General features: G+C 37.5%; 5 protein-coding genes and 1 pseudogene across 10 annotated transcripts in view; 3 read left to right on the plus strand and 3 right to left on the minus strand.

Moving 5' to 3' along the window:
- LOC147537872 (O-fucosyltransferase family protein) overlaps positions 1–5,223 on the plus strand; it is a 6,786-nt gene extending 1,563 nt beyond the window's left edge. Inside the window, exons 2-11 of one of the 3 annotated variants that reach the window (XR_015225659.1) lie at positions 394–472; positions 690–757; positions 1,205–1,293; positions 1,401–1,578; positions 2,014–2,142; positions 2,305–2,441; positions 2,549–2,762; positions 2,842–3,659; positions 3,830–4,686; positions 4,839–5,223. Coding sequence is in view for 2 of the 3 variants with exons in the window: in XM_086641898.1 (XP_086498024.1) it covers positions 394–472; positions 638–757; positions 1,205–1,293; positions 1,401–1,578; positions 2,014–2,142; positions 2,305–2,441; positions 2,549–2,762; positions 2,842–3,026; positions 4,594–4,686; positions 4,839–4,989 (1,375 nt within the window). In the remaining variant the exon portion in view is untranslated. Of the gene's footprint in view, positions 1–393; positions 473–637; positions 758–1,204; positions 1,294–1,400; positions 1,579–2,013; positions 2,143–2,304; positions 2,442–2,548; positions 2,763–2,841; positions 3,660–3,829; positions 4,687–4,838 lie in introns of all 3 variants that reach the window. The other 2 variants (XM_086641897.1, XM_086641898.1) reach the window with 2 other exon arrangements.
- Positions 5,224–15,607: 10,384 nt separating this feature from the next.
- On the plus strand, positions 15,608–16,774 carry LOC147537873 (uncharacterized). The gene has a single exon (XM_086643316.1). It carries the CDS (start codon positions 15,608–15,610, stop codon positions 16,619–16,621), a length of 1,014 nt encoding a protein of 337 aa, XP_086499442.1. The 3' UTR covers positions 16,622–16,774.
- LOC147537874 (pentatricopeptide repeat-containing protein At3g29230 pseudogene) lies at positions 16,746–21,169 on the minus strand (annotated as a pseudogene). Of its 2 annotated transcripts, XR_015225947.1 has the most exons (3): positions 18,241–21,027; positions 18,047–18,207; positions 16,746–16,779 (listed from the first exon to the last, which is right to left on the minus strand). The product of XR_015225947.1 is annotated as a pentatricopeptide repeat-containing protein At3g29230 pseudogene, transcript variant X2 (transcript). The 2 variants fall into 2 exon arrangements; XR_015225946.1 differs by having other exon boundaries at positions 18,047–21,169.
- Positions 21,170–29,777: 8,608 nt separating this feature from the next.
- Positions 29,778–30,137, minus strand: LOC147537875 (putative fucosyltransferase-like protein). The gene has a single exon (XM_086642870.1). The coding sequence runs from the start codon at positions 30,135–30,137 to the stop codon at positions 29,778–29,780; it is 360 nt and encodes a 119-aa protein (XP_086498996.1).
- An 891-nt stretch (positions 30,138–31,028) lies between these two features.
- LOC147537876 (thylakoid lumenal protein (Mog1/PsbP/DUF1795-like photosystem II reaction center PsbP family protein)) lies at positions 31,029–34,044 on the minus strand. 2 transcript variants are annotated; one of them, XM_086642135.1, is made up of 5 exons: positions 33,502–34,044; positions 33,297–33,400; positions 32,365–32,476; positions 31,609–31,836; positions 31,029–31,313 (listed from the first exon to the last, which is right to left on the minus strand). In XM_086642135.1, exons 1-5 carry the CDS (start codon positions 33,863–33,865, stop codon positions 31,249–31,251), a joined length of 873 nt encoding a protein of 290 aa, XP_086498261.1. In that variant the 5' UTR covers positions 33,866–34,044; the 3' UTR covers positions 31,029–31,248. The 2 variants fall into 2 exon arrangements, with proteins under 2 accessions (XP_086498261.1, XP_086498263.1); XM_086642137.1 differs by having other exon boundaries at positions 31,029–31,488; positions 31,555–31,836; positions 33,502–34,002.
- Positions 34,045–48,254: 14,210 nt separating this feature from the next.
- Positions 48,255–57,652, plus strand: LOC147537877 (alcohol dehydrogenase 2-like). The gene is made up of 10 exons (XM_086639396.1): positions 48,255–48,571; positions 48,907–49,043; positions 51,603–51,643; positions 52,037–52,362; positions 53,450–53,532; positions 54,050–54,125; positions 54,282–54,343; positions 54,428–54,523; positions 55,147–55,308; positions 57,391–57,652. Exons 1-10 carry the CDS (start codon positions 48,526–48,528, stop codon positions 57,508–57,510), a joined length of 1,149 nt encoding a protein of 382 aa, XP_086495522.1. The 5' UTR covers positions 48,255–48,525; the 3' UTR covers positions 57,511–57,652.
- The last annotated feature ends 14,102 nt before the right edge of the window (positions 57,653–71,754 follow it).

Genomic DNA, 71,754 nt, shown 5'->3' on the forward strand with positions numbered 1-71,754 from the left:
GTTAGTTATGGTCGAAAAAGCAAATTGTGGAGAAAGAAGCATACCATGTCTTTATGAATAAAAATAGGAAAGACTAGGGTTTACTTGAGCTGCGTAGATCCAGCCCCTGGGGACTAAATTGCGCATGAGCTAACATTAGTAATTTAGTATTGTGCTTAATTTGTGGGTTTTAACGTCTGAGTTACCTTGTCCCTGCTCTGACCGAAATTCTTGGTTTCTCAAATTTTGCTTCAAAGTCAGTGTCTGAGATAATTCTAAGTGAAAGGATTGTAAGGGTTTGAACTTTCAACTCACTTGCACCAAATGATCAAAGTTAGCTAAAATTGGGCATTCCCTTAGATAATGGTGTGGGTGTCGATAAAGTTTAATTCCATTATATTTGTCACTTCACAGATACAACATGGGGAACTCTGGAGTGCTCCATTCAGTTATGGGTTCCACCCATGCATTAAGCCTACTCCTAGATACAAAGGTTTGTTTCTAAATCATATCTTCTGTTTTCTTGGGTTTCTCATCTTCATGAACATCCAAGATGTTATTTATATATTTGATGAGTTATGCTTTTTGCACCTATCAATTGGAGCTACACTTCTTTCTACACCAATATTATTTGTTGTCCATTTATTCCCTTGTGCAGTACGAAATTGATATGATACTAGTCCTGATGCTCCAATGTGTTGTTTTATCAGCAATCCAAGAATCAAACCGCTTCATAACTGTCAGAAGTAATGGTGGACTCAACCAAATGCGCACCGGTGTAAGTTGATGACCTCTATGTATCTGTCCTTGCATCTTGGCTATTATCATTGTTAGCAGGCTGAATCCATTGACATGTTCTAGCTAATAAGTTTGCACATCTTAATATAGTAGTATCATTTTCCTGTAAACTTAACTTACAATGCTGTGGAGGCTCCTCAGATGACTAGCAAATGGTTTATTTTGGTGATGATGTGCATGGAGCTATTTTAAGTACGGCTTCTTAAATCTCGCTTAGCTGAAACCAATGCTTTCGTTTATCCTATATGTAAAGCAAAGTAGAACTTGTCTTCATCTAGTTTACATCAGTCTGAACAAACTTGTAGGCCCTAACTGTCGATTTTCTTAAACCATATTTGGCTTGTCTTAAGGACTCAAAGAGCACATTTGTTAGTATTCCATTATTTCTTTTGCTAGCAATTATGTGATGAACTTCTCGTATTTATAGATCGCTGATATGGTTGCTGTTGCGCGCATAATGAATGCAACACTGGTTATTCCTCAACTGGATAAAAAGTCATTCTGGCGAGATTCAAGGTTTGGTTAGGTCAATTTAAGGAATTCCTGCCACCTAACGTATGTTCTGCTCCTTGTCAATCTGTTAAAACCTACTTATCCCGCTCATTGTTCTGTTGGCCACACAGTACATTTTCGGATATATTTGATGAATTTCACTTCATCAAGACTTTGCAAGAAGATGTGAAGATTGTGAAGCAGCTTCCTCAGGAATTGGAACTTATTCCGCGGGCACGAAAACACTTTACTACTTGGTCGAGTATGAGTTATTATGAGGAGATGACGAGGTTGTGGAATGATTACCAGGTAATTATTTGTTTGTTCTTCACTTGATATGGAACCATGTTGTTAGGTATATAATCAGTTACTGAAATGATTATGGACCACACGAAAAGAACTCCTCATTCACATAATTCTAGAGATTAATTGTTGTAGTGATACTCTAACAAATGATAGTCGTTAGACTGTTAGACATGAACTGTACATGTTGAAGAATTCACCTCAGCTAAAATCAAACATTTAACCATCTTATCTATAAATTGTAAAACTAAGTTGCTATATCTGATTGAGTCAAATCTCATTTGTTCTGCAGAAAATATAACTGTGGTTAATTGATACTGTATGATCTGGAAGTCCTTGTGTGATTAACGACCTTTATCCGGGAATTAATTATACTGTTTAGTTTAGGATGTCAACAAAAGCGAGCTCGAATTTGGATAACTCTATTTGATTTTTATGTAGGTGATTCACGTCGCAAAATCCGATTCCCGACTAGCAAACAATGATCTCCCACTTGACATTCAGCGATTACGATGTCGTGCTCTATATAATGCTCTCCGCTTTTCACTTCCTATTGAGAGCCTGGGAAAGGTCTGATCTTTGTTGCTTCCATCTACAGCTCTTTCTAACTCACCGATGTTCAATGATCAAATATATATACATTTTGGTATCAATGTATTTAAGAGCTATCTCCTATGGAATGTACAACTACATTAGGTCTAATTCTAAGCATACATGACAGTGACACCACAGAAACTGGTGGAGCGACTGAAGTCACAAGGGGGAAAATATATAGCTCTTCATCTACGATATGAGAAAGATATGTTGTCCTTCACTGGTTGTACATACGGACTGACTGATGCAGAAGCCGAAGAACTGAGGATACTGAGGTAAAGTAATACTTTTTTCGAGTACTGGTAGGTCAAGTTACATATAAGATGCATAGATTAACTCGAGATTTTTGATCAATCGTTCTTTCTTTTCTCATTGATATTAGAGAGAGTACAAATCATTGGAAGATAAAGAAGATCAACTCAACCGAGCAGAGAATGGGAGGGTTTTGCCCGCTAACTCCCAAGGAAATAGGCATTTTCCTTCAAGCTCTTGGATACCAACCATCGACAAATATTTATATTGCTGCTGGGGATATTTATGGTGGTAGCGTTCATCTCTCAGAACTCAAATCCCGTTTCCCGAATCTTATTTTTAAGGTATAGATGACCTGGTTAACTTATTAGTGAAGTTAATAACTTGCCACTCGAGTAAACTCCTTATTGATTAACTGTACAGGAAACATTGGCAACATCAGAAGAATTGGAACCATTTATAGGTCACGCATCTCAAACAGCTGCTCTCGATTACATTGTTTCTGTGGAGAGTGACATATTTGTTCCATCATATTCTGGAAACATGGCAAGAGCTGTTGAGGGACACCGAAGGTTCTTAGGCCACCGCAAGACAATCACTCCAGATAGGTAGTTCTTTGCTTTGATCTGATTGATTTAATTGATTTTGTGATATATCTTCGGTATATTCGGCACCAGTTATATTAGGGAGTTAAACTCGGAGACTCGGCCGAATTACTCAGAGATCAGCTCGGGCTCTGTGGTAGCCTGAGCTGACCCCTAGCCAAGCCCCCAATCCAGGGGGTAGGCGAGTAACGCGGCTTCGCTCGGCCTGGCTTGGCCGAGACTAGCCGAGTCCTGAGCCACCCAGTGACTCTTCTAGTCAGTGGGTGACTCGTTTTCTTTCTATTTTGCTGTTTTATTATTTTTAGAAAACTCTTCTAGTCAGTGGGTGACTCGTTTTCTTTCTATTTTGCTGTTTTATTATTTTTAGAAAACTGTTGTTCCTAAAATAGTAAAATCTAAAATCTTGATTCCTGTACTAACTTAGTTATAACAAGACTCCATTTTCTACTTCCATTCTTTTATCGTTTCCTTTTTTCTGTTATTTTCGTATCTCTAATATTTTCTTCTCCATATTTTCCTTTTTGACCCTTTTCCTTCTCTTTCAACTTTCCTTCTGAGTTCTGACTTCTGACTTCTTTCCTGCTTCCCTTTCTTTCTTTGGTGTAATATTGAGAGCTTATTCTCCAAGTGACATTTGTGAAAGGATAATGCTACTCAGTCTCCCAAAGTGCAGACAAAGTCAAGAAAGTAGGCACTATTTGGTTAAAGATTTGTCAATCACTTTTATTTTGGTAAAGGTGAATAAAACCCACACCCTCAAAATGCTTACATTCTTGACTTTGTCTGTACTTTGGGAGTCTGAGTAGCATTATCCTTTGTGAAATATAAATAAAAAATAGGATACATAGAAAATTAAATACGTCAGTTGTCTAAACTCTGCCAAGTAACTCGATCTGACTTGGGCTCCGTCTCCGGCTTGGTCCTGAGTCGATTCCGAGCCGAACTGCTTAGCAGTTACTGCATGATTCACTCTACAAAAGCAGAACATTTGATACGGTTCATTATATGGACAATCTATTGGTCATGTACGAATGGGCATGTCACATAGGTAGAATCTGTTGTGTAGATTTTATTTGAATAACATTTTCCTATGAAGAAAGAATTATTTGGACAAGTATAGTCTGGGAAGTTACCTGAAAGTGGAAAGACCCAACTCTACCGAAGGTTGGAGATATGGTCTATGACAATATAATGACTTTTGGGCAAAAGATTTTTTGATCAACATTGTTTTCGCAAAAGGTTGAAACTGTTTTCAGAAGCTATTGCGAATTTTATGTGTTGATTGCCAGGACCCACAGAAAAGAACAGAGTAAATCTTTAATGTTTCTTATAATTTACATCAGTGCTACAAAAAGGTTGATGAACAGCCACAGATTTCGCCACATTGTCCATCTCCTGGAGACGTGGTTATATGAGTATATAACTAGAAGAAACAATCTATCATTGGTTCTGCCTCTGACTCGGAAGAAGTGTTTATAAAGTGATCTGGCTTGTGCAGTTTTCTAAATCTATTCTGACCAGGAAATGTCCCCGTAATTGCATGAAAAAACCTCCCTCCTTTAATGTGCAGGAAAGGTCTTGTTGAAATTTTTGATAAGGAGGAAAAGAAGGAATTAGAAGGGTTTTCAATATCGTCTCTAATCAAACAGATGCACAAAACCAGGTAAGAATGGTGTTTAGAATTATCTTCTTTACAGAAATAAATCAAATCTAAGCCGTATTCTTTATAGTTGGAGTAAATGAAATTTGAAAATATTGATGTTAATATGAAAAGTTATATATAGAAGGATGATGTTAAATGTTGTAAATTTGCAGGCAGGGAGGTCCAAGGAAGAGAAGGGGTTCCTCTCCGGGGTTTAAGGGTCGAGCCAGGTTTAGGACGGAAGAATCCTTCTATGAGAATCCACTTCCCGAGTGCATTTGTGGTGTCAAAAAACATGGTCAGGCAGCAAAAGATGATACATGATCTCTCCAGCTATTCTTATTTTAGGAGAGTGAGATCGACCTTAACTATGGTAGTGAAAGTAGTTCTTTTTTGTAGTAGTCTTTTTCTGCTCGGGAGACATTAATTCAAGAACTATTGAAAGTTCATAATCTATATGGGATTCTAACAGTTACTCTTATGTATTTGTTGTTATACGAAGTTCTGCATTGCCTGTAATTGGGTGTATAATATATAGCTTTCAGTGGTCTTGATCAACCAGCAGTTTTGTGGCAGACTAGCCCCTCTCAGATGTGTGTAAGATTTGGGGGGCAGACTAGCGCCTCTCAGACGAGTGACCCGGGTCTGTGTCTAAGATTTGGGGGACAAAGCCCACGTGATATGATTCTGATGTCAATTAGAGTTTTCAGGTAAGGTCGTGCTTATCTCCGTAAGCTTATCTGCTATTTAGGCAAAGCTGACCTTTTGAGGTCCCTCGGTCCTCGTGGCCGACCCCTGAACTGTGCTTGAGGAAAGGGACAACTAGGATTCACCTTGTTCTTGCCTTGGCCAAAGCAGAGCTTAAATGCTGAGGAGGCTTATGGCTAACCTCCCTTCAGTCTTTTCATTAGACCTTATGTGGTAGAGTTTGAGCCGGATTTGCCCATCTGTTAGTTTTATCTAGGGGTTTTTGTGGTGTGGTTGGTTCGTGTTCTTTAAGTCAACGCACTTGACTTTTTTGACTGATCAATGAGCTCAACAATATGTTTGTGCCTTGTGTCTACATGCATATCTTGTGAGGTAGATGGTTCATGCATCGATGATGAGCATATGATGCATATTATTTTTGTACACTGCAACTAATTGTGTGCCGTATGTGCAACATACTCCGGCAAAGACTAGCAAAAAATGAGTTTTTTTCATCATAAGCTAGGGTTTGTGAAACTCAGTATTAATCTTTTCAATGAGTTTTTAATTAATTAAATCTCCTTTTTTGCATATTTATTAGCCTTCTTTACTTTCTTTTCATTATTTATACGGTTTGATATTTCATGCTTAGGCTTAGTCGTTTGATGAAATATTCTTACTAGTTGATTAACAATAGTTAAGAAATCATATTCTTTAAAGAGAAAGTGATTATAACTATGGTTAAAGAAAATAGTTTTTTATCGCCTAAGCTTCTGAAATTTAGACAGTTTATTATCTTAATTCTGAGTTATAAAAGAAGATATTTAATTAGTTAGTTACTCGTTTCTAAAAGTGATTTTATGTGGTGGTATCTAAAACTCTAGATTTTATCTCGTCTTGATCAAGGAGTGAAATTTCAAAAACATTCGGTCGTGAAATTGATCACACATAAATTTTGTGTCCGATTTCCACGAAATTTGACACCAAATTTTGAAATTTAGGGTGATTAGGGTTATATTAGCCTCCTAACTTTGTATATTTATTGCAGACTTCTTGGGTTCAGCGGTCCTGCCTCGAGACAGATTGACCCGTTGGGCTTTTGGTCTTTTTCTTGACTTATTGGCGATAGTCAATGAGTGGTCATTTTATGTATCATCAATAGTAATCCTTATAATTTGAAGCTATTGGGTATTTAATTGGTTTGGTGATGTCCACCTATTTTGTTTGCAGGCTTGTTGGGAGATGACTCCTAAAGTCATTTGTTTCTTGTTATGCAAAAGTCCCGCATCACAATACTAGAGAAACCGCAAAAGTCCCACATCACAATACTAGAGAAACCCGTGACGGTTTATAATAGATTGTTTGACAACATAAAACTCCTTTTGCTATCTGGAGTAATTTTATTTTGACTTAATCTATATTAAGAAAAATTTGTTGGATAAGAATGATCTTCTCCGAGTTTTCCTGTGACTCCCTTATCTTCTCGTCCACTAGTTTTCTTTGGGGTTATGTAGAGAAGATTTCCCTCCCCTCTAGTATTGTTTCCTTCAGTGCGAAAAGAAAATAGTAGTTGTGGTAAATCCTTAAAGAGTGACTAGTAAGTACAATTTGCACCAAGCTTATTTTGAAATCACTTTCAAGGTGACCTCCATACCATGACACAACAATCTGTTCTGGTTTTCTGATTCATACTCCATTAATCTAGCCTTATATTTCTAACAAAAGTGCACACTTCGACTTGCTAGTTATGGTTGAAAAAGAAGAAAAACATGGGAATATTTTTTTCTCCCATGAAGGGATGCGCATAGGTAGTCGAAGGGTCTCATGTCGGTCAAGGACGGATCCAGAATTTTAAATTAGACTGTGCTAGTCTAAGCTTACTGTAGAATACATATTTATATCATGATCAGCACGTAGCTTAACCTCTAGTTCAATCCAAAATAAATTATTTTAAAATACAAAGTAAACACACAACCGTGTGTGGTGGGGGTGTGGGCAAGGCGCCTGCATCGCGCACCCACCGTCTACCTAAATTTGTTGTACTGAAGAATTTATATAGTTATCAGTTTTATACCAAATAATTTTCTTTCAAGTTAAGGCAATCTCCAATTACCTTTGCTTCAATAAAGTTGGTGAAGTGATTATTTGAATAATCAAACATGAATGGTTCAATCTACTTTTTTTAGTTTGTTTTATCTTTTCTTACATTTTTTTTTAGAGATTTAGAGATATTTGAACTTTCACATAAAGTAAAGAGTTGTACTATTATAGTAAAGAAGAAAACAAAAATATGTATTTTATGATTCCAATAGATAAATTGTCCAGTGATGATTTTTTAAAAGCACTAATTCGTGAAAAGCACTAATTCGAGTTCACAACACATTAGTAGACCAAGGTTTCTCAGGATTAAGTTAATCAAGATATTATTTCCATAAACTATATTTCCAAAAAATTTATATTTCAAATAATTTATTGCCAAAATCTGTTGTTGCCTAGACATCTCGTATCTCCCTAATAGACAACAACAAAATTATTTTGCTTCTCTATCTTACAACTTAATTAAAGTTAGATTTTAGGGCTTGTTTTGTCTCTCTATCTATTTCTAATATCCACATCAACATATACATCATTTTGGTTTTTTCCATCTGAAAATCTTTCAAGTTTTTATGTTTTGTAGATGGATTGTTGGATCTATCAATGGTTTTGTTCTTCTTCTTGTTAAATAATCGGTTCATTTGTGTTAGAGAGAAGAAAGTGAGTAGTACCTTGATTAGAGAGAGAGAGTACCTTTTAACTAGGGAATTAATTTCAACAAACTGAAAAGACAATTTATCTCTTCTAATTTAAGCAGTTTTTTTTTTCTTGAAGATAGGTTAGGAAGTAATAGATAAAATAGAGGTTAACCATGTAAATTACTTCTAGTGGACTAATTTTCCAAAACAAATTATCTTTGGACCTAAACCCATTTACTTAGTGATTGTGGACCCTAAACCCATCCCCTGATTCCAACCCTGGTTTGAGCCAAGGATGGTCTCCATGTGGCTCTACCCTTGAAGCCGATCACCCTTCCCGAGAAAAAAAATGCCACAGTTTTGGGGAATAAAGAAAAATCTATAGAGAATAAAAATTATCTACAAAATTTGTCAACTAAGATTGACTTTTTTATTTTTATTTGTTGCTGTAGGGCTTCCAATTTAGTAGTAAAAAAATTTACATTGTTAGAAAATCATGTAAAAGAATTGGGTTATTTCCCTAATGGCCCCCTACTTTGTGACCAGCTTCCTGCCTGGCCCCCAACTTTACAAGAAATACCCATATGGCCCCCTAGTCGCTGTTACCGTCAGAAAACCGTGAAATCGCACATTTCACTTCCATAATTGCTCTTCCGTGTTGTCAGGCACGCCTGACAACCACGCCCCGTAATCGATGCATTAAATCCACGCAGCCCGTCAAATCAACGCATTAAATACCGTAGGTCATTCAGGTTTCCTTTCCCCCATGCCCGCCGTTTCTTGGGAAGACAACGACTCCCCTTCGCCTTCACCTACCCACCCAGCATTTAACTTCCCTCTTCTTCTGGGTCATTCTCTCTCTGACTCTTATCTCTTCTCTCTCTAAAACTCTGCTTCATTCACCTACTTTATTCTTCTTCTTCTCATCTGATTTTCCCCAAAATTCTTCCATGGACGACAAATACGAACCCCTTTATCCAATAGAATATCTGATCGATGTTCAGGTTCACTATAGTGGTTATTTTCCTGATGACACCGATTGGAACCATATTCACTACACACAGTACATTGGTGGAGATGTAGTTATATTTCAAGACATTGATGTCCCTCTGACGAAGGAGTGGACGCTCCTGAAGTTCCTTGACGCCGCATGCAAAGGGTTTAAGTTACCAGAGGGAACGTTTGGGCTTAGTTTGTGGGCAATTGCTCAAAGCAAGTCCTTTCTTGGTATGGTCTCAGACGATGAAACATTGAACTTTTGCTTTCTGAAGGCTAGAACTTTGAGAAGGGGCGGTGGATATCTCCATTTTTTTCTTGTTGCTGAACATCTAGAAGTCCCCCCCCCCCCCCACCACCATGTCTGTACCTTGAATGGCATGGTGAATGGCATAACCCCCCTAAAATGAAGAGGTTTAAGTCGAAGGGTGGGCATGGGCTGAGGGAAAGAATTTCCACAAAAGGGTTGAGGTTTCTGGAAGAACAGAGGAAGGGAAAAAGGATAATGTTGACTAGAGGAGCAGTAAAAAGAAGACCTAACCTAATCATTATTGATTCTGATGATGAGATTGAACAGAAAATAGGTGATTTTGCTAGCGAGTCTGGTAGTTGTCCACAATCTTCAGGGGGGCGAATGGGAGATGCTTCATCATCGACATCAAATGATTCATCATCGACATCAACGGATTCGTCAGATTCAGGTTTAGAAGTTAGACAACCAGACATTAACCAGAACGAACAAGATTCACCATGCCAGCAAACCGAACTTGATCAACCAGATATAGATTTTGGGGAAGGCACAAAGATCGTTGGAATGGAGGAAGACATAGGTGGAGATACTGAGGTTGATACGATGGATCAAGATTTGGGGGGTCAAACGGGAAACAATCAAATGGAAGAAGATTTGGGGGGTCAAAGGGGAAACAATCAAATGGAAGAAGATTTAGGGGGCCAAACAGGAAACGACGAAATGGAGGAAGATCTAGGGGGCCAAACAGGAAACAATGAAATGGAGGAAGATCTAGGGGGCCAAACAGGAAACAATGTAATGGAGGAAGATCTAGGGGGCCAAACAGGAAACAATGAAATGGAGGAAGATTTAGGGGTTCGAACAGATTCAAACCAAGTTGAGGAGGATTTAGGGGGTCAAACAGGAAATGATACTGACTGGGCCAACTTTGATTGGGATCAGTTTATGTCTAGTGATGCTGATACATGGAGATCGATACTAAGACAGATGGTGGGGGCAGAAGAGGTCATAGTAGGAGGAACTGAAGGAGGGGATGAGGATAACCCTACTGAAGAAGAGGATGGTTGTAACTTAGATGAGAATGTTGATCCTCAAGAAGGTTATCAGAGTATGGATTCATCAGAGGACGAAGATGATGAATACGATTCAAGATTTGATGAGTATTTAGATTTTGTTGAAGGGACTCAGAATATGTACATGGCAAAGGAGGCAGGGGCCGAAAGAGAAGTTGGGGAGCAACCACTGGTGGCAGGCATGATGTGGCCAACCATTAATGAGGCCAGATCATTCATGAGGTCATATGCCATCTCTCATCATTTCACATTCAAACAAGTGAAGAATGAGAAGAAGAGGTTGAAGTACAAATGTAGGGAACCAAGTTGTGAGTGGAGGGTTTACTTTGGTCTAATGCCTGATGGCAATACTTATAGGGTTGGGGCGAAATGTAATTTTGTGCATACTTGTGCCGCGGATGCTGAAGATAAAAACCCAATGGTCAATTCTCAGTGGATAGCACAGGGTCTGGTAGAGGAATTTATGAGAAACCAAGAGATGACTGTCAATACTATAATGAAATGGGTTAGGGTAAATCATGGGGTGAATGTCACGTACAAAGTTGCCTGGAATGCTAAGAATATCATGTTGGAGAAGGTTAACGGGAATTTTGAAGAAGGCTATCGTCTCGCACCAGAAATGGCAAGACAGATACTTCTGTCTAACCCAGGTAGCTTGCAACTGTTTCTAGGGATGACAACAGTGGCAATTTCACAGGTATGTGTGTCTCTTTCAAATCTAGTATTGATGGGTTCTTAAATGGTTGTAGACCAGTATTGGGTCTCGATGGGTGCTTTTTGAAGGGTAAATATGTTGGTGTATGTTTGTCTATAATGGCTCTCGATGCTTGTAATGGCCTTTTTCCAATAGCCATATACATCTGTCGAAATGAGTGTAAGGAAACCTGGACTAGGTTCCTTGAGACTGTTGGAGGTCATCTACAGAGACACCCTCAACCTCATACCCTTATTTCAGACCGACAGAAAGGGTTAGTAGATGCAGTAGATTCTGTATTTGGTCCTGGTAGGCATAGGTACTGCTTCAGGCATATGTACAAAAACTTCAAAAGGGTCCACCCTAGTCTGCATCTTGAAGAATTGGCTTGGAATGCAGCCAAGTCATATACCAGGAGTGGGTTTGATAGATGGATGGCAGTAATGGAAAGTACCAACTTAGTCGCCAAACAGTGGCTTATGAGAGAAGACCCAAGTACATGGGCACGATCCCATTTTGATGAAGCTGCTAAGTGTGAGTACATCACCAAGAACTTCTCTGAGAGCTTCAACAGTCAAATTTTGAAGTTCAGAGACAAACCTTTATGCAAGATGATTGAAATGTACTAGATAATGGTTATGTCATCTATATATAACCGAAAGATGAAGGCCAGGGGATGGAAACAGGATTGATTGGTACCAAAAGTGGAGAAGGAGTTGACAAAAAGGAAGGAGAGCATTAGGGACTACATTGTATCACCATCTGACTAAACTCTTTGGAATGTTTCTATACCTAATCGGGCTAGGTGGCAAGTAGATCTGAACTTGAAGACTTGCACTTGTTGATCTCTGGTTTGCCATGTGTACATGCACTGGCTGTTATAGTGCCTAGGCGAGAAGATCTGACTAAGTAAGATTTATTTTCCCTATTGGCCCCCTTTCCTTATGTTGAGATTTTGAACAAAGTGGCAACTTATACTATGTTATCTTCTGTTCATATATAGGTATTGCAGTCCCTTCTTCACTGTTGAAGCCTTCTCGAAGACGTATAACCATCGAGTTGTTCCAATTCCTGATGAATCAGTGTGGGGAGAGGTAAATTTTTCCTTTTTAGCCCCCTTTTCCTATTTTGCCCCTTTTCCTTCTTAGCCCCCTTTTCCAATTTAGCCCCTTCTCCTATTTAACCCCTTTTCCTTCATATGCCTTATGCAGCCCCAATATGTAGTAAGACCTCATGTACTTGCAAGACCTCTAGGCCGACCAAGGAAAGAAAGAAGGAGAGATCGGGACGAAGATGGTCGTTACACCTGCACAACTTGTGGTAACAGAGGCCACAACAAAAAGAGTTGCAGTGGAGCCCCACCACCAAATGCAGCAAATGTAGGAGAATCATCTTCAGGAGGTCGAACTCAGAGTCAGCAAGGAAGAGGCAGGAGAGCCGCTGGATGGGGTCAAGGAAGAGGGGGGGCAACTCAGGAGGTCGAACTCAGACTCGGCAGGGAAATCAACAGAGTGAGCAAACTCAGCAAGGAACTCAGCACAGTGACCATACTCAGCAAGGAACTCAGCACAGTGAGCAAACTCACCAAGGAAGTCAGGAGCAAAGTCAACAACAAAGTGGTGTAGCCAGTCAGCAAAGTGTAGTCGGACAGCAAAGTCAGCAAACTCAATCGCGGCCTTACACTAGGCCAAGGTTAGTAATTCCTGGGAGGCCCGACGCACAGCCCATCTTCACCGAGCGAAGAGGTCGAGGAGGACGACGCACAACCTTTTTCAGTATGAGCCGAGACCCGGGCGGCCTGTGATAGCTTTTGAAAAGTCTTTTGATGTTCGTGAATGGTGTTTATTTGATATTTTGGACATGGTATGAATGATGTTTTACTTAGTATTCTGGATGTTCGATGTGTTTTGAACTTAGTATTCTGGATGTTATGAATGATGTTTTGAACTTAGTATTCTGGATGTTTATGAATGTGCTTATTTTGAACATATCAATTTCCTTAGTGTTACGATTTAGTTTGAACTTAGTATTCTGGATGTTTATGAGTGATGTTTTGAACTTGGTATGTTGGATGTGTTTTGAACATTATATTTGAGCCTTTTCCCATATGGCCCCATTTTCCCATATGCCCATTTTCCCATATGACCCCATTTTCCCATAAAGCCCCATTTTCCCATATGACCCCCTCACTATGTGACACTGATCTGTCGACTCAAATAACAGCAGATAGAACAAAGATGGGCAAAATAAAATGAAATTCATACTCAAATAACAGTAGGTAGAACAAAGCTTATAGGTTACATAACATTCTTCTTCATAAAATCCTTACAGAACTCATCACAAGGAACCTCACTACATACCATCTTAGACTTTCCTTTGGGTGATTCAACCTTTTCAATCCATTCCGCGACCCAATCGAATTTGTTGCAAGTACCACAAGTAAAGAATTTTCTCCCATAATTTTGAGTCGTTAAGGAAGTTCGGATCACCCTCCTACCTGTGCAATGTGGTCTCGGACAAGGTGTATCGGACCATGGGCATTCCTTAGCCCAATGATCAAGCTGACCACAGTTGAAGCAGGGTTTAGGAAAATCTGAAGCAGTTGAACCATTTCTTGAAACCGGTGAAGATTTTCAGACACTTGATCCAATTTTTACTTCCTCCTTCGCCTCATCAAGCCACTGGAAGCTAGGGCATGTAATAAACTGACAAGCTAGGTACTTTCGAACTTTACCTTCCCTGTTCGTCGCAGCAGAAACACATCGAATGCCTATACATTTTGTAGCTTTGCAGGGACTGTAGATCCATGGACAATCTAACCCGTAATGTGTTTTTTCATCACAAATTTGACATATCTAGAGAGAGAAAACGAAAAACCAGAGAAGTTTTAAGGGGAAAAATTGGGGAAAAATTGGGGGAAAATGAAGATGGAGAGAGAGTGAAGATAAATGAAGGTATCTTACCGTAACTGTACTTTGTTGTTCATCGCCACCACCCATGTCTTCTTTTTTTGATCTTCTCATGAACCAGCCTTTAATGGTGATGAAGATGGAGACAGAGAGTTAAGCTTGTTGTTGGGAAATATGAACTAAATAGAGGAGAGAGATAAGATGAAGAATAGAGGAGAGAGAGGGACTAAATCTTGTGTTGGAATTGACAAAAAGATGAATCTGGGCATTTAATGCATCGATTTGACGGGGCGTGGTTGTCAGGCACGCCTGACAACACGGAAGGGCAATTACGGAAGTGAAATGTGCGATTTCACGGTTTTCTGACGGTAACGGTGACTAGGGGGCCATATGGGTATTTCTTGTAAAGTAGGGGGCCAGGCGGGAAGCTGGTCACAAAGTAGGGGGCCATTAGGGAAATAACCCAAAAGAATTTAGAAGTAACTTTTATAAACTTAAACTAAATCTTCATAGGGATTTAAACCCTAAACTCCTTCTAAGTGTTTCTTCTTTTCTTCTTTTCTTCATCTTCTTCTCCAAAGTTTTGTTTTCTTCTAATTACTGAACCTTAAAAATATGAAAAAAAAACCTAATATATTTAGAAGTGATTTAAAATATATTTTAGGACTCAAAATTAACTGATTTGTAGGGTTAAGAATGTGCTTACCTTTTTTAGGAATGATTAGTGGTTGAAGAAACTTGCTTTGGACGTCCCATGCAATATGTATTAAGGGCTTAAAGAGATTTTGTTTGATGATTTCTAGAATTCAGAATGTTTTTCCCTCTATATCTCTCTAACTTTGTTTATGTTTTTAGAAAAGTAAGGATAATAGGGGTTGAAAATTTGGGGAAGATGAGTAAGAGAAGTGGTTGAGGGAGAAATGACTTAAAATAAAAAATAATTTTTTTACTTAAAGTTAATTTTGTAAATTGTAAATTTTGTCTGTTTCTCATAGAAAAATATGACTTGGAGATTTTACAAAGAAACAAGCAAATTTATTGCCCAGATATTTTTCTTTATTCCAGCCACGACAAAGAAAAGAGACAACGTAAATGGGAATTATTCGTAAAGTAAGGGTACAAAGGGAAGGAAACCATGAATGTTAAAGTTCTCTAATTGAAATTTTTGAGAAAGAAGTTAGTCATCATGAGTGGATCTTGTCAGTAAGTTAGTCATATTTAGAGAACCAAAATAAGAATTAAGCCATAGTTCAATCAATGTTTCTTACGTGGAAATGAGTCATTGACAAAAAGTTATTTCCATGTAAAGAATGGCCGGAAACTTTAGTTCATAAGAAAAGGGAACTAATCCAGGGTAGTTCTAGAAGAAATTGAATTTGAGCTATATTGCCCTTTGTTTTACCCAGTACAATATAAATGAAATTTACAAGAACCAATTTGATTGGATTATACTTTTCTTCATCATCTTAAGTCTTGGTCAAAATTTCCAAGTCCACCCTAAAATTTTCAATATCTCTCTCTCCTTCTCTCATTCCATCTTCATCTTCTTTGAGTCTTCCTAAATCAACCCCCCTTCTCTCTCTTAGAATTCAAGAATTGTCATGGATAGAGAACCAGAAGAACTTCAATTCATGGGTTTTTATGGCATCTATAGAGAATCTTACAAGATCATAGTATCATGTAGGAAAATATTTTCACAGATAATGTTTTCTCTCATCCTTCCTCTATCTTTCATCTTCTTAGCTCAAATTGAAGTATCTGACTTACTATTTGATAAGATTGTTCATAACGAACATAAACTCGAAAATACTCGATCGGGTAGTCTTAGATACACCAGAATTCGTGATAGAATTTCGTCCGAAGTGGCTTATTTTTGGATATTCAAGGCCATCTACTTCATCTTTCTACTCGTTCTCTCGCTTCTTTCGACTTCCGCTGTTGTTTACACTATAGCTTGTATCTACACGTCTAAAGACATCTCTTTCAAGAAAGTTATTAGTGTTGTTCCTATAGTATGGAAGAGACTTATAGTCACTTTCTTATGGAACTTCTTTATCATGTTTGTATACAACTTTGTGGCAAGTCTTATAATTATTTTGCTTGTAGTTACAGTTGAGGATTCTGGACATGAACTTATATTTATAACACTTTTTGTTCCATTGGTCATCGCTTATTTCGTTGGTTTCATCTATATCAACATCCTTTGGCATCTTGCTAACGTAATTTCGGTATTAGAAGACTCTTATGGACTTCAAGCCTGGAAGAAGAGCAAGGAATTGATTAAGGGTAAGATGTTGATTGCTTGTGGTATATTTGTGAAGCTTCAAATACTGCTTTTTGGTGTAAATTTCACCTTTGAAAATTTGGTTGCTCATGGAGAGTCATTTGGGATAGTGGGCAAGTTAATTTTTGGGATAGTTTGCTTTTTGTTGTTGTCTATTTTGATTCACTACGCTCTTGTGATTCAGACGGTAATCTACTTCGTCTGCAAATCCTACCACCATCAGAACATCGATAAGTCTTGCTTAGCCGAACATCTCGAGGAATATTTCTTAGGAGATTATGTTCCTTTGATTAAGGATAAAGATGTTCAATTGCATGAATTTGATGTTTAGTTTGTTATTTACAGATTACATATTATGAAATTTCTACATCTTTTTGTTGTGGTTCTATAAATATCTTCGTATGAACTGTATAGAAATGTCTTCAGTTTGTACTAAGATAAAGTTTTTAATGTAATTTTACTCAGAATGAAGAACTTTTATTAAGATGACTAAGGTGCTGTTTGTTTTTCATTTTTTTCAGATCTGAAATCTGAATTGGAACCCAATTCAGATTTCAGATGTTTGTTTTTGAATTTAGGAAAATCTGAAAGTTTGGCTGAATTTGGTCAAAGTCTGAATTGACTGAAAAAAACTCCAAATATTTCAGACTTCAAAACAAGTCTGAAAAAGTGGAATAGTTTCTGAAATATGCAAAATGACGTTTCTGCCCTTCTATTTTAATTTTTTTTGTCTCAACCCACCAAAAGCCACCATGGATACCACCATCGGCAGAGGACACCACCACCACCACCACCACCACCACATACAAAATCATCACCACCAACACATACAACATCACCACCAACACCATAAATCACATCACCACCATCACAGAGTACATCACCGCCACCAACCGTCCCACATCAGAGTACATTCGGCGAGGGTTTCTACGATCTGGTAGACAAAGAGATGGACAAAGAGAGATTTGGCTAGGGTTTCTGTCGATTTATTAGTGAGAGAGGGGCTGAGAGAGATTCGGCTAGGTTTTTTGTCGATCTATTGTAGAGAGAGAGGGAGGGGCTGAGAGAGAGGGAGGGGCTGAGAGAGATTCGGCTAGGTTTTTTGTCGATCTGTTGTAGAGAGAGAGGGAGGGGCTGAGAGAGAGGGAGGGGCTGAGAGAGAGGGAGGGGCTGAGAGAGATTCGGCTAGGTTTTTTGTCGATCTGTTGTAGAGAGAGAGGGAGGGCGATCTATTGAAGGTTTCTGGAGAGGGTTTATGGAGAGAGGGAGTGAAATAGCGGCAGAGAGTATTTGCCGCTCTGTTACAGAGAGAAAGAGAGGGCTAAGAGAGAGGGATCTAGGGTTCTTGCCTCTCTGTTACAGAGAGAAAGAAAGGGCTGAGAGAGAGAGAAGGAGAGAGGGAGAGAGAGAGATTAACCTCGTCGGACCTCCATCACCGGAATTCATTCGCCGGAACTCGTTAGAGAGAGACACTGTTAGAGAGAGTAGAAAAATGGAGAGAGAGAAAAAGGGGATTAGGGTTTCAATTTATTTATACAAGAGAGGAGGATGAGAAATAGAAATTAGGGTTTGTTTGTCAAACTAACAAATAGGGGTATAAGGGTCAAAAATCCAAGTCAGACTTAGTAATTCAGTTTTAAAAAACAAACATCTAATTTGCAAAATAATTAAGTAAATTCAGATTCAACAAATTCAGATTTAGCAAATTCAGATTCAACAAATTCAGATTCAGACGTATAAAAAAAACAAACAGCACCTAAGAGTTAAAGTTCTCAGCTCAAAAAGATTATAAACAGCTAGACCAACTACTTCTTTGACATCCTAGGTGACTCCGATGACAATCTTTACGATTACCATTAAAAATCTCCCCCTCTATTTGTAGGCCCCTACACCATATTAGCCGTCTCCGTTCCCCCCCTACACCGCGCCTACACCGTATTAGCCTCCCACCAACAAACTTGTCCACTTAGTCAAGTCTACCGTCATCATTAAAGAACGATGGGAGAACTTTAAAGCTCATCTTCTTCAACTAGTTAGAGGCTTTGATTTGGCCTTTCCTAGCCTCAAGAATATGCTCTTTCGCAAGTTTCTTCTTTCAGATCAATTGGAACTGGCAAGTTTGTGACTTTCATATTTCAGTACTTTTCTAGATCATCAATAGCCTATTTTTCATTTTAGAAAGCTTCTAGCTATCACTTTGAAGTGATTCTTGCATTTTCTTCCATTCCGAGAACAAGAGTTCGTCATAACCGATTCTCACATTAGTTACATCTCTAAGTTCAAGATTGAGCTACTCCAACTTTTCAAATTCAAATGACCTATTGATTTCAAGTGGTCATTTAGAGTATCTAAAGTTTCGTAAATTTCCTTTCTTTCCTCATGTACTATATCCTTAACCAAAAACTCATGAACTTTGTTTTCCACCTGAATCGAGCTACAACCAGGAACCTTTTCAATACCAACTCTTTTCATTTCTGTTCTAACATTCAAAACATCTTCCCACTTTCCTATCGATGCATTCATATTTGATATAAGCATTAGATATGTCGGATTCGAAGGCTCCAATTCGAGGATCTTGCTTATTATAACCTCTAGCAAGTCCTTTTTACCGTAAAACTTACAAGAACCGAGCAAAGTAGCCCAAATAACAGTGTTTGGTTTCATTGGCATGTTTTTGATGAATTGAAATGCTTCTTCAACTTTCCCTGCTCGAGAGAGAAGATCAACCATGCATCCGTAGTGTTCTATTCGAGGAGTAATTTTAAATTCTTTCAACATTTGATCAAAAACCCGTTTACCTTCTTCAACTAGTCCTCCATGAGCACAAGCTGTGAGAAGAGTGATGAAAATAACATCATCTGGTTCTACTCTTTCGACACACATTTTGTTGAAGAGAGCTAAAGCTTCATAGCATTGCCCATTAATGGCTAGCCCTGAAACCATTGATGTCCATGTGATTATGCATTTCTTCCTCATCTGGTTGAACACCGATTTTGCACTTTCAATATCCCCGCATTTCGCAAACATGTCTATCAAAGCATTTCCTAATGAAGTAGACAAATCGAATTTCTGTTTTTGAATATAAGATTTAATCCACTTTCCTTGTTCAAGAGCACCCAAATGAGTACAAGCAGAGAGAACACTAAGCATAGTAGTCTCATTTGGTTTAGATTCAACATTAATCAGCATCTGATGGAAAACTTCTAATGCTTGATCAAATTTATGATTTTGAACAAATCCCGAAATCATCGCATTCCATGAGATTACATTCTTGACAGGCATGGAATCGAAAAGCTTGTTCATAGCTTCAAGATCACCAACTTTCCCGTATCCTGAAATCATGGCTGTCCAAGAAACCACACTTTTCGTGGGCATTTTATCAAAAACCAACCTTGCGTTTTTCACATCACCTCTTCTAACATAACCAGAAATAATAGAATTCCAAGATACATCATCCCTTATTAGCATCTGTTCAAAAATAGACTGTGCAAACTCCATTTCGCCGTTCTTCGAAAGTCCAGTTATAACCGAATTCCATGAAACAATGTTTCTCTCTGGCACAGAGTCAAACAATTTCATCGCCAACATTGTCTCACCATGATTCATGTAAGCACATATCATAGAGTTCCATGACACAACATCTTTTTGAGGTATTTCTTCAAACACTTGGGATGCAAAATTCAAATTCTCACTGCATTTTGAGTAGAAATCCAAAAGAGTATTTTGGACAAAAACGTTCGACCCAAATCCTGATTTAACAATTTGAGCTTGTAATTCTCTGCCAATGTTAAGATCCTTTGAAGATTGACAGGATTTGATTAAAAAGGTAAAGGTAAAATTGTTGGGAGAAATTGATGAAGCTTTCATGGAATTAAAAGTAAAGAAAGCGTCTTGTTGACGAAGTTTATGTAAGAAACATTCAATCATAGTATTGAAAACGAAGACATTTGGAAAGTGACAGTTATTGAAGATTTGAATAGAGTAATCAAGAGAAATGAATCGAGAAGAGAAACTAATAAGCTTTGTGAGAATGAAGTTGCTTTGTTGAAGGCCATGGATGAAAATCTGGAGATGGGTTTGCTTTAATTCGCTATTATTTCTACAATTTTGCAGAATTTGAAGCAGTTTCTGCTCTAGGTTGTTCATCTTCTTATGGCGCAATTCGTAGACTGTTTATTAGCGTCATTCGCACCCAATACAGCACGAGTTCCAGTATACTAGCTGCCTAGATTTTCATCATCGGAACGGTAGGCCTATCAACCAACAAGATCCTTACCTTGGAACTAATATTTTCATTTCCAGATCAAAAATAACCCCCTTTCTTCCGATCCTTGAGAAATTACACAAGAAGCTTAGCATATGGAAAAAAAACCTCCTTTCTCAGGCAGGTAGAGGTGAGATGATCAAGTCCTCCTTATCTGCTGCCCCTAGATACTAGATGGCATTATTTAATCTTCCTAAAAAGGTTATAAATGCTATTTCATCTCTGCAGAGAGACTTCTAGTGGGGAACTAAAACAAATACTAAAACTCTTTATTTGAAAAATTGGAATTCTATATGTAAACCAAAATCTCTAGGAGGTCTGGGTTTTAGAGATACTAGCCTTGATAACCAATCATTAAGAAGCAAGCTTAACTGGGATATCAGGAACAATTCAAATTCTATATGGGTTAAATTCATGGCTGACGAATATCAGTTCCATCCAAATTCAGTCTTACCCACTCCTTCAAGTGCTTCTTGGTTATGGAAAAATATTGCCAAAAACCAGCATATAGTGGATCAACACATCTCCTGGGAGGTTGGAAATAGTCAAAATATTAACATATGGGACAGTTCTTGGATTCCAGGAATACCTCCTTTAGGTCACTCAAACTCCAACAGAGATTATATTTGGGTCTCTCAACTTATCACCTCCTCATCAACTTGGAATGTTCCACTACTTCAGTTTCTTTTCCAACCTGATATCATTGAAAGAATCTTATCTATTCCTATTTCCTCTAATCAGGATACTCTTAGATGGAATATCACTCAAGATGGTAAATTCTCAGTCTCCTCTATGTATAAGCACTTAACTCACTCCAGCCCAACTCAAACACCTGTCACCACTTCAATTTGGAAACAAATATGGACACTTAGAGTTCATCCGAGAATCTTACTGTTCCTATGGAAAATGGCTCATAGTATACTTCCTGTTAATTTGCTTCTTAAAAGATATATGGACAGAATCTCCACTTTATGTCCTCTTTGCAAAGAAGCTGAGGAATCAATTATACATCTTCTTCAAAATTGCAAAGTCACCCAAGAAGCAGTTAAACATTTCATGCCCTCCCATCAGCATCATACTGGGTCAACAACTTTTGAGGAATGGTTTAATCTTCATTGTGATAAGGATTCTAACAGTAAATATAACAATTCTCTTAACCCTTTAGAAACCTTATCAACCATTATTTGGCACTTATGGAAACAAAGATGTGAGATAGTCTTTAAGGACAAAAGACTTGATCTCCTAACTCTTTACTCCTCAATAGATAGTTTTGTTTCTGTCCAAACAATGAATCTTAACACATTCCAACCAAATCAACCACCTGTTATCACCAAATGGTCTCCACCACCCCAAGGTTATTTCAAAATTAACTATGATGCAGCTTGGGACAGATCATCTTTACTTACTTTCATTGCCATTTCTATAACAAACTGCACAGGTAGACAGCTTGCCAAAGGATCAACCAAGCTCCTGAGTAGATCAGTAGATGAAGGGGAGAGTAAAGCATGCTATTTTGGTATAGAATGGGCAAGGCAACACAATATTAATCGACTTGTTTTGGAGGGAGATTCGACTAACGTCTCCAACTTTTTGAATGGTCGTCAAAGCTCGATATATTGGACTGCCAAGAATGTCTTGAAACAAGTTAAGAACATTGCTTCTTCTCTAGATCAAGTGTCTTTTTTGTTTGTTAATAGGCAGTTCAACATCTTAGCTCATAATCTTGCTATTAACTCTAGAAAGGCAAATACTTGTATTTTCAATTGTCTTTCTTCTTGCACTCTTTCTCATTGTAATATCCTTAACTTTAATCAATAGATATTACTTTGACTCAAAAAAAGAACGGTAGGCCTAGATCGGAATATATGGGGGCCGGGGGGACTACGTGACGAGTTTTGGGAGAAGAAAAATAAATTTTTTTTTGGGGGGGGGGGGGGGGAGGGGGGACTAGGTGACGAGGTCTGCAAAAGGCGAGTGTGCCGAGTTATCAAGTGGAAATTCATCATATAACACTGGATTAGATGTGTCTGATTTTCTAGTTGATGAAGTGGAAATTCATCATACTAAATCACAAACCGAGTTATTTCCTGTTGATTACGGCGGTAATCTTGAAATTCCAAAAGATGTGTTATATTATTAGTGGTTGCCCATAAGATTATTTATAACCCATATACTTAGTGTCTTGGATCATTTCTATATTATCCTCTCCTACTAATAACTATTTCTCAACAGTCACTTACAGTGGATATATGAGGATAATTATGGTCAAACATGATCAATCACTACTTGCATTTGGAAAGGAAGTAATACTTAAGGATGAAGTAAAAGAAGGTTGTTTGGCTAGTTACAAAGAAGTCATCTGTAGGCACCTCCCCTTTTGCCACCTCACTTCCCACTACACTATATATACACCCTCATACCACTTGGTTTACGTACTTGTGAAAAGTTGTAGTTTATCTCTCATTGCTCACTAACTAATACAGTTTATCAATATAGAGAGAAGGTTATTTAGTTGTAGTTTATCTCTCATTGCTCACTAACTAATACAGAGAAGTTTATCAATATACAGAGAAGGTTATTTAATAGATCATTACAAACTCCTCCATAATTTTTTGTCCATTTAATTTACTACGTTATCAGCACGATCGTTTCTACAAGTGGATAAATAATTTCAGTTATAGACGAGGGGCTGTTTTGAAGACCATTTGAAGATCAAAGTAAGTTGTGTTATTACTTTTCAAATGTCGAATCTAACTAATATACATTTTGCAGTTCTTGACTTAACAGGAAGGAACTATATTGATTGGGCTCCTGATGTCGAATCTCATTTAGAGGAAAGGAATCTAAAGAAAACCATAGCAGAGGGAAATAATGAAACTTCCCAGAATCGTGTGGCTGCACTGAATTTTATTCGACACCATCTATGTGAAGATCTAAAGTCAGAATATTTAAATATGAGAGACCCTTTATCATTATGGATCGGTTTAAGAAAACGTTTTGACCATTTAAAAAGAGTTATCCTTCCTAAGGCTTTAAATGACTGGTTGCAACTGAGACTGCAGGATTATAAAACTGTTTCTGAATATAGTTCTGTTCTGTTTAAAATAACGACAAAATTGGCACATCGTGGTTTCCCTAATAGTGAAGAACAAATGCTGGAGAAAACATTTTATACTTTTCATGTATCTAACATGAACCAGCAAGAACAGTACAAAAATATGAATTTTAAATGTCATTCTGATTTAATTTCTTGTCTACTTGTTGCGGAACAAAATAGAGAAGTAATTATGAAAAATCAAGAGGCCCGTCCAACAGGTTATTCAGAAGTATCTGAAACGTATGTGACATCTTATGGACGAGGTGGTCGTGGCAACGATCACAACAAGAATAATAAAGGTGGTGGCTACCACTCTAGAAGGCGTGGTTGTGGTAACGATCACCAAATAGATACCAGAGATGGTGGCTACCACTCTGGAGGACGCGGACGGGGGAATAGTCAAAATTGGAATAATGAAGATGGTGGCTACCACTCTGGTGGGCGTGGTCGTGGTCGTCGAGGACGTTACAATAACTCGAGTACGAGACCTCATCTATTTAGTCGACAAGACAAAGGAAAAAGGGCATTAAATGAACCACCTGAAATGCAAACCAAGTCATGTTATAGATGTGGCATGACAGGTCATTGACAAAGGACCCGTAAAACTGCAAAACATCTGGTTGATCTTTACCAAGCATCGTTAATGAAATCAACGTCCAATACAGAAATGAACCAGATGGAGATAGGTGGTTCCTCATATAACACTGGATTAGATGTGTCTGATTTTCTAGTTGATGAAGTGGAAATTCATCATACTGAATCACAAACCGAGTTATTTCCTTGAAATTCTAAAAGATTGTGTCCCAGCAGCCGAAAGAGATATATACGACGGTAGCTTTGATCATCTATCTTCCGTTGAATTTGACAAACTACTTGATGAAGAATTTGACGAAATTTTCCCAAAATAGTGTTATATTTGTACATATTATTTTGTTTTTTAAATAGTTAATGTAATATTATCATGTTCATATAATACAAATATATTATAATCTTATGTCTTATTTTTGTGTACATAAGGTATGGATTGCAGAAAGACAATATCAAAAGATGATGAGGATATTTGTGTAGTTGATAGCGGAACTACAAACTCTATCTTTCGGAGCAATAAATATTTTGAGACCTTGAAGTTATACAAGGCTAATGCGATAACAATCTCTGGTTCATCTAGTCTCATTGAAGGCTCTGGTAGAGCAACTATAATATTACCACATGGTACAAAAATAACCATTGATGACGCATTGTTTTCAACCAAGTCTTTGAAAAATTTATTAAGCTTTAAAGACATTCGTCGAAATGGTTACCACATTGAGACTAGAGATGAAAAAAATGAAGAATATTTATATATTACTTCAAATACTTCTGGCGAGAAGCATGATTTAGAGAGACTGTCGACTCTTTCTTCTGGATTGTATCTTGTAAGGATGAAAACGATTGAATCATATATTGTCGTAAACCAGAAGCTTTACGACCCTAGTGTGGTGACACTTTGGCATGATCGTTTGGGAGTTTCTGGATCTACCATGATGAGTAGAATAATCCAAAATTCTCAAGGACACCCATTACAGAACCAGAAGTTTCTGATAAGTAATGATTTTACTTGTAATTCCTGCTCTCTGGGTGAATTGATTGTATAACAATCTTTCACAAAAGTTCATATAGAATCTCCGAAATTTTTGGAAAGGATTCAAGGAGATATTTGTGGTCCTATTCACCCATCATGTGGACCATTTAGATATTTTATGGTATTAATTGATGCATCTACCAAATGGTCTTATGTTAATCTTTTATCAACTCGTAATAATGCATTTTCACGGTTATTATCTCAAATTATTAGACTACGTGCTCATTTTCCAGATTTTCCTATCAAAAGGATACGTCTTGATGGAGCAGGTGAATTTACATCAAAGGCTTTTGATGCTTATTGTCAGGCAATTGGTATTGATGTTGAGCATCCTGTAGCATATGTTCATACACAAAATGGTCTCGTATAATCATTCATAAAACATCTACAACTAATTGCAAGACCAATGTTGATGAAAACTAAGTTGCTTGCATCCGCATGGGGATCTGCAATATTACATGCTGCAGCTTTGATCCGCGTTCGGCCAAGAGCGAATGGTTATTCGCAGTTACAACATGTTTTGGGCCATCAACCAAATATTACACATTTACGTGTTTTCGAGTGTGCGGTGCACATCCCTATTTCACCTCCAAAACGTACTAAATTTGGACCTCAACGGCGACTGGGTATATATGTTGGTTTTGATTCACCATGATATCTTGAACCTATGACAGGTGATACTTTTACTGCACGGTTTGCAGATTGTCATTTTAATGAGACAGTTTTCCCATCATTAGGGGGAGAAAATCGGTCTACATCGGATAGTAAACAAAATGATTTGTGTTGGCATACACAAAGTTTGTCTCATCTAGATCCTTGAACTAGTCAGTCAGAAATAGATGTACAAAGGATAATACATTTGCAAGGCATTGCAAATAAACTACCAGATGCATTTAATGATACAGCAAGAGTAACCGAATCATATATACCTGCTGCTAATGCTCGTGCACGAATTAATATTCCTGAAGGATCGGGAAAAATTGCTATAGCAAACGAGTCGTCTAAGGCACGTAAGAAACGTAAACGACCAATTGGTTCTAAAGATATTATCCCTAGAAAGAGGAAGAATCAATCACAAAATAATAGTTCTCTAGAAGAGACTATTATTGATATATACCCACACTTTCTGAGTAAATACCGCTTGAAGAGGGCGGAACCCTTGATGAGATAGAAATACCTAACAATGAGGAAATCTCTATAAATTATGAATGTTCGAAACAAGTGTGGGACCGAAATGAAACAGATGTCGATGAGGTATTCTCTTTTACGGTGGCAACCTCAATTCTAAAAGAGAATGATGATTATGAACCACGCTCTATTGAGGAATGTCGCCAAATATCTGATTGGTTGATATGGAAAGATGCAATTCAGGCAAAACTAGATTTACTCAATAAGCGTAGTGTTTTTGGTCCAGTGGTCCTCACACCTAAGGATGTAAATCCAGTTGGGTTCAAATGGGTTTTTGTGAGAAAACGCAATGAAAATAACGAAATCGTTCGCTACAAAGCACGACTTGTGGCATAGGGTTTTCTACGAAAACTTGGGATAGATTATGAGGAAACATATTCACCTGTTATGGATGCCATTACATTTAGATATTTAATCAGTCTGGCAGCTCAAGAAGAACTTGATATGCATCTACTAGATGTCGTTACTGCGTATCTATATGGCAATCTAGATACTAATATTTATATGAAAGTTCATGAACGGTTCAAGTTACCTGAAGGAAAACAACGTGTCACGTATTCACTTAAACTTAATAGAGCTTTATATGGTTTAAAGCAATCAGAGCGAATGTGGTACAATCGTCTCAGTGAATACTTAACCAAGGAAGGATATGTAAACAATCCTATTTGTCCATGTGTGTTCATTAAGAAATCATATACTGGATTCGCTATCATTGCAATATACGTTGATGATATAAATCTAATTGGGACAGTTGAAGATGTTTCAAAAGCTGGAGAATATTTGAAGAAAGAATTTGAGATGAAAGATCTTGGGAAAACAAAATTTTGCATTGGCTTACAAATTGAGAGGAGTACAAATGGAATTCTTGTCCATCAAAATTTATACACTGAAAAGGTTTTGAAAAGATTTCGCATGGACACTGCATACCCTCTTAGTACTCCAATGGTTGTCAGATCTTTAGATACTGTAAAAGATCCTTATCGCCCTAAAGAAGATAATGAAGAATTACTTGGTCCTTAAGTACCATATTTAAGTGCAATCGGTGCCTTATTATATTTGGCTCAATGTACTAGACCTGATGTTTCTTTTGCAGTAAACTTATTAGCCAGGTTCAGTTCGGCACCAACAAAGAGACATTGGATGGGAGTAAAGCATATTCTGCGATATCTTCACGGAACTACTAACATGGGGTTATTTTATTCGAAGAATTCATCCAATGGTTCATAAATAATAGGGTATACCGATGCAGAATATCTCTCTGACCCACATAAAGGAGTTTCACAAACAGGTTATGTTTTTACAAGTGTAGGTACAACTTTCTCGTGGCGATCAAGTAAGCAAAGTATGCCAACTACATCTTCAAATCACTCAGAGATTATAGCTCTTCATGAAGCTACCAGAGAATGTGTATGACTCAGGTCTATTATTAGTCATATTAGAATTTCATGTGAACTCCCTGAAATTACAAAGTCACCTACTATTATTTATGAAGACAATGCGGCTTGCATTGCCCAAATCAAGGAAGGATATATTAAAGGTGACAGAACAAAACACATTTCACCAAAATTATTTTTCTCGCACCATTTACAGAAGAATGGTGAAATTGATATTCAGAAGATACAATCATGTGAGAATTATGCTGACTTATTTACCAAGTCCTTGCCTACTAAAACATTCAGAAAACTAGTAGAAGGTATCGAAATGCGAAGATTGAATAATCAGATGATGTAAAACTACATGATCCACGTTATGACATTCATTAGGGGGAGAATATTATCATGTGGTGATTTTCACATCATTAGTACTGGATATCTGAACTCTGTACTCTTTTTCCTTCGTCCAGTTTTTATCCCAATGGGGTTCTCTGGCAAAGTTTTAATGAGGCACCATTTTTGCGTATCCAACGACACTTGGTATCTCTCACTAGACTCTTCTGATAAGATTTTATGAGAATTATTTCGAGTGATGGTCATCCAAGGGGGAGTGTTATATTATTAGTGGCTGCCCATAAGATTATTTATAACCCATATACTTAGTGTCTTGGATCATTTCTATAATATTCTCTCCTACTAATAACTATTGCTCAACAGTCACTTACAGTGGATATATAAAGATAATTATGGTCAAACATGGTAAATCACTACTTGCATTTGGAAAGGAAGTAATACTTAAGGATGAAGTAAAAGAAGGTTGTTTGGCTAGTTACAAAGATGCCACATGTAGGCACCTCCCCTTTTGCCACCTCACTTCCCACTACACTATATATACACCCTCATACCACTTGGTATACGTACTTGTGAAAAGTTGTAGTTTATCTCTCGTTGCTCACTAACTAATAGAGTTTAGGGAGATGCTACAATGACTTAGAGGGCAACTTAGAGGATGACATAATGACGTGGAGTACACTAAAACAAAATTTTTTCAAAGTTTGACTATCTTGGGGAAGTTTCCAAATGAGGAAACATGTCATGCTCTAAGTACCAAATTCTAAGTCACTCTATCATTTCCCTACAGTTTATCAATATACAGAGAAGGTTATTTAGTTGTAGTTTATCTCTCATTGCTCACTAACTAATACAACGAAGTTTATCAATATAGAGAAGGTTATTTAATAGATCATTACAAACTCCTCCATAATTTTTTGTCCATTTAATTTACTAAGATGGAGTATTTAAAATCAAATGCACTAAAGGTCTATTAACAGAGTTGTTCCATGACCATGATCAATCATCTTACCACCAACAATATCATCTGTTGTAACTGAATTACCCATTCATCATGAAATATGTAAGAGTTAATTCCTATATGGCCCCCTACTTTGTGACCAGCTTCCTTTATGACCCCCTTTTTTTCGTAAATTCAAATATGACCCCCTATTTTCAAGTATATGTCAATACTACCCTTCCTAATTCTAAATTTAAAACATTTCAAAAAACTTATTTCCACCTCACCCCCCTCTCTCTCTCTCCACCTCATCTCTCTCTACAACCCACCTCTCTCTCTCTCCAATTCACCTCTCTCTCTTCCAACTCACCTCTCTCTCTTCCAACTCACCTCTCTCTCTCTCCAACTCACTCCTCTATCTCTCCAACTCACCTTCATCTTCTCCGATTAAAGTCGCCGGCCGGAAAATATTCCGGCCGGCAACCTCCAAAAAAAAAAAAAAACATTTTTTTTTCCTCTCATCTCTCTCTCTCTAAAAACTCCGGCGAAGGGGGTTTCCCTTCGCCGGAGCCGTGAACAGACCAGATCTGGTCTGTTCACGGCAGACCTTTGAAGGTCATCAGAACCAACCCATACAAAAATAAGATGTAAAATCAAAAGTAAGAGAAGAGAGGAAGAATCAAAAGAGGGGTAACCTCATCAGAACCAGAAACCCAGATTGGGTTTTCATGAAAATTTCTAGAATAAGGGATAGCATCTTCTCTCTCTAACCAAGCCTCGCAATTCTCAACATCTCTACTGTGGGTACTATTTTGTTGGCTGTTACTGTTGTTCCTCTCAAAACCTAATTCAGGAAGATCTTCTCTGGATTCAGATTTAAAGGACTCACCACCCATGGAAGAAAAGTAGAAGGATTTAGTCCAGGTATGAACCATGGCTGCATTTTTAGCCATATCAAGACGACCAAGAAACCCAATCTCGACAATAACCACAAGGGCAATAAGTATAGGCATTAGATTCGACCATTTCTTCTGTTTATTGTTGTTGTTTATAGTTGATATTGATGATCAAAGGTCTGTTTATTGTCCATTGTTCCGTCAATCTTCTCGTGTACAATTATAGCAAGAAGTACAAGAAATCTGTCAAAAACAATCACCTTGACTACAAGAATCACCTAATAGAATCACCTAATAGAAATAGTCAACTATTCTGTCAAAACAATTCTGGTCAAAACTATTCTGGTCTCCTTATTGTCATTTATAACATTGAAATACTAAGCTTCAATTAAATGAGCAAGAAATCTGATTCTTTTAGGTGATTCTTTGGCCATATAGGGTCAAAACTATTCTGTTATCAATGAGGGGTCAAAACTCATTCAAGAAATTTTTTTTTTTGGAGGTCGCCGGCCGGAAAATTTTCCGGCCGGCGACTTTAATCGGAGAAGATGAAGGTGAGTTGGAGAGAGAGAGGAGTGAGTTGGAAAGAGAGAGAGGTGAATTGGAGAGAGAGAGGGGTGAGTTGTAGAGAGAGATGAGGTGGAGAGATGAGGTGGAGAGAGAGGGGTGAGGTGGAAATAAGTTTTTTTAAATGTTTTAAATTTAGAATTAAGAAGGGTAGTATTGACATTTACTTGAAAATAGGGGGCCATATTTGAATTTACGAAAAAAAAGGGGGCCATAAAGGAAGCTGGTCACAAAGTAGGGGGCCATATAGGAATTAACTCAATATGTAATGTATAAAAAAGCATTGTCCATCTCACACTAAATTTGTTTGGAGTTCTTCTTTTATTTTCCAAACAAAGACCTAATATCTTTCAACAAAAAAAAAACAAAGACCTAATATACTTAACAAAAAAAAAAAAACATTCTTTTCCAAATTCCAAAAATAACTAAATATCATGCTTATTTCATGGAAAGGTAACTATTATCTCACAGAACAAGGTTCCCAAAGGCAATGCATTCAGCTCAAATATGATATGACAATAATGTCCATATGTAAATTTTTTTTTCTTTTTGTTGAAAGATGTTGATATGTAAATACTCTGCTGTGAGTTGCAAAATACAAGTCTTCAATTTAAAACTCGAGAAGGCATGCGAGCACGCGACTTTGTATCCAACAACATCTTTATACAACGCGGAAAGAATTTGATATCCGTTTCAATTCCTTATAATGTCTTTTCCATTGAAGACCTGCAAATATTACAACATACTTCATTTCAAAAGAACTTTGTATTCTTTTTATATGCGTAGTTCAGTCAACTAGCCCCCAAACTTTGGTCATATCGACTAAAAATAATTTGATCATTTGAATTTTAAACTCCAAATAGCGTTTGAAGGATGAAAATATGGAGAGGTCCACAGCGGTCTATATAATTAAAAAAATTTAGGACAGTTTAATAAATTCAGGGTTTACCATTTCCTGTTGGTCCACAGCGGTCTATATAATTAAAAAAATTTAGGACAGTTTAATAAATTCAGGGTTTACCATTTCCTGTTGCACCGAATAGATAGAATCTATTTCCTGCTGCAGTTGCTGATATAAGAATATGAGGAGGCTCCAACTCGTATTGGTAATATTTTCGTCCAGAGTGTTCTACTACTTCCATATTTTGAACCTTCCCTTCTACATTCTCACCAATAACTTCAGGTCCAAACGCATTTATCACTTTATCTGGAGTTCCAATCATCTCGATTTTCACATCATCCCCAAGATCTATTCGACACAAAAAATAAACATTGTACTATTAAACAATTTTTTTTAAGGTATGAATAAGGACAGTGTAGTGTGGCGGGGTGCGGTTTGTGTGCCACCACTGGACCCCCACCACAAAGAGTCCCTATAATAGGGGCTCTTTGTGGTGTGGGCCCAAGATTTTGGGTAAGAAAATCTTGGATCCCCCCGTTACTTTATTTCTTCACTGTTTGGATAAAGGACCGAGATCAAAGTTTCACAATACGCCCCAAAATCCAACCACGCCAGTAAGAAGGAGAGAGAGAAAAAATAGAGAAATGAGGGTGGTGTTCGGAAATGATGGTGGCGGTGTTTGGAAGAAATGCAGGAGGAAAGGAGAAAGTAGAAGAAATATTTTTCTTTCAAGAGTCGTCGGCAATGGATGTCTGTTGCCACCAAGATATAAAGATTCCACGGTTTGTAATAAGAAATATCATGATTTTAGGCCTAGTTGGTTTAACTTTTACCCTTCATCAGAAAGGAAACAAAATGCCCTTTGTCAAAACTTACTATCAGTGAATCGAAGAACAGGAGCAACAATGACAAACAAGCGCCCTGCTTGTGAGCTTGCAAATCTTAAATCGATCTCCGTACCACCAAGATCTGCTATTGATACTGGAACCTATACAGAAATGGTCTCAACAGCAGATGAAGATAGTTAGAATAATTGGGCTAACACAATGCCTATGTTGCAACTAAAAGCTTTTCCTTCACTTATCAGTCGTGTTCCCTTAACAATAAAATTCCCCATACTGAAACTCATTTTCATATATTGGGTTGCATGCCTGAGTGGAACAATGGCCATTTCGAAATGGGTGATGACAGTCTAGTCCAAAATATTTCAAACATGACATAAATCTTACTACTGTGAAATTTTCTCATCGTTTGAACTATATACGCGTTGTATTTTTATTCTTTCGTCCAATTTTTGTCCCACTTGGTTTTTCTGACGAAGTTTTAATCAGATAGCTAAAGCGTATTTCACACGTCTCTCGGTCTTCACGATTCGGTTCTTGTTCTTTGGTCAGATTTTTGTCCCACTACGTTTTACTGATAATATTTTTACTGAGACAATCATTGCAGAGACAGTGATGGTCATCAAGGAGGAGTGTTTTCAATAATGACGATGTTGCTGCCCTAGCATCATGTGGAAGTCAATTTGGATTGCTTGACAAGAGGCGTCTAGCATAGGATGAGGTGCTTATAGTACAAAACACTAAACCGAAATTCACTTCACCTCCCATGTATACCGAACTACCGAAGTACAAGACACTTACAAGTTGGTAATAATATACAGAGCCACCATATAAACTGTGGTTACTACTTCTTTCTTATCTCTTTATAGCTCTCTCTATCCCCATTCCCCAATATATATACATGGAATAACATAGACGAAAATATAAAAACGGTATATATATTTAGAACCAGTGATAGTAAATTACCTCTTCCCAGTCTTGAGGAACCAAGAAAGAGTAGGGAATGATTGGACTCCATCCTACACCATGCCCTCCAGATTTTTCATCTGGTCTTCGATATGTCCTCCAACCTGTCTGAGTAATTATTTCCTTGTTCAGAAGTATAATTATATGTTCGATTGAAAGGCCCAAAGTACCATATACAAACTATACATTTAAATTAGAATTCAACCTTGGTCATCAGGTTCAGATAAACCAGGAACTCTTCCAGCTAAAAGACCTTGTTTCACTACTGCTAAGCCTTCAGTTGGAAAACCCATGACTACTGATGAAGAAAGTAAAGAAAACCCAGATACTAGAGCTGATCTTCTTTTCAAATTCCCATTAGACCTAATAGTTTCATCATTTGAATCTGTAGGAGCAGTAGTTGCTGCTTTTGTTCTATGTGATGAACAGTGCAATTTCTGTAATGAATATGGAATATAGAACTGGTGTAACTTCTTTATTTCTCGAGAATTTACCAAATGAGAGGGTAATTGGTAATGATGATCATATTGCAAGCGAAATCGACAACTTGTGAAGACGGTGGTTATCATCTTCTACAAAATAAGTTCTTCTTTTTATATCTTTAAGAGAGATGACTAAAGAAATTCAGTTTCTTTTGATGATTTCAGGATGAAGAGAAGATGAAGTATAGGAGAGACTTTGTGTTACAGTTAAAGGCAATGAGATCAGATATTTGTGGACATAGTAGGCTCTGTTTTATGTTGAAAATAGTCCATTTTTTTTTTAGTTGAAATCTGTTGAAAATAGTCCATACTTTATGACATAAGTTGTTCGGGCCACAAAATTCTCTCCTTTTTTTTTTGTTTTTTTTGTTTTTTTTTACGAAGAGAAAAACATTGCGTGTTTGTACAAAGATGGCCCGTACAAGGAACTTACTCAAGAAATTTGGTTGACTGCTTACAAATAATAAAGCAGATTTTTTTTTTTGAAACAGAAACTATAATTTGATTAATATTGAGTAGTTAAGAGAAACTATAATATCATTAATAATCAGAAGTTACATAAGAGATAATACATGATGGAGTACTGTTGAGTTCCATTCTCCATACAGATTCTCATTCAATACCAGAGCGGCCAATCATGTGCGACTCAATTACAATCCCTGGGGCAAAAGAGAAATTGGATTGATATAAAGTAGCTCTTGTAATGTTCGATGTCCGAGAGGAAAGGTTGTAATTGTCAAGGAGGATCAATTGTATGAAAGTCTCTGAGTGGCTTTCAATTGTAACTTTCGAAAAGTTATGCTTTAAAGGTGGTTTTATTCCCAAAGTAAAACTGCATGGGCTTCAACAATATCAGATGTAGAGCAACAAAGTCGACATGATAGACGAATGAGAAATTCTCCACTCGAGGAACGAGCAACAAAAGTATAACTTTCTCCTTGATTGGAACATGCTCATCCACATTTATCTTAACAAACGAATCAGTTGGAGCAATCCAGTGTGGTTGTACTATTGGATTCCAAAGTTGTGTTTCTAGATTCATAAGGTTGGACCCCGAATTGTCTAAGATCATTGTTGATATTGATGATAACCCTTTAAATGTTATATTACAAGGTTTCAAAAATAACTTTGTTGCGTTCTTTCCAATGATTCCAGAAGACACTACAAACTTTATTGAACATGGAGTAGTTATCACTTTGGTTCAGCCACCATTAGAGGGAGAATAAGACTGTATTTCCTGATTACACGGAGATGGAGGTGAAAGTTCAAATGAGACTGTAAGAGGCGGTTTAGATGGTTATGGCTATTAGCGGTTTAGATGGCTATGCCTATAGGCGGTTTTGGAATGGTGTAAGAGGCGGTTTCTTATGTTTCCAAATTGTGGCAGTGGGCGGTTTCAAATTCAATGGTTGGAGTCGGCTTATATTATATTTAAATAGAGGTTTGAGTGCCACCACTACATCAACATCACCACAACAACAACTCAACAACTCTTCTTTAGAGAGAATTAGAGAGAGAGAGCAAGTAAGAGAGAAATTTTGTTCATAGTTTTGAGCGGTGTTTAATTTCTCGGTCGTCGAAGATTTAGTATAGAAGGTTAATTTCTATACGGTACCATCTTGGGACGAACTTGCGGGTTGTGTGAGTCGTCTTCATCTATCCTTCAATAAAGATTTCTTGTTCGCCCGAGGACGTAGACTTTAAAGCCGAACCTCTGATGGGCCTAGAAAGGTTACCCTAAATAGGTCCCCACCCGCAAGTGCACGGATGTCAAGTTGTAATTTTCCGGTAAGACCGGTTCGTTCCTCAGAGACTAAGTGAAACCTATTCTAAGACTTGGAAGTATCACGGTTTTTCTTTTTAAAATTGAGTTTTTGGGATAAAATAATAAAATACTAAAACAAATGTATGAACTCAAATGGGGGGAGATGACCTGGGGTTTTAGAATCCATCTTAACATTTATCAATGATAATCTAATCATGCATATCTTTTTATCACTCAAGTTTTGGTAACCGAATGTTCCAAACCCCGGAAAATATTCTAATTAAAGCCGAACAAAACTAAAGTCTAAACTCGAAGTTTTGAAATACCGAAGTCGCAACTATTAACTATCAATCTATAAGCATGACTCATTAAAGGACTTAACCTAAACATGAACCATCAAATCAAAAGCATAGCTAATGAAGAAATCTTCCTACACCAATTCTACGAATTCAATATTATAACGGTTAAAGCATTTAAGATATTAAGCCATGAGAAAATTATCAAAATCATATGTCAAAACTTCATCGAAATTCCTAGATTGGGAGATTAGTTACTCATGATGGAAGAGATAAAACTAACAAGTATGAATAATAAGAGGGAAAAGATAGAACTAAACTTTTCTCGCTGAATTTTCCCTGTTGCAGCCAAACACTCCCCTGGAGAAAATAAATTTCTCGTCTTCTCGGAAGTATTTTCTCTCTGGGAAAACTATTTCCCAGAGAGATTATTGACCCAAACGTGGTCTTCTTCCTCCTCTGATTTTTTCACTTCTTTTTCTTTATTTCAATTCAGAACTTCAACCACCAAAATTGAAAAAGATGATATATTAAATAGCCAGAAATTGAAATACAATTCTTTCTCAAAAATATCTCTCTCTCTCTCTCTCTCTCTCTGTTTCTTATTACAGTTACTCTCTCTCTCTCTCTCTCTATTAATCTCCCTTTCTCTCACAAAAAGAAGAGATTTACAGAAGAAGAAAACTCAAAAATGGTAGATGTCTCTGGTTCTCTCTCTACTCCGATTTATATTTTGGTTGAGCTTTAGAGAGGCTCCTCCCAAGATGAGATGCCTCCACCTGTCTGTTCTTGGCTGTTTTATAAGAGAAGAAAGGAGAAGAAAATATTAGTTGCAGCTCTCATCCCCTCATTCTTTCCTTCTTTGTTATTTCATGTAGCAGAAGAAGAAATAAAATCCGTCCCTTAACCGAATTCTTTATCTCTCAGTGATTCTCATCAATCCAATCCTCTCTCTTCTCTGCCTCCTTTCGGTTGGGAAAGATTTCCTTCCTTTTATGGTTTCTCGTGTATCCCTGTTTAGAAAGTTCGATCAATATCCTCTCTCTCTCTCTCTTTGTTCTTCACGGTTTATTAAATCTCCTCAATCTCTCTCTCGGTTTCTCTCTCTAGAATCCCTCTCAATCTTCCAATCTCTGTTTCCATTCTCTAAATTTCTTTCCTTCTCTGTTTATATGTTGAGTAAAGAAGAAATCTCTCTTTATCCAGCTCACGATCCTTTCTTTGATTTCATCTTTATTTCTACTGTAGACAGAGAAAATATCTCACCTTCTATCTCTGCTATCAAAATATTTGTCATCTTCCCATTTCTAACACAATCCCTGGTTTCCTTTCTTTCTTTCTGATTAGGAGATAAGAGTGAATTAGGTCCTTTAGCCGAGACTCCAGCTTGTTAATTTCCATAAATCCCATGCTCCCATCCTTGTTTAGTTACAACAAATCTAATAATTCAAAACAACTTCCACAAAAGTAGCTACAAAAAAAAAAACGCACCATGTGCTGGTTAAAGGGCTTAGATACGGTGTATCGCAGTTGACTATAATAAGTTGCATCACAATTTCAAGTGCAGCCATTTGTTGATTTATTGGCAGCGACCGTTTGATGCGCTTTTGGGTACGGGGACACCACGAGATCGGATGTACTGAATCAGAACCCCTAAAGAATTCCCAAAGCACACCCGTCTATGACCGAGAATAGCCCACGTAACCTTTCCACCACCTGATCTGGTTCCATCTTGTGCGCCATGTGTCACTGAAAACCCTAGGTTGACTTGATTTTGACCACAACTTTGACACGCTCCAATTTTCTCATCCGGACTCCGATTCGACTCTCGTTTTCGCCATTGGGTTCGTCTTGGACTCTACTTTCCATCGAACCATTAATATTAGCCAAAATTACCAGAATACAGAAATGACCAAAATGCCGCGAATGTGTCTTTCGCCCACTTTTACTATTTTTCACACCGAACTCCGTGAAAGACACCTGAGAAAGAAAATCAAACAAATCATCAGAGTAACCGCTCGAATTGGACTAACTAACCCGTGTTAAGGGATTCAGATGAGACATGAAAATGTCTCATCAACCTCGTTAAATTCTGTTCGCATATTTGATTTTGGCTTAGCTTTTCGATTAATTTTTCAGGATCGGATCAATTTCTAGGATAGGTTCGATAGCTTCCGCGACTTTTAGTAATAACAGAGACCCAAAGTTGTCTTACCTATGCACAAGGGAGAAATTGATGCTCTATTGTTTCCTTAAATTGATGACAACAAGGGAAAAAAGTGTTGTGAATGTTGACAAATCGGTGAATGTTCATTCTTACAACAATCCACGAAAGAAATAATTAATTTCCATGTGAAACACCGAATCTTTGGTAGAAGGCTGAAGTTTTTGTAAAATCGTGACTAATTGAAAGACTGTGATGCTATTTCATCATAATTTGGATTGAGAAGTTCTTGATAGCAAAATTTAGTAGAGAATATCCCATTTTTTTGTGGGCTTCCAAATAAAGTTGTCTTCCTTTTCGAAATGTGGTAGCCCAATACCTAAAATTTTAATTGAAATCTCTTGAGGAAATAATGATTAAATAACTGGTTCCCTCCATTGTCTTGTTGCTGGAACAGTCAAGTCTTTCGCCAAACTTATATTAGTGGGCCAATTGCGGGGCTTTATAAGATCTTCAAAACGACTCTCAAACCCAGGTTCAGTAAAGATGTTTACCGAACTACCGTTGCCAATTTGCCATTGACAATTTTGGAAAATAAAGGACGTGTCTAGAGTAAAGATTTCCATAAAGAATATGAAGTTGATGTTGGAGTTGCAGTCCAAATAGTATTTCATTTCAAGTACTTTGCGGTGAGAAGTTCGACCCATTTCGATGAGGGGTTTTGGTGAGAAAATGCCAAGTAATTTTTGCTAATAATTCTTTGTTCACCAACTGTCCAACTCTAACCTTGTAAAACCCAAGCAGCCTACCCGTTTTAGGAGGCAGATATCTATCCATTCGATAAAGTGTAACTTTCGAGAGTCTTCATAATGTCTCCACCAAAATTACGTTCAACCTTTTCCATCTCTATGATTACTCCAATAAGATCTTACTCGACTCATAAAAAAAATCGATAAATAAGCAAGTATGGATTTAATAGTCTCCTTCCTTATTGAGAGATTATTTTTTGTTTCCACTAGACCATCTTGCCTCAACCATTTCTAGTAAAATTTGATATGAATTAATTCTTGTTGAAAGTGTATTGAATATATGGGTTGATATGGAACTGGGTTTACGATCCGCAAACCCGCTTACAAGGGTCTTGACACAGAATTTTGGACTCGTTAGCGGAGCTGATTACTGAGACAGGGCTGGTGTGGACGGGTAGAAAGTCACACAGTTAGAAAGATTGATAGGTGGGCACCAGCAACTAGGCTTCAGGCCTTCAAATAGACGGGTAAACGGACAGAAGGTCAATCTGGTAGTCGGGTAGCGGGGTAGGCTGATACGGGAACAAAAGTGTTGGATCAACCAGGACTAGAACAGTCAGAGCTAGAAAAATCAGAACTGGAGCAAACAATGCTGGAATACGCAAACACGCCTATCAATGGGCTGAGCGTTACCTTACTGAAGTTGGACCAATCAAATGGCTAAATATGGTCTTTAAAGACGGTTCTCGAAGACTTGAAGAGTCATTTTTGTTTTTATTATTCGGCATTAAATTTAATCTAGTATTTTTACATTCATGTATCAAACTAAGCTATTTCCAATGTATCTAGTTTCTATGCATGTAGACTAGCTTTTATTTCTCTTTCAATGTATTCTCCTCTATATAAGGAGGCTTATTATCAATGGATAAATAAGAAAACGAATTGGAGAAATCATAGAGCCTTTTGTGACTTTTGGATTTGTTTAGATCATTTCCTTTATCCTCTGATTTTGGAAGAGCCATTGGTGGTAGATTTCGAGCTTCTTTATCATCTGGTGGTGGCAACTTTATCCATGTGTGGTGTTAGCTCAACCAATTTCTTTATCACTTTGTGGTGGCAACTTTATCAATGTGTGGTGATCTGGATCTTCCGATTTGCTCTGTTACGATAGTTACAGTCACTCTGTACTCACGCTTCCGGCAAAACGCATTAAGTGGTATCAGAGTAAATCCGGGTTAGTGGAGTGAAGTTATTTATCCTGTTTTTATCTAAAATGGATTTTCCAAGCAGATTGACCCTCGACCAAGCACACGCTAAGCGTATTGGTAGAGAAATGGAGAAAATGAGGCAGCAAATGCAGCAAATGGTTCAGACTTTTAATGACATGAATATGCAAGCGCAGCCAAGGAGACAAGAAGTAGACAATGATCGTTCATCTTCTAATGACGAAATACGTGTTTCTCTTGATTCTGATTTTGATCCTAGTGTCAAGTCTGAACGTGGGAAAAGGAGAAGAGATAATCGTCCACATCAACAACATCGTAAAAAAGAATTCGAAGTTGATTTTCCTGATTTTGAAGGTAATCTAAATCCAGATGACTTTCTAGATTGGTTAAGATCGATGAGAGGGAATTTGAGTATAATACCTATAACGATGAGAAAGGGTATAAAATAGCAACCTTGAGGCTAAAGGGTTATGCTAGCCTTTGATGGGATACTCTTAAGTCGCAACGTTTAAGAGAAGGCAAGACTAGAATCAGGTAATGATACTATGTGAAAGAGACAATAGAGTGTTCAAATTTGACAATTATTTTAGTTTGGAACATGGACTAACGGTCAAATGTGATGACTTGACAAAGGAACAAATCTCTAACAATTGTTGGGTCTTTAACAATAATCCCAACTCTCATGCCAACTAAATGTAGAAATTTGTTGAGATCCATGGTTTCAGTATTTTAGGCCGGATCCTTATTTTCTCGAAGAGTATCAATCATCACAAAATAAAATAAAAATAAACTAGTTTTTTTTGTTGAAAGAAAAAAAAAGTAAAAAATAAATAAATTACTTAAGTGTAAGAAATAAATAAGTAAATAAAGTAAAACTTATATACTAATACAACTATATGAATATCACTTGCAAGTGATTTTCACTTAATAAGTGCGGGCCGACAATTTTATGCCGTGTGTTTTTTCACTTAATAAGTGAATATTACTTGTAAGTGGGGCAAAGTAAGTGCAAAAAAGTAAGCTCCAATTTGGAGCTTATTTTTTGCACTTACTTTCTAAGTGCTACCAAAAGGAAAAATCTTAAACAATTGATAAGTCAAAAAATCTTTTTATGACTTTAGCGATGACTCTTTTTCTTCTTCACTCATCCTTCACCTAAGCTTTTCTCTTAAATTTTTTTCACATGGCTTCCTTCATTAATCACGGAATAACCCAATCTCCATGATGCAACGTAAGTTCTTTCTCCTTCATATTTTAATTACTTGAGGTTAATATTTTCAACACAAAGTATTCATGAACTGTAATTCTCTTGTATTCAAACTCGCGAGCATAATGAATTAGTATGAAATGCTAATATGTAAATACCATAAAGTCAAAATAGATAATTTCTCATTTTTATGACATTTATAATTAATATAAAAACAAAAGTCAAGCACTCACAAGCAGGGGCGGCCTAGGCCCAAAGCAGCCAAAGCGGCTGCTTTGGGCCTCACTTTTGGAAGGGCCCCCAAAATTCAGTTTAACTAAAGGCGCTCCTAGCATGTACAAAAAAAACCAGCAAAACCAACTGTGGCCCAGAAGTATCGTACTAGCTTATCGGCTTGAAGTGTCAACAACTAAAAGGTGGATTATAAACACATGTGAGGAAAGGAATTATCATAGTAATAATCTTGCAACTCTGGAGGAAAGAAGAATGTGTACAAACATATTTAATTCATCTCTATATAACTATATGTAAATTGGATCTTCTTTTGTATCATATAGTTGAGGTTTATAATTTTTAATTATGTTTTTATACTAATTTTTCTCTTAAAACAAAAAAAAATTATTTTTTCGTAATTAGTGTGAAAAGGCCTCCAAAATTATCTTCGCTTTAGGCCTCTCAACCACTTGAGCCGACCCAGCTTACAAGTGATAGAAAACAAATGTCATAGCACTTACAAGTGATATCGCTTACTAAGTGATTATCACGTAGTAAGTGGTAGCACTTATAAGTGCTAAAAAGTCAAACACCCTACTAAATGTAACTCGAAATTAAAATTAACCATTAAAGTCCAATTTAAATTAATATAAATATAGAAAAAAAAACGCAAACAATTTTTTTTTTAAAATAATATATTAAAATTGTAAAAGTAAATCTATGGAATAAATATTACTCCCTCCACATTTTTTGTTTTGATTCCGACAGAAACATTTAGACTAATGCATTTTTTAAATTGTCTTTTGCAAAGATTGAAATTTTATGCATATTATACTTATATTTGACAAACTCATTAACAGACAAACAATATTTTTGGATAACGCATTATATTTGTTGTTAACAACATATGAATATATGTTGTCCACATTTTATATAACAAGTCACGACAATTATATATATTGTCAACATTTCATCACATGTCAGGACATTATTACATGTCGTAAACACTTAGTAGCCCAAGTGGTGGATAACGTTGACACAATTATGTATTTTATCGTGTTTATCACGTCTTTGATGTATCTATGTCATTGTAATGACTTTGTAAGTCAAATTCAAAAACAAAAATTTGTATATGTTATCAAGCGTTTATAATAACATATTTGTATTTGTTGTCAACATAGAAGAATAAAAAGGAAATAATGAAAAAAGTAGTATTGTCCTGTGAACAACAGCATAATCATATATGTTGTCAACAATTTAAAATGTATTACAAAATGATTTTTTTCTATATTAATTTTTTTCAAATGGGCCTTCTTTTTCTCTTTAAACCCCGATTTTGGGATTTTCATACATTCTCGTTTCATAGTGGATGCACCAATATCTCAGGTAGTAATTATTGGCAACAACTATTACCTCTTGCTTCAAAAACCTTTTTTTTCTCTTTCACAAAATATTCTAGTAAAATATGTACTCTGTTAGAACTAAAAGTCGCGAAAGCTATCGAACCTATCCTAGAAATTGATCCGATTATGAAGATTAATCGAAAAGCTAAGTCAAAATCAAATATGCGAACAGAATTTAACGAGGTTCGGCTTTAAAGCCTACGTCCTCGGGCGAACAAGAAATCTTTATTGAAGGATAGATGAAGACGACTAACACAACCCGCAAGTTCGTCCCAAGATGGTACCGTATAGTAATAACCTTCTATACTAAATCTTCGACGACCGAGAAATTTAACACCGCTCAAAAACTATGAAAAATTTCTCTCACTCTTGCTCTCTCTCTCTAGCTCTCTAAAGAAGAGTTGTTGTTGCTTGTGTTGGTGTGTTGATTACAAAGCACTCAACCCCTATTTATATATATTATAAGCCAAAAAATTGGAAACTGCCTATTGAGCCAAAAAATTGGAAACCATCCCAATTTTTGGAAACTGCCTATAGCTGCCTCTTAAACCTCCTCTTCAATTTTTAGAAACTGCCTCTTACAATTCTCCACCTCGTACACAATTTGATATACTTCAAATTTTGGACGAACACCAGGATACTCCTTGTAAGATATATTTGCTTCTTGTAACTTCATCCGACTGCACCATTTGACCATGGTTGCCTACGTACCCTTTTACAGGATCAAGCCTACCGTAGTTCTACCAACCCTTCACATAAAGATTATCTTGTCGCCATTACGCCCTTTCGGGCAACTTAACACGAGCCGATTTGTAGCAATTCCAGGCAATGCTGAAACTTGCTACACGTCACCACTTTAGTCAACATGTCCGCGGGATTCTCATCTGTGTGTACCTTCATAAGAGAAACATCACCTTCCTCTATGACATCTCGTACAAAGTGATACTTGACATCGATATGCTTAGTACGAGCATGATGAACCTGATTCTTCGCCAAGTGGATCGCACTTTGACTATCACACCATACATCCACGCACTCCTGCTTAATCCCTAGATCATCCAGAAGACCCCACAACCACAATGCTTCCTTCACACCCTCGGCCATAGCCATATACTCGGCCTCCGTAGTAGATAACGCAACTGTAGATTGTAACATCGATCGCCAACTAACTGGAGCACCATGTACCCTAAATACATAACCAGTAGTAGATCGTCTTCTATCTAGATCGCCAGCATAATCTGAGTCAACATAACCGCTTATCTGACAGGTGTCTCCACCAAAGCACAAACCCGTATCAACAGTACCCTTCAAGTACCTCAAGACCCACTTCACAGCTTCCCAATGTGTCTTCCCCGGGTTTGCCATAAACCTGCTAACCACACTGACCGCCTGTGAAATATCTGGACGAGTACACACCATAGCGTACATCAAACTGCCAACTGCACTAGCATACGGTACACGATCCATATGATCCTTCTCCACCGTAGTAGTGGGAGATTGTTTTCCCGAGAGCCTGAAGTGTGGTGCCAAAGGTGTTGACACCGCCTTCGCATTCTGCATCCCGAACCGAGAAACTACTCGTTCGATGTAACCTCTCTGATTCAAGTACAGTTTCTTACTTGACCGCTCTCTCTTAATCTCCATTCCCAGTATCTTCTTTGCAGCGCCCATGTCTTTCATCTCAAACTCTTGACTGAGTTGAGATTTCAACTTATCTATCTCCACCATGCTTCGAGAAGCAATAAGCATGTCATCCACATACAAAAGGAGATAAATAAAGTCACCTTCGCGAAGTTTCTTGATGTATACACAACAATCATAGTCACTTCTGCGAAAACCATGCTTTAGCATGAAAAAATCAAATCGTTTGTACCATTGGCGAGGGGATTGTTTCAATCCGTAAAGAGATTTCCTCAAACGACATACTTGATTTTCTTTGCCCTCAACCTTGTATCCCTCTGGTTGAGCCATATAAATTTCTTCTTCCAAATCTCCGTGCAAGAAGGCGGTTTTAACATCGAGTTGTTCCAGCTCAAGATCACTATGAGCAACAATACTCAATAGCACCCGAATAGAAGTATGTTTCACGACCGGTGAGAAAATCTCATTGTAGTCGACCCCTTCTTTCTGTGCATAACCCTTGGCCACTAGTCTTGCCTTATACCTTGTACCTTTGATCTCGGAAGAATCCTCTTTCTTCTTGTACACCCATTTACAACCAATAACAGACTTACCTTCGGGCAATGGGACAACCTCCCATGTCTTGTTCTTGTGAAGAGACTCCATCTCTTCTTGCATAGCAACCAACCAACTCTCTCTATCCTCCGCGGTAACAGCTTGTTTGAAGGTGACCGGCTCGTCGTCTTCCACCGAGAGTGCATATTCAACCAAATTTGCCTGCCCGTAATGCCTAAGAGGTTTGTCTGACCCTAACCTCTGTACCGGCTTATATAACCGTTTCGGCCTAGTGTGTACCGAAACATCCTGCTGTTGTTGTTGTAAAACTTGTGTACCTTCCCCTTGAACCTCCTCATGATCGGGTTCATCAATTTTCTCATCCTGAGTATTATCCTGATGCTCCACCTGATCATGATTCCTAGAAACCCGTTGGTCTTCGGCTTCTACTTCCACTACTTGAGTTTTAGTAGACCCAACATCACCACAACTAGGCACCGTAGCTTTCGCCATAGCTACAATAGATGACTCATCAAACACCACATCTCTGCTGATTACAAACTTCTTGTCTTCCGTACACCATAGCCGATAACCCTTGACTCCTGTAGCATATCCTAAGAAAATTGCCTTCTTTGCTCTATTGTCAAGTTTGTTACCTTTAACATGGTAATAGGCCGTACAACCGAAAACCTTAAGTCTCCCGTAATCTGCATGTTCACCTGACCACACCTCGTAAGGTATGCCGCCATCTAAAGAAGAATGTGGAGACCTGTTCACAATATAACAAGCTGTAGCAACAGATTCTGCCCACCATTCTACGCCTAATCCCGAATTGGAGCGCATACATCTAGCCTTCTCAAGTAGTGTACGGTTCAGTCTCTCTGCGACTCCATTCTGTTGAGGTGTGTTTACTACTGTCCAGTGCCTCACAATGCCTTCCTGATTACAAAACTCCTTGAATGCCCCATCCGTGTACTCGGTCCCATTATCCGATCTTAACGTCTTCAGCTTTCGACCAGTTTTGTTCTCAACCATTGCTTTCCACACCAGGAATGTGTTGAATACCTCATTCTTATGCTTCAGAAAATAAAGCCAGACAAATCTCGAATGATCATCAACGAATGTAACAAAATACCTGGAACCACCCTTGCAAGGTAACTTTGCCGGTCCCCAGACATCGGTGTGTACGTAGTCTAACACCTCTTTGCTCCTGTGCTTGCTTGTAGAGAACGTCACCCTGTGTGCCTTCCCGAACACACAATGCTCACAAAACTCCATGCAAGGCTTCTTCATGTCCTTCAACAAGCCTTTCCCGCACATCAGAGATAAACCCTTTTCTGACATATGCCCAAGGCGCATATGCCAAAGCCTCGTACTAGCCGTTGGATCCCTTCCACTGATTCCTACTGCTACATCTCCAGTAATTGTTGTCCCCAAAAGTTTGTATAAATTACCGTAACGAGTACCTCTCATTACCACCAAAGAACCCTTAACGACTCTTATGGAGCCATTCTCTATAATTATCTTACAGCCGTTCCGCTCCAACACACCAAGGGAAATTAGATTTTTCCGCAAATCGGGTATGTGTCTTACGTCCGTCAATGTTCTCACCACTCCATCGTGCATCTTGATCCGTATTGTTCCGAGTCCCACAGTTTTACATATACTATCATCACCCAGTATAACTGTACCACCATCTATACTCCTATAGGTAGTAAACATCTCCCTATTTGGGCACATATGGTGTGACGCCCCTGAATCAAGCATCCACTTATTGAAGATCTTCTCAGACACCTCTGTCACCGAGAAACATTCGTCCGCCTCTTCTGACACATATCCCGCCTCTTGCATCTCTTGTTTCTCCTTGTAGCCTTCGTTCTTTTGCTTCAACTTTCTCTTTGGACAAGCCGCTTTAAAGTGGCCAAGCTCACCACAACTAAAGCACGTTTTCTTGAAAGAGCCTCTAGATTTGGATATAGATTTCCCGCCCTTTCCCTTTCCCCTTTCATTACTCCTCCCCCTCGTTACAAACAACCCTTGTGCTTGTTCTTTGTCTACTCCACCCGACGCCATACTGCTAGTAGCAACCTTACGAAGGTCATCCGCTAATAGCGAATTTCTCGTCTCTTCCATGCTTAGACTATCACCAACAAGCATCAAAGTTTGAACAAGGTTTTCATAGGATTTAGGTAATGAAAGTAACAATATGAGGGCTTGGTCCTCATCCTCAACCTTAACATCGATATCCTTCAAATCTGAGATAATCCTGTCAAACCTATTCACATATTCCTGAATAGAAGAACCCTCTTCCATTCTACATGTGAATAATTTGGATTTTAAGTAGACCCGATTCGTTAAAGTTTTCGTCATGAAACTGCTTTCTAGCTTTAACCACACACCCACCGCCGTTGTTTCTCCGTCTACTAGGAACGCCACGTTCCTCTCAAGACACAACATAATGGTAGCCCGTGCTTCGAGATCTAACTCTTCCCAATCCTCATCTGACATATCTCCTGGTTTCTTTCCCGTCAACGTCTTGTGTAATTTCTGCGAGATTAGCAGATTCTTCATCTGCATCCGCCAATAAGAAAAATCGTTTTTCCCATTGAACTTCTCTATCTCATATTTCCCTGCTTTGACCGTACCACTTCTCGATCCCATCTTCTCTTCGTTCAATCTCAACAAGGCTCTGGTACCAATTGTTATAACTAAAAGTCGCGAAAGCTATCGAACCTATCCTAGAAATTGATCCGATTATGAAGATTAATCGAAAAGCTAAGTCAAAATCAAATATGCGAACAGAATTTAACGAGGTTCGGCTTTAAAGCCTACGTCCTCGGGCGAACAAGAAATCTTTATTGAAGGATAGATGAAGACGACTAACACAACCCGCAAGTTCGTCCCAAGATGGTACCGTATAGTAATAACCTTCTATACTAAATCTTCGACGACCGAGAAATTTAACACCGCTCAAAAACTATGAAAAATTTCTCTCACTCTTGCTCTCTCTCTCTCTAGCTCTCTAAAGAAGAGTTGTTGTTGCTTGTGTTGGTGTGTTGATTACAAAGCACTCAACCCCTATTTATATATATTATAAGCCAAAAAATTGGAAACTGCCTATTGAGCCAAAAAATTAGAAACCATCCCAATTTTTGGAAACTGCCTATAGCTGCCTCTTAAACCTCCTCTTCAATTTTTAGAAACTGCCTCTTACATACTCCAAATTCCCTAATTCTAATCAATTTGATTTTTGCTCATTTTTGCTTTGAAATTGGATAGATAAATGAAGAATCTTATCCAGCTTGGTTGTGATTTGAAGGTTTGGATACTCAATTTTACCAGAAGAGGAAAAATGTTATCTCTAACCGGATTACATACGGCCATTAGAAGTAATATTTGTCTTTTTCGAGACATTGGGCAACATACAAATAATACACATATTATGGTGAGAGTTCACATATAATTTTCATTCCAACCCATCTATAAATAGGTAGAGTTTTAGACTGAATTACAGTCTAAGAAGAATACAAAGAAAATCAAGTGGAGAAAATGTCAAGTACTACTACTACTACCAGTCATGTCATTCGATGTAAAGGTAAATCTATCTTTATCAAATAATGTTTAAACGAAAACTTGATGAAGTAGCTGTTTAGTTCAATTGTTGATGGAGTCTAAATTCACCCATAGTTTGTACCAATTAGCTTGAAATTTATTAGTGTTCTATAAATTAGTTGAGAAAAACACGACTTCGTTCCAATCTCATTTTTATAAGTTATAGAAATTCGAGATTTTGTAGTTTTTTTTTTTAAATTATTTTCAAGTAATAGGACTTTTTAAATGTCAATCTTTAGGTTTGCTAATTTAATTTGTTGATTGGATTGTTGGTTAATTATTGAATCTTTATTGTATTATGGGGAGTGGGGGTTGTAGCTGCGGTAGCCTGGGAAGCAGGGAAACCACTTGTGGTAGAAGAAGTTGAAGTGGCTCCACCCCAAGAGATGGAGGTCCGAATCAAAATCCTCTTTACCTCACTTTGCCACAGTGATGTCTACTTCTGGGAAGACAAGGTTTGATATGAAGTCGTTTTCAAATTAAATTTCAAATATTTTTCAATATTTTTTATAAATGTAGAACTTGAGGTTTGACTACTCAGATTTCAGAGAGTTATTAATAAATGTAAAAGGTAAAATTTGAGAAAAATTAAACCCAAATACTACGTGCCCTCAATTTATGACTCAGTTTGTAACTCAAATTTGACGTGGTACTGTTTGGACCCAAAAAAAAATTAACGAGGTACAATAAAATGATACATGCCCTCCTTTGGTAACTCTATTGGTAATTCCATCCAAATAAGACAAAGAATGTTTTGGTCTTTTCGTTTTGAAGAAAAGCCAGGGAAGAAAGTGATCCGGGACTCATCAAAGAGCTACCTTCCCCATTTTTGACACTTTTAAAATGAGGTCATTTAGATTTTCAAGAAACAATTGATAGAGTTATATAACTACCGACACTAACTTTTAGCCACAAGTCGAATCACAGTGGACATGAAAACCAGCATTCTCTAAAGTTAAATATAGAACTTACGAAGTAGTGAGTTTAGATATTAGGAAATGATAGAATGAAGTATAAATGTTTTTTATAAATCTGACATAGAACCCTACTAAGATGAGAGAGAACTTGAGTTTTCTTTTGAAAGGTTTCTATGGTAAGGGTCTGTTTGGTTTTTGTGAAAAAAATTACCCAACCAACAAATTTTTTTAAAGAGCAAAATAAAATAAAATAAAGAATTATCGTTTGGCTTTATTGTGGGAGAATTTACTCAACTTCTTCATCAGGAATTTAGAGAGGGACAGACAGACACAAAATTAAAGCAAAAAATTCGTCTCAATAACAACAAAAAAATGTTACAGAATAACTCGACTAAGAAATAAAGGTATTTTGAGCTTATCCCCTTAATATTAATAAGTAATTGAGTTTACCCCCTCAATAATTGATAATTGAGTTAAGTTTACCTCTTTGAACTTACTACTTTTGTTAAAAACACCAAGACAATATTTGGCGTGTGGAAAAAGAATATGACTACCAAAAATAATGATCGCGTAATATGATTTTAGTTGTAATATCTTACTTTAGTGCTTGGTTTAGTCAAGTATATGATTCATAAAGACTTATATTGTCCATGATGATTAAGTTATGATTCCAATTCTTTTACGCCAAACATGACCTTAGTATTTTGCCAAAAAATAGAAGTCTAGGGGGTAAACTCAATTATCAATTATTAAATGGATAAACCCAATTACCATTTAATGTTGAGGGGGTACAGTAAAAAAATCCAAGATATAAACATAAAACCAGAATTTGACTTGTTCGTTAATGGTCTGCATGAATTTCATATTGCTGCAAATATTTTTATGCAAATTCACATTATATAATAAGGTCGTGGCTTTTGGACATCGGAAATAGTTTCCGAAGAAAAATGACTTAGTCAATTAAGATTGACTCATGGGGTATCTTTATTTTTTTGACTCGAAAATAAATTTGATTATATTTGAACCCTTAATTGGCATCTTCATTTTCACCTCACTTTCACCTACAAATTCCGACCACCATCACCAATTGTGTTGGTGGTTGTGGTAAAGAATTGTAGTGGTCGTGGACAGAAATTTTAGATGGAGGTGAGGTGAAGATGAAGATTAAGGACTAAAATACAATTGACTAAGTATTTATTCTTACAATTACTTCAGATGTCCCAAAGCCACAACATATGATAAACATAATTACTTCACTGGTTCGATGACATATACACATATACACATTGGAAATCCGATTTCAACAAAAATATATGCACATAAATCAAACAATACAATTACATTGGAAACCAAACCTATTATTACTTTGGAAATCAAAAGATAACTTTTCAAACCAATAATTACTTGGAGAAACATATGTATTGGTAGGGAGAGAAATGTATACATTGATAGTTGGAAAAAAGTGGCAGTGAAAGAAACATATATACATTGGTAGTTGGGAAAAAGGTGAAAGAATAATTATCTTGCACCTTCTTTAATGGATGTAGAGGCAGAGAAAGAATGTGGAACAACAGTCGAGAAGGAAGACAAGAGGTTACTCGGTTTCATGGCAAGGGTTTAGTATGTTTTCTTTTATACGGAGAGATAAAAGGGTTTGGTTGATTATTTTAACCCAATAATTTTTACGTACACCCATTATAGGAAGAATTTCAAAGATCCACCTCATTTGTTAAAACTTTGAATTCAATAGATTTGTGAGTAAATTTGTCTCTAGAAGGTCTTGGGTCGGATTTTGGACTAAATGTTTTTAATTATGCATAAAAATTGAATAACGCTAAATTTTTAAGTTAAAAAAAAATAGATTTGTACCAATAACACTAAACTTTGAAGTTCTTAAAAAAAATCGAAACCAATAACACTAAACTTTGAAGTTCTTAAAAAAAGTTCTGAACCAATAACGCTAAACTTCAAAGCTCTTAAGACCTTTGAAGATCTTACAGAAGTTCTGAACGAATAACCCACACTTAGTAACTTAATTCTTATACCGCAGAGGCGCAGATTGATGAATTAAATGATTTAACGTTTTTACAATTTCAGGATGGACTTTTTCCGCGTATCTTAGGCCACGAAGCTGCAGGGTGAGTATGCATAAGAAATTCTTTTCATTAGACATTTTGTAGATAAAGGTTGAATTATATCGAAATTTTGGCAAGACATTAATAATATTAGAAAATTTTAAGTTGGAAACTGGGAAATATGAATTTCAGTCAAATCTGAAAATTTTGAAATTTCCATATGATCTAATTAAACAAATTGACAAAAGTGAAGTCCAATTTAACTCGGGAGTAATATGTGTGTCTCTATAGATATAATACTGATATCAGAATGGCAGAGTCCAAACCTTACTATATAAAAAAATCATTTGATAAGTAATCCTATGATCATAATGAAAATGTCAATAACCTAGTGGCTAATATTTTTTTTTTTTTTTTTTGAGTGGCTAATATTTTGTTGGTATACTATATATATAGAATTGTGGAGAGTCTAGGAGAGGGTGTAAAAGAGCTTCGAGTAGGGGATCATGTCTTACCGGTGTTCACCGGGGAGTGTAAGGAGTGCCGTCAATGTAAGTCGGAAGAAAGCAACTTATGCCAAAGCCTGAAAGTTGACGTCGGAGGTGGAGTGATGAGGAGCGACGGGAAGACCAGATTCAGTATAAATGGGAACCCTGTTTATCACTTTGTGGGCACCTCTACCTTCAGCGAGTACACAGTCGTCCATGCTGGTTGCGTTGCCAAAATCAACCCAATAGCTCCCCTTGACAAAGTCTTACTTCTCAGCTGTGGCGTTTCTACTGGTTAGTTAACCTTCTATACCTTAGTCCTGAAAATTATTTATGGCTAATCTCATCTTTAATAAGAATGCTTAAGGTTCTAAGCGTTGTTTTATAATTTTGAGCGACAAGAGATAGAACATACCAAATAGGTATAGGCAACTTTTAAAGGTGCCTCCCCTAAGTGTTATTGTCACTTTTCGCACTCCTTTGATTTAGTAAATCTAGTTTGTCTGTATTGGGCTATAGGTGTCCCCAAATCAGTGGTCTCGACCCAAATTTTGTAATAAAATTTATCCTAAGGCGCGCAATATTCAACTCCAATATTTTGAGTTGAAACGAAATGACTTAAACTGAGTCTTGTTACAAAATCGCTCAAGGTCTACCAAATTCAACCCCAATGTTATAGAGTTGAAATTAGAGTTGAATTCAGTGGACTTACACGGACGTTTGTAACAAAATCTAGCATGAGCCTACGACTTGATTTGTATTTCAGTAATTATCAGACCTCTGGAATGGGTGTTTGAGCCGATTTTGTAACCAAGTCGGCTCGAGTCCACCGGTTTCAAGTAAAAAAAATGTGTAGGATTGTCTTAACTTTTTTCTTGAATATAGAGGCTGCTAAACCGAAGGCCCAAAAACACTATTGGGAGACATCTTTAAAACTTCTCATAGTTATGTAGTATAATGTGTCAGTGTCGTGTATGTCAGATAAACATGTTACTCCAAGAGATGGAGCTCGTTATAGTAATAGATTTTTAAAAATCGTGGATATATATTTAATTAAATGCGAAAAGAACATTAGAGAAGATCATAAAAATAATTTACTTGGCTAGAAAGCATCTGTTTGGATTATTTGTACCTAGGAGCTCCAATATGGAAGTCCGACCATCTTTGATCCGAACACATGTATTTATTAAATGACATGAAATAGGCGTAATTCGTGGGCCTATCATACACTTGCCTAGAGCTTTGGTCACTTTTTTAGTTTGCAAGTAAAAAACGATCACATCTTGATAGTACTTTAATTTGTCTATGTGGGTTATCACAATTCGATTCATCATCTTGTTTTTAAAAATTGCCTTATAACAATATTTAGTTGTTTAACTAGGACTGGGTGCTGCTTTGAATGTTGCAAAACCTAAAGAAGGTTCAACCGTAGCTATATTTGGACTAGGGGCAGTAGGCCTTGCTGTAAGTTTCATTTCTTTCCCTTCCAAACATACTTCTCTCAAATCTCTTTCTCTTGCTAATAATGTAGGGTTTCCTCATTACCCCTTAATAGAAATGGTTGATTGAATTTACTCCCTCCTTCAATGTCTAGCAATTGAGTTTACCTCTTTCAGCTACTATTTTTGTTAAACTAAGACAATATTCGACGTGTAGAAAAAAATAATTATCGAGAATAATATTTGGGTAATGTATTTTTATGAATTGTGAGATTTTACTTTAGTGTCAGGTTTAGTCAAAAATATGATTCGTACAGACTTATTTTATCCCGTGGATAATTAAATTTACAATTTCAATTCTTTTACGCTAAACATGGCATAATATTTTCGCAAAAATAGTAAGTCCAAAAAAGTGAACTCAATTATCGATTATTGTGGATGAGTGTAAACTCAATTACCAATTAGTGTTTAGGGGATAGAGTAAAAAACCCTAACATTGAAGTTCTATATTTTTCATGTTTATGGCCTTCTTAATTTAATAGGCAGCCGAAGGTGCAAGAATTGCTGGTGCTGCCAGAATTATTGGTGTTGATTTAAACTCTAACCGATTTACTGAAGGTAATCAGTTAAACTGGTTCTGGGTATAGTAAACCAGGCATACCACTTCTTTGTCAACTTATCTAAGTTCTGGAACTAAATCTGGCTACTAAAATAGGTCCAATTTTCTACCTGATTGAACTAATTGTCTTCCTAAATTACGATTGAGATTTTCAGCCAAGAAATTTGGGGTTACTGAGTTCGTGAATCCAAATGACCATAATATACCAGTTGAACAGGTGATTGGTACCTTAACATTACCGTTAAATGTAATGGATAGGCCTCCTTTTAGTGTTGAACTAATTGGGATATATTATGATCAGGTGATCACCAAAATGACGGACGGCGGAGTAGACCGGAGCATCGAATGCAGTGGGAACATCAATGCCATGTTGTCTGCATTTGAATGCATTCACGATGTACGTCATTAGTCTTCTCGATTTCCGTAGTCTTATGAATAATTGAACGACTTAGACAATTCTAATCCAAGACTCGGCTTGAAAAACTTCAAATGTCACCTAAGATTTTTAGAATTATTTAGAAAAAACTTTCTAATGCGGAACTCAATATTTGAGATTCCTCTAGAAGATTTTAATTGTCCACTTAGTATTAAAAATAAAACTACTCATCCACAAAATGACACCTAAATAACTTTTAAGTTTTTAGAATGGTGCACTTGAAATATCTTTTGAAGAAAGTATCTCAATAATACCTTCTACCAATGAGATCTCAATAAGACTTGACGGATAGGACAATTAGAATTTTAAGTTTGTGTTGGAGATGCACTCTGCAGTATCTGGAGTATCTTGACTAGTAAGACTAAAATCCAGAAAACAATCCTTCTGTATACTGGACATGTCACATTAAAACACGTCATAGATATTTGAAACATTTATTTCCAACTTAGCTAGGCATGGGGTGTTGAAATTTACTGTGTTACGGTTTTCTTTGGTTTACCTAAAAACGATTTTAAGCTAATTAGAGTTCGTGTAAGTCAAGTCCCATTCTCTAGTAATTCTAATCAAAATGATTTGTACGATAGGGATGGGGTGTTGCGGTTCTCGTTGGTTTACCTAAAAAAGATGATACATTCAAGACCCATCCACTGAATTTCTTGAGTGAGAAGACTCTCACTGGTACCTTCTTCGGTAACTACAAGCCTCGAACAGATTTGCCTATTCTCGTCGAAAAGTATTTGAACAAGGTAAGCAATCTTACTGAGTATGTCCATCAATTACATATAATACTCTGTTGTTATAGTTGTTCCCATGGTTTAATTCGAGTTTTCGATCTCTTTAGTTTTCTCATTAAAATCGAGTTTCTGTTCATAGTCGAAACAAAATAGCATGCTTGTTTTTCAGTTGTCAATCTATATGTTTTGTCAAACAGAGTTTCTAGTTGTACTTAGACCAGAATAGCCCTTTCTCTAATTATTAGAGAGATCGTCAATGTTGTTCTCTTACAGTAAATGTTCAACCGGAAAGAACCAAGATTGACGTAAAGTGGGCTAAGTCAGGGCGATAATAAATTACCTTTTCTTTAGACAATTTTACACTCTTGGACCAATACCAACAGTTGGGTGCATGTCTCACAGGATTCAACAACTTAGTTTCAGGGTTGTGACGGCACTTCACAGTTCCGAAAACGAGTGAACCTTTGTGGGAATATGAACTCTTTGACTTGGCCATCTTGACTTAATTTCTTGATAATTTCTGACTTGGTTATGACTTTTGACTTGGTTTTGAGATAACTTCTGACTTCGGTTTAGATGCTCCAAACTCCAATGTCTAGATTCAACCGAAGGCTCTTGATTCTAGATGCACTAGGAAGCTCTAGATTCTACATTTAGATATACTGGAATAACCTCGATTTTTTTTATATTCCACAGACATGAAAAACTTAATTTATTGAGAAGAGAAAAATAGACCGAGCGGAATGATTTTTGGGGTGGATTTGAGTTCTTTGTATAGAAAACGTACATGAACTTGCACCTTTTGGGTTCTAGGGATGCATTTCTTGGAAAATAAGGACTCGACTTGAAGTTGATGTCCAAGCTACAGTCAACTGCAGTTTAGGTCGTAGGATTTCTGAAAAAACTAAGAGGGAACACCCAATCTTGGATGATTCCGGCATTTCGCCAAACTTATAAGAAATTAGCCGTTAGATGAAGGAAAAAAGAGATATCCCGACACTGGTGGAACGCTTGTCGTAGGATCCTCCCTATCACACCCTTAAAATTTACGCTAAGCAATGACTGAGCTATGGGCATGGGTGACATCCCCTTCCTTGGTGGGGGCCTTTAAGATTGTCTAAAAAACTCCAAAACATACCATACTGGGCCAGACTATAAGAAATGGGCTTGGTTTAACACACTTATGGGCTGTCAAGGGAGGAATTATCTAGAGATTCATGGAGCATGGAGGAGTAGTCTAGAAGGTTTCTAGAGATTTTCATGAAAATATTTACACACTTCCTTGCCATAGATTAAAGACATGTGTTTTAATATTGTCCATCTATTGTATGGCTCTTGTAGTATAAATAGGGTGAACTACGTCATTTGTAACCATCCAAGAAGTGATCCAAGCAAGTTATAATCCAAAGTGAGTGACTTGGGAATCGTGCTTGTAACTTTGTACTTGAGAGTTCTTAAGGCAATAAAAGAGTTACATCCAACAAAGTATTAGTGTGGTCTAGTTGAGCTTTCTTGCTAGTTCTCTTTAGTATAGTAGCTTAGATCTCTTGTGTGATTCCGCCACCAAGGGATATTGTTTGCCTATATAGCCAAGGTTACTTAGGCAAATTTGAGGAAAGGCTAACTCGTCCTCGACTTGCGTTAGTCTTAAAGCATAAGTGCCGCACATGTAATACGTGATAGACGTTCCTCGAGGAACGATCTTGGTAGCTTCTCACCAACATCCCGAAGATGTAAGCGGCAGACTTATCTCGCGTGTTGGACGCAAGTCGGCCAGATCTAGACGTGGCTACGTCGCCCAAATGACCCCCAATGAACTTATCCTTTTTGTCGTTTAATCCCTAGTTCAACCAAACTTAATCCAAACTTTAAATTTGAATTTTTCATATTTTAGGAATTGGATTCGAGCGATTCTAGGATCTAAATTTAAGAGCTCCATGAGACAAATGCTACGAAACACTTTGATTTTTAGTTTGATGAGTCAAATCGAGCCAAAATCGGCCCCGACTCCAGTAGTTATTTATTTTAAAAAAATTTAAATACATGCAAGTAGTTGAATGTGACATATTCTTTTATGGCCTAATGTTTATGCAGGAGTTGGAGCTGGAGAAGTTTATCACCCATGAAATTCCGTTTGCTGAAATAAACAAAGCTTTCGAGTACATGTTAAATGGAGAAAGTCTACGATGTGTCATCCGTATGCCTAATGCATAGAGAAATAGATTGGTTAATCGCCAAATATGGTTGTAATCTCCTGCATTAATGTTGTTGCTCGCGTTTGTTTTCACTTACCTATGGGCACTTTGGTGTTTGTTTATGAATAACTAAGTGATAAAATAAATTTCTGTTGACTGGATGATTAAAAATGAAATGGTAATGGGTCCATGCAAATAAGGTTTAACCAGGTTTGATTAGGCCAACATTTCGGAGAAACAAAAATATACGTCCAGATACAAAGGGTTTGTTAAAAATTGGTCAATTATAGTTGACTAATTTATTCTCTTAGTGCTGTGGAAAACAATTTCCGTTGACCATTTCTTCTCCATGCTGGTAAGGGTGCCCATAAAACTGCCGTTGTCGATGACTTTTACTCTTTTCTTTATAATTAATTTTGTTTCTCAACTCCCCTCTTCCGATCACCAACTCTAGTTGCCACCTCCGACCACTAATGATTCATAAAATGGTAACCTGTTGACTATCGTCAATAAGTCAAGAGAAGACCAAAAGCCTATCAACCCATCTCAAGGCAACATTATGGCTGAGCATAAAGAGGCCTGTCACCTAAGCCAAGAATTGGCAGGTCAACAAGATCATCTCAGGAGCACCGCTCCGTCCTACCTCAAATACATCCAGATCTGTCCTAGAATTTGCGAGAAGTACAGGGGGTCCACGTAAGAAAAACGGATGCCTTAAACCCTGAACATTAGAAGGCAGGAGCGTGCCACACGGATACCGACTCAATCCCGAATCTTCTCAAAGATCTCAGTTGCCCAAGATCTTAAGTATTAAATTAACTTAGGCTTCAAGAGTCTCGAAGGAGAAAACATCTCCCACAGAATCTCCCAAATCGGAAAGATGTCTAGCAAGGATCCTAGAACAAAGGGAGTACTTCTAAATATCCAATATACAAGAACTCAAAGACGACACTGTAAATCACTAAACTACCGATGTGTAGTCTAAATCCCGAACGGTAGATCTCAACCGCCTCAATCTCACCGTTTATCACAGTCGGTTCAAAGCAGCCTATAAAAGGGACTAAATTCTATAATTGCAAAGGGCAGTGTGACAATGTTGAGCAGCGAAGAGGTTTCTGAACTCTTTAAAGGTTTTCCCTCAGGGTTTTCAGGAGAAGGAGCAGGAATCAAAGAAGCAGAGTCACTCATTCAGATGAGATCCACATCGATTCTAATTTTCTGCCTGATTCTAAGGTTGACAAATTTTGACATCAGCAAATTGGCTCTACAAGGAAGGAGACTCCCGCAAAATCATCAATTCAGTAACCCGAATTGTACTCAATTATTCATAGAATTATCTCTGTGTAAAATCTACTCCAAAGATGTCTTCACAAGAAGATACACAACGAAGCTGAACGATCTCTTTTCGAGGAGCTAGCTGCCGATGCCGAACGCTTAAAGGTGGAAGCCGACTCTGTTATAAGAGTATAAGCAGTAGGAGAAAAGATGCAAAATCTAACAATTCTTTCCAGAAATCTATTCTCAACACTAGCCAGTGCTTTCATGACGCATCACGACCAAGAGCATACAAAAGCCCTCAGGTTGCTGCAAAAAGAAAAGGAACAAGCCCGCCTAAAGGAGATGCGACATATTCCTCACCAGCCATACATCCCTGAGTAAGTAGGAAGAGGATCGAAGAACGTACAAGACCCAACAATGAGCACGTGCTCGTACATCAAGTAGCAGAGCTGACTAGGGTCTACGAAGAAAGAAACGCCCCAACATGGGTCAGGATAGGCTTGCCACCCCTGAACGCCGAGATATTGGAGGCCCAAAGGCCCAAAACCTTTAAGCGTCCTTACCTTGACAGCTACGATGGAACCGGGGATCCCAGCATCTTCTTGAGGAATTATATTTTACTTATGACTCTGAGCACGACGAACCAATTATTATGGTGTCTGGTCTTCGCTACAATCTTGAAGGGCCTTCCGCATGTCCTCGAAGCGTGGTCCATCCACTCTTTTGACGAACTGGCGATAACCTTTTGAACTTCTTTCCATGACAGTCACTCAATGCAAAAAACGTCAGAAGATTCTGTTTATTATCATCAAATCTTGAGGGGAATCCCAAACCAACTACTAGCAGAGATGTCGTAACCTTATTGTACAGATACCTGACGAAGATCGTAATGTCACTTACATAGTGATGAAACCAAAAATGGTACACCCGCAAGTATATGGGCGTCAAGTAATAAAACCCGGTAAGACAGTGGTAAATCCTCAGGGATAGGAAGGTAATTGAAATATCGAGAGAGTCTAGCCCACCGGTCTAGGTGTCACTTACTATCTCAGACTAAAATAGAAAGATGGAGATATGGATTTTCGGATTGATTTAAATTAAAGAAACAAATAAAACTAACTAAACTAAAGGTGGGAGAAATTCGGGAGAAGACTTGCAACAACACTCAGGCAAGAGTCGAGTGAGAAGCATACTTCGATCTACCAGATCGATAATGAGAATAACTAATTATCTATTAGTATGCAAAAGTAGTTAACTTCACCCACATACATTGACAATCCTAAGCATAATGTGTGAAACTAAGCATAATCGATCAAAAGTTACTAAACATCGTCAATCAAACTAATAATTCACTATCAAATGAGTTGACAATGAACAAATATGATAGTAATCAGTATAACATGTCAAACTAAGTATAATCGATCAAAGGTTACTAAGCATCGATTATCAAACTAAGCATGCACTATCAAATTATATGTCAACAGACGATTAAGATCAAAGCTTCTAATTAAAAAAATTAGGCGAAGTTAATTTAACAAACAAAGAGAAATTCATCATATATCAAATCATACTTCACAAGTATCCAAATACAAGAATTAGCTAAACCTGGTGAAACAATTATTACATGGGAAAAAGATAAAGTAAAACACGAGTTAAGATAGAATCCCCCTTTTTCGATGAGGCGTGAGGCTAGGATCGTCGGATAATAGATGTGTTTAGGTGCAACCGATCTTCCCTTAGCGAAGTTCCGATTTCCCCTTCACACAACAAATAAGGTATCTCCTTAGTAAAAACCAAGGTCCCTTTAGCTACAAAGTCTTCTTCTTCCTTTCAAACTTAAACCACCATGAAAGCTTCAATAAGCTCTCTCTCTAGAAGTTTCCAATCCAAAGAAAAATCAAACACTAAGGGAAGCAAGGCAATGATGTCTCAAGACAAATCAGTAAACTTTCTGACCAAAATAATGGTCGGAACTAGCCTAAACAGTACTCTTAAGTATGTTATGTCCAACCAACAGAAAGGCAGCCGGGTTGCTGTCGAGCCACCACTGTACCGTCCTAAGCTGTTGTAGCCGCCGCCATAAAGACCCGTCCCGTGCTCGTGTGGTGCCGGCTCGAGCTTGGCCGACACTCCTCCTTTCTCCTTCTCTCTTTTAGTTTCAAACTCCAACCCTAGTAAACCCTAGAAAACTCTTGGAGAAGATGATCCCCTAAAAGTTTAACTTTCTTTTGTTTTTTTACACCCTTAGACATAAAAGAGGGGATGCTTATAGATTTCTCAAATTCTTCTTCTTCTTTTAGACTCTTGGGCTTTTGGACTCTTAGGATTTTTCTTCTCATTTAGAAATCAAAGGGGTGACTTCAACAGTCTCTACTTCCTCTAATTCTCAGACAAGACCAAAATGTCTTCGACTTCTTTCTATATAAGTTTTTCGTCTGAACTCTGATTCAACTTTCGTCTTCCCCGTCAGTCTCACCATAGACTCCACTTAGCATTTGACCTCTAATTTTCACTAAAATGACCAAAATATGGTTCTCCTTCTGGTTTCTTCTACATGAGATGAAAATGTGATAAATACTTCGTTTATTCTGAATTAAACTCCTTGCTCCAAGTAAGCTACCTAACAAGAAAATGCACAAATTATAAGAGATAAAACCTGAAACGAACTAACTCATCGAAGTTAAGTAATCTAAATGTGACATTTTCACGCCACATCAAACATCCCCAAACTTAGAGTTTGCTAGTCCTCGAGCAAACAAATGAAATAAAACATTAAAGTGAAAAACCTAACACACTTTCGGAGGAATCCAAGTTGCATTTAGCATATGCACCTAGTCGTTAAACTCCTAGGTTACCTTATGAGACATGAAAATGTCCCATCTGAATCTCTTAACTCGGGTTAGTTAGTCTATTTCGGGCAATTACTCTGATGATTTTTCTCTCTCAGGTGTCTTTTATGGAGTTCAATTGGAAAACGGATAAAACCGGGAGAAAGACGCACGAGGGGCATTTTGGTCATTTATTGAGTCTGGTGATTTGTCCACGTCCCTATTGGGATGGGAAGTGGAGCCCAAGACAAACCCAATGGCGAAAGCGAAAGTGAAATCAGAGCCCGAACGAGCAATATAGAGCAAGTTGAAGTTTGAGTCAAAATCAAATGACCAGGTCAACATATACAACATGTGACGCAAATCTGACGGCCTGGGCGAAAGCTTCGGTGCCCTAGTGGGCATGAGAAGTACGGCGCTTGGGGTTTTCCTTGAAACAAGATTCGATACTCCGCGCAACCAAGCTACGGTACTCCCCTGCATATCCGACGAACGTAGCGATTCCCGTGAAGATCAGACGGTTCTCTCTGCTTTTGTCGGTAGGTCGCGTAACACCTTAGCGTCCCTATTAAATGGATCAAGCCAACAACTATGGTATGGACGTGGTGGATTATTACCTAATGAGAAAGGTACACCCTGTCGACAACCCATACCATTTTGAATTCCTTCTTATAATTTTATCTCAATACCATTCTTTGTGAGAGAGAAAGAACCGAGAGAGATGGCCAAAGAGAGAATATATTATATTGATAGAGAGATTTTGGAGGAGATGGTTGTTAGAGCAAGATGGAAAGAAAATAATTCCTTGCTGTTTGGTTAGGTGATTACCTCATTTTGTTGTGGGAAATCCATCCTTTTCCTATTTCTCTCATATGTTATGGTATAGAGAGAGAAAGTATTTTGTTTATTTCTTTCTTTGATGCATAAAATCTAGAGAGAAAGATTGAAAGGGAAAGAGATGCTTGGATAGAGATAGAACAGAGAAGATTCTGATTTTTATTTTCTTTAAGAAATAGAAAGAAATGAAGATAAAATCCGAGAGAGAAGAAGGTTGGATATATATTAGAGAGAGAAGGGTTATCTTCTTTGATGGAATGTTTATAGCTAGAGAGAGAAAGTCTCGGCTGGAGGAAGATAATGGGATTTGGGAGATATGGAGAGAGAGATTTGGCGAGATTGATTGAGAGGATTTCAAATTTAGTTTATCTCTATATAACAGGAAGGACAGAGACAGAGAAAACATCTCTCGATTGGGGGTTATCCTCTCGAGCTCAACCTATAGAAAAATCAGAGAGAGAGAGAGAGAAACACCATCATCTATCATCTCCTTCTTTTGGTTTTTATTTCAGTGAGAGAAAGGAAACAGAGAGAGAGAGAGAAAAAGTAAATTGTAAAGAGAATTAGAGTGAGACAGAAAACAGAGAAGGAGATTTGTAGAGAGAGAGAGAGAAACCGAAGAATCAATTAAACATTTGTTGCTTTCCATTCTTTTTACTTCTCTGTACTGATTTGATCTTAGTTGTATAAGAAAAAGAGATTGAAAGAAATATAAAACAGTAGAAAGAGAGAGAGTTGTGAGGAGGAAAATACTTCCAAAAAGACGAGAAAATCGTTTTCTAACAGAGAAAATATTTTCGAGGAGACGAGAAAATTGTTTTCCCTAAGGGACTGTTTGTCTGTAAAATAGTAAAAACAAAAGGAAAATATTTCCCTTAGGGGTGCGTTTGGCTGCAGACAAGAAATCATTTCCAGCGAAAGTTTAGTTTTCTCCCTATTTCTCTTTTATTCTTTATATGTATTTTAATCTCGTATTATGATTATCTAATCCTCTAATCTAGGGTTAATGATGAAACCATATTCAAAATTTTAATTGAGTTTTAACAAAAACATCTCCCGGAATTAGGATAATTCATTATCCGAATTTCTGACTTATAAAAAGAAAGTGATTTAATTTGACTTAATATTTATTATTAAAAATGATTTTATGTGGTGAATTCAGAAACTCTAGGATCTCCCCCATTTGAGTTCCTTGTATCATTTGTATTTATTTTCTTTCCGTAATTTTATTTTAATATTTTATTCATTTCAAAACCAAAACCAAATCATTTTAAAATCTTATTACTTCCTAGTTTTAGAATAAGTTTAACTAGTCTCTAAGGAACGAACCGGTCTTTCCAGAAATATTACAACTTGACACCCGTGCACTTGCGGGTATAGACCTATTTAGGAAACTTTTTAAGCCCATCATTACCACTAGCGTACAGGTGTTGTCTCGTGAGGGTTTGTAATGAATATACCCACAAAATTCAAGATTCCAAAGCCCAAAAAAAGTTCAACAACGATGTAAATTAGATAATGATAATAAATGACACACTCAAGCATGCTAAACAAGTGAACCAGAATCGATAAAAGCATACAAATGCAAAGTCTCCTCACTAGTAGTCTCATCTTAAAATCTAAGTGTCCAACCATAATGAGCATCATCTTAAGTCTAAAGTTACAAAACCTCGATTCCTATCTTAGTACATTTTGCCTCGACTTTAGCCTCACGTTCATACACTCTAAAACCTGGAATCACTCAAAATTAAATAATAATGGTTCACTCTAATGTGTGAGCATGGAATAAAGTGAAACTCAACACATACAAAAGAAATGAGGATAACAAGTTCTGGAACGGAATGACCTCTTATGAATAAAAATAACCACTAAATTAGAATGGGGAAGCTCACTCACCCTTCTCACCACTCTACCCTCTAACACTACTTCCTAAAGGTCAACGGATACAAGTAATGAAGTAGAAGTGATGAGATTTCGAGAATGTTGACGTCTTCAATAAAACGAAAGCTTAAACAACTTCTAAACTTAGTTTTCTGCTTTAAATCCTTTATTTCTCACAAAACTTGCGCACGTAAACACAAAATAGCGCATAAACTCAATTTTTATTTTATTTTTCACTTTTTATTTCACTTTTTTCTTTTATCTTCTATTCATTCTTTTTCATAACAAAATAAATACGAACACCAGTACTTTCAACAAATAATTTTTTTTCTTTCGTACTTTGCTTTCACATTTTTTTTCATAACAAAACAAATACGAACACTAGTATTCTCAATAAACTTTCATGCCTTCATTCTCGGGAGTAAGATGATGAATGATGGTGGCGTATCGTCTACCTAAAGTTGACACCATTATTGAGTTTCATGAATTACAAGAGTAAGGTTAATTCGCTATCTTGATGTCACTCATAGTGGAAAAGAAACTTGAGCTCATTAGATCGTCTAAGTTCTTTTAAAAGTTGCGAGGTTGAGTAGCTATTCATTCTACTCGGAGTTAGCGCAGAAGAGTACACTCAAAAATAATATAAAGGCTCACATATCTCACATGGGTTTCAGTCTCCACTAATGACCATTCTAGGTCCCTCAGAAATATCTCTTCTTCTTTAGGATGCTACTCACGTAATAAGACAACAAACACTAAAATACTAAACATTCATGAAAAAGACTAACAACATGCATAACATTCACCAAAAATGAAACACATGCATGAACATACTTAAGCATACCACTAGAGTCATACCAAATCTACCCAAAAAATTCAAAAGTGGTCGAATTTATTGAACCCTGTTTTCCTTTGAAACCCATGTTCATGAGGCCGAAAGACATTACCCCCATCCCTTAAGTTAAAACTAACATTGACAGCAATGTTCTAACCATATAACTCACGAAAGATAAGTGACACATTAATTTAAAGAGGAGAGTGGAAGGTTATTACCATAGCCGAAAGAGATAATAGATAATACCATCGAGACTCATGTGAAATCAGGTTCCAAGTTGATGATAAACTTCCGCCATCCCCTAACTTGGAACAAACCACACCTCAAGTAAAACATGTAAGAAATGCTCTAAAGATCAACAAGAAATGTGAGGGAAGCAAATAACATCATGACCATATAAAAACGACCATTAACGCGGTATACATGATTGCATTGAGCCATGCAATTAGTCGTTGATTCTCTTGTTTTCACAAGAGCAAGAGTTATGTGTCGTGGAGGGTTTCCAAAGATGAAACCCACAAACATCAAGACCCAAATTAATCAGCCAGACGATCATACAATAAAAGACGAAAATTTTAGGGGTCAACCCAAAGAAAGCTATCTACAGGTGCTAATCGTCTCACAAAAACATTAAAAATTATGAAATGCACATGAGACAATGAAAGAAAATAATTCATCCCCAAAACGTAGTGGGTGCACCGTGATGGGCCTAGAAGGTTACCCTAAATAGGTCACCACCCGCAAGTATACGGGCGTCAAGTGATAATTCTGGTAAGACCGGGTCGATCCGCAGGGACTAAGTGAAATCTATTCAAAGACTTGGAAGTATCACGGTTTTTCTTTTCAAAATTGGTTTTGGTTTTGGTGATAAAATATTAAAGCAAATAATTAGACAAGTAAAAATGGGAAGTGAACTCGACGGTGGAAAAGTCTAGGGTCTCGAATCCGCTTAATCATGGTCAAATAACAACCTAATCATCAATGGCTTTATGTAGCCAAATTTCTCGAATGATGATAAATCAACTATTGAGTTACACCTGATAAGTATCAACCATAAAAGAATTTAACCTAATAATGATAGATCAAATCGGAGGAATAACTAATGAAAATTATATCATCGACAAAAGTGAACTCATTTATCAAATCACAGATTTCTAACTATTGTATATCAACTTATCAAGCATCAATCATAAAAGAACCTAATCTAATCATGACGGATCAAGTTAGAAGTATAAACAATGAAAGAAGATCACTAAAACGACGATAAGAGTTTAATGAACGATATTATGATGAAAAAGGGATATACGTTAAAGATTATCAAAACTTCATCGAAACCCTAAACTAGAGAGATTAGCTAATCCTGATCAAAGAGATTGATAGTAATACGTATGAATGATAAGAGAGGATGGAAGAATACCTAAACTTTTTTTTGTTGATTTCCTGTCTGGCAGCCAAACGCACCCTAAGGAGTAGTTTTCCTTCTGTTTTTACTGTTTTCCAGACAAACAGACCCTTAAAAAAATTAATTTTCTCGTCTTCTCAGAAAAGATTTCCTTGTGGGAAAATAATTTTCCACGGATTTTTCTCGTCTTCCCCACTGATTTCTCTTTTTCTCTCTCGCTCTCTACTGTTTCTCTCTCTTTTTCAATTCAATTTTAACTCAAAACATCAACCAATTGAAAGAAGAGATGTTATACAATATTAAAAGCTTGAAAAGACAAACAATCTCTCTCTCTCTCTGTACAAATTTCTCTCTCACTTTACTCTCTTTTTCTCTGTTTCTCTCACAAAAACAAAATAAAACAGAGGAAGAAGAAGATGATAATGGTCACTGTTTCTAACCCTCTCTATCCTTTTCTCAAAATTAATTCATTGAAGCCCCACGAAGGAGAAGAATAGAAAGAGGTTCTCTAATTTTTACTCCCCAAAAGATGAGATGATCTCAGACTCCCTCTTTTCTTTTTTTTATAATCAGCAGACTCTTCAGTCCCAAAAGAGAAGATAAGATCAAGGTCTCTGTTATCTCACTATAAAAATATCTTCCTTCTTTGAATATCCTCCCTGTTCTATCTCCAGCTCATGTTCCAGCCGAGAGTTCTCTGTCTACTGTCCATAATCATCTTCTTTCTATTATCTTCTAAATCCTCTTTCTCTCTATTTTTATATTTTTATATTTTATACACGAGAAGAATAGACCAACAATATTCGATCTCCCTTTCTCAATCAATTACTGTTAGTACTAAAAGTCGCGTTAAAATCCAAATTATTCACATGTAGAATGGAAGAGGGTTCTTCTATTCAGGAATATGTGAATAGGTTTGACAAGATTATCTCAGATTTGAAGGATATTGATGTTAAGGTTGAGAATGAGGCCTAAACCCTCATATTGTTACTTTCATTGCCTAAATCCTATGAGAACCTTGTTCAAACTTTGATGCTTTTGGTGACAGTCTAAGCATGGAAGAGACGAGAAATTCGTTATTAGCGGATGACCTTCGTAAGGTTGTTACTAGCAGTATGATGTCTGGTGGAGTAGACAAGGATCAAGCACAAGGGTTGTTTGTAACGAGGGGGAGGAGCAATGAAAGGGGAAAGGGAAAGGGCGGAAAATCTAGATCCAAATCTGGAGGCTCTTTCAAGAAAACGTGCTTTAGTTGTGGTGAGCTTGGCCACTTTAAAGCGGCTTGTCCAAAGAGAAAGTTGAAGCAAAAGAACGAAGGCTAAAAGTGGAAACAAGAGATGCAAGAGGCGGGATATGTGTCAGAAGACCCTCACAAATGTTTCTCGGTAACAGAGGTGTCTGAGAAGATCTTCGATAAGTGGAAGCTTGATTCAAGGGCGTCACACCATATGTGTCCAAATAGGGAGTGGTTTACTACCTATAGGAGTATAGATGGTGGTACAGTTATACTGGGTGATGATAGTATATGTGAAACTGTGGGACTCGGAACAATACGTATCAAGATGCAAGATGGAGTGGTGAGAACATTGACGGACGTAAGACGCATACCTGATTTGCGGAAAAATCTAATTTCCCTCGGTGTGTTAGAACGGAACGGTTGTAAGATAATTATAGAGAATGGCTCCATAAAAGTCGTTAAGGGTTCTTTGGTTGTGTTGAGAGGTACTCGTTACGAAAATTTATACAAACTTTTGGGGACAACAATTACGGGAGATGTAGCAGTAGGAATCAGTGGAAGGGATCCAACGGCTAGTAAGAGGCTTTGGCATATGCACCTTGGGCATATGTCAGAAAAGGGTCTATCTTTGATGTGCGGGAAAGGCTTGTTGAAGGACATGAAGAAGCCTTGCATGGAGTTTTGTGAGCATTGTGTGTTCGGGAAGGCACACAAGGTGACGTTCTCTACAAGCAAGCACAGGAGCAAAGAGGTATTAGACTACGTACATACCGATGTCTGGGGACCGGCAAAGTTAGCTTCCAAGGGTGGTTCCAGGTATTTTGTTACATTCGTTGATGATCATTCGAGATTTGTCTGGCTTTATTTTCTGAAGCATTAGAATGAGGTATTCAACACATTCCTGGTGTGGAAAGCAATGGTTGAGAACAAAACTGGTCGAAAGCTGAAGACGTTAAGCTCGGATAATGGGACCGAGTACACGGATGGGGCATTCAAGGAGTTTTGTAATCAGGAAGGCATTGTGAGGCATTGGACAGTAGTAAACACACCTCAGCAGAATGGAGTCGCAGAGAGATTGAACCGTACACTACTTGAAAAGGCTATATGTATGCGCTCCAATTCGGGATTAGGCGTAGAATGGTGGGAAGAATCTCATGCTACAGCTAGTTATACTGTGAACAGGTCTCCACATTCTTCTTTAGATGGCGGCATACGTTACGAGGTGTGGTCAGGTGAACATGCAGATTACGGGAGGCTTAGGGTTTTCGGTTGTACGACCTATTTCCATGTTTAAGGTAACAAACTTGACAATAGAGCAAAGAAGGCAATTTTCTTAGGATATGCTACAGGAGTCAAGGGTTATCAGCTATGGTGTACGGAAGACAAGAAGTTTGTAATCAGCAGAGATGTGGTGTTTGACGAGTCGTCTTCCATCGAGAGTGCATATTCAACCATATTTGCCTGCCCGTAATGCCTAAGAGGTTTGTCTGACCTTAACCTCTGTACCGGCTTATATAACCATTTCGGCCTAGTGTGTACCGAAACATCCTGCTGTTGTTGTTGTAAAACTTGTGTATCGAAACTCTTCTTTAGAGTTTGAGATGAAAGACATTGGCGAAGAATCAGGTTCATCATGCTCGTACTAAGCAGATCAATTACAAGAAGCAGATATATCTTACAAGGAGTATCCTATTGTTCGTCCAAAATTTTAAGTATATCAAATTGTGTACGAGGTGGAGAATTGTGAGAGGCAGTTTGAAGACGGTGCTTGCAATTGGCTGTGTCAATTGGCGGTTTCAATTGGAGTCGGTTTCTAAATTGGTTTCTAAATTGTCGGCTTATAATATATATAAATAGGGGTTGAGTGCTTTGTCTCATTATCACCACAACAACTCAACAACAACTCTTCTTTAGAAAGAGCTAGTGAGAGAGAAATTTTGTTCATAGTTTTGACCGGTGTTTAATTTCTCGGTCGTCGAAAATCTAGTATAGAAGGTTAGTTTGTATACGGTACCATCTTTAGACAAACTTGCGGGTTGTGTGAGTCGTCTTAATCTATCCTTCAATAAAGATTTATTGTTTGCCCGATGACGTAGGCTTTAAAGCCGAACCTTGTTAATTCTGTTTGCATATTTAGTTTTGGCATAGCTTTTCGATTAATTTTCATAGTCAGATCAATTTCTAGGATAGGTTCGATAGCTTCCGCGACTTTTAGTACTAAGAATTACCCATCTCCTGCTTGCCAATTCCAAAAAGATATCTAGCTAGCCGAAATCTCTATGATCTTCAATCAATCTCTCTTGTCCTGTTCCGGCTACATAAAATATCCGGCTCCTTTATCTTTTAAAAATCTTTAAATCTTGAAAATCCTCACCCCAATTTGTTTCTCTCTGTACTGTTATATTAAAGGAAAATAGAAATGAGAGATAAAGGGGAAGGGACGTTAGAGAGGATATGTTTCCTTTATTTGATTCTGACCAATTAATGGCTGCCAGGCTAGTTGTAGCTTTGATAACACGCTTCACAGAGCTACCGAGCTCACGCGAGTCAGGGTAGTGTTGGTTGTCGGATGGAGCTGATTAACGAGAACACTCTGCCATAAATTGGATCTATGCGGACTGTGACATTATCTTGTAGCGTGTTGCACGGTAGCAGCATCTAGGAAAAATACTAGAGAGATCCCACGAACGCCCGACAGTATCCCGTAGATTCTCCTGCACTGTCAGATTAATCCATCTCACGCGCCACGTGTTGTTGAATCGATGTATGTTGACTTTTGGTCAATTTAATTTAACTCAAGCTTTGACCTTTTCTATTTTTTTCACCTAAACTCCGTTTTGACTTCGGTTTTTGCCGTTGGGTTCTTCTTTGCATCAGAGTATCAATATCGGCTGAAATTACAGTAGCACCCTTACCACTAAATGACCGAAATGCCCCTAAGGTGCCAATTTCCCGATTTTAACCGTTTTTCACACTGAATCCGGTAAAGACACCTGAGAAAGAAAAATAAGCAAATCATCAGAGTAACCGCTCGAAATGGACTAACTAGTCCGAGTTAAGAGATTCAGATGGGACATTTTCATGTCTCATCACACCGTCCACTAAGTAGGCATAAATAGAAGGAGCGGTAACAAGGAAGTCATCAAAAGGATCGACATACACGTGAAGGGTCAAGAGGTCAGTTGAAGGCAAAAAGTCAACTACAAGCTGAGTGGATAGAAGACCCACTATGTCCATAGACGTCCTTGGGAAGACGTCTAAAATTTCCCAAAAGGGATCAACAATCGAGTCTAAGATCATGTGGAAGGTCGGAAAAGACTTTAAGGGTAATGCGGTAGGCTCGGGGACCAAGTCAAGGTCCATGGTTTCCTTAGTTAAATAGACCGACAAACTAGAGCCCCTCAGTCAGTTATAATATCAGGCCTTTGCATCTCAGACTCACTACTTACAAGTGTCAAAATTTAGATAGTTTAGAATCGTGTCATCCTCAAACTTGCTCATAGAGCCATCATCCTGAACATTAACGTATGATGAAGCCCTATCATGGTGCGACCGTTGATGTCAAAAAATAGCCTTACGTTATATCAGAATGAAATCGAGACTTGATGCATCACAGCGTCCGTTATGACGGGATATTCTGTGATGTTGAGTTAGATTCATGCTTATCCTCCTGCTCCTTGCTGTCGCTTCTGCTTATGCTCATTCCTCCCGCTCTTGCTCCTTGATTTTTGGGGGAAAACCTTCAAAGGATTCGAAAACCTCTCCGACGCTCAAGACAGTCAGGTTGCTCTTTGCAGTAAAAGATTGAATATTGATTGAACCTTTGGGGGCGAGTATGGAAACTCGGTGTGAGGGGTGATCTTTCTAGTTGAGAGATCGTGTGAAAGCTTATCCTCTGTAGCAGATGATGGGGGGCCTTTTTATAGGTTGAGGTAGACCGATTGTGCTTAGACTGTCTAGATGAG

Source organism: Eschscholzia californica, unplaced genomic scaffold (assembly GCF_041429995.1).
Source record: "Eschscholzia californica isolate CP2 unplaced genomic scaffold, dmEscCali1.0.p SCAF_5, whole genome shotgun sequence".
Taxonomy (NCBI): Eukaryota; Viridiplantae; Streptophyta; class Magnoliopsida; order Ranunculales; family Papaveraceae; genus Eschscholzia; species Eschscholzia californica.

Bases quoted from the DNA above. Each gene is read 5' to 3' on its own strand.
- LOC147537873 (XM_086643316.1), top strand. From the start codon at position 15,608: ATGGATAGAGAACCAGAAGAACTTCAATTCATGGGTTTTTATGGCATC.
- LOC147537875 (XM_086642870.1), bottom strand. From the start codon at position 30,137: ATGCCTATACTTATTGCCCTTGTGGTTATTGTCGAGATTGGGTTTCTT.
- LOC147537876 (XM_086642135.1), bottom strand. From the start codon at position 33,865: ATGATAACCACCGTCTTCACAAGTTGTCGATTTCGCTTGCAATATGAT. The intron at 32,477-33,296 runs GTAATTTACTAT...ATTTCTGTATAG, and splicing joins TTCCTCAAGACTGGGAAGAG to GTTCCAGTATCAATAGCAGA. The intron at 31,837-32,364 runs GTAAGTTTTGAC...TGTGTCGAATAG, and splicing joins TGTTCTTCGATTCACTGATA to ATCTTGGGGATGATGTGAAA.
- LOC147537877 (XM_086639396.1), top strand. From the start codon at position 48,526: ATGTCAAGTACTACTACTACTACCAGTCATGTCATTCGATGTAAAG. The intron at 48,572-48,906 runs GTAAATCTATCT...TGGGGGTTGTAG, and splicing joins TCATGTCATTCGATGTAAAG to CTGCGGTAGCCTGGGAAGCA. The intron at 54,344-54,427 runs GTGATTGGTACC...TATTATGATCAG, and splicing joins ATAATATACCAGTTGAACAG to GTGATCACCAAAATGACGGA.